Below are 72089 nucleotides of genomic sequence, written 5' to 3' on the forward strand. Positions count from 1 at the left end.
TATATTGGGCACGTGAGCATCAGAAATGGACCACGGAGCAATGGAAGAAGGTGGCCTGGTCTGATGAATCATGAGTTCAAGGTGTTGACTTGACCTCCAAATTCCCAAGATCTCAATCCAATCGAGCATCTGTGGGATGTGCTGGACAAACAAGTCCGATCCATGGAGGCCCCACCTCACAACTTACAGGACTTAAAGGATCTGCTGCTAACGTCTTGGTGCCAGATACCACAGCACACCTTCAGAGGTCTAGTGGAGTCCATGCCTCGGCGGATCAGGGCTGTTATGGCTGATCGGTGTATATATACAGTGAGGGAAAAAAGTATTTGATCCCCAGCTGATTTTGTACGTTTGCCCACTGACAAAGAAATGATTAGTCTATAATTTTAATGGTAGGTGTATTTTAACAGTGAGAGACAGAATAACAACAAAAAAATCCAGAAAAATGCATTTCAAACAAGTTATACATTGATTTGCATGTTAATGAGGGAAATAAGTATTTGACCCCTTCGACTTAGTACTTGGTGGCAAAACCCTTGTTGGCAATCACAGAGGTCAGACATTTCTTGTAGTTGGCCACCAGGTTTGCACACATCTCAGGAGGGATTTTGTCCCACTCCTCTTTGCAGATCCTCTCCAAGCCATTAAGTTAAGAGGCTGACGTTTGGCAACTCGAACCTTCAGCTCCCTCTTCAGATTTTCTATGGGATTAAGGTCTGGAGAATGGCTAGGCCACTCCAGGACCTTAATGTGCTTCTTCTTGAGCCACTCCTTTGTTGCCTTGGCTGTGTGTTTTGGGTCATTGTCATGCTGGAATACCCATCCACGACCCATTTTCAATGCCCTGGCTGAGGGAAGGAGGTTCTCACCCAAGATTTGACGGTACATGGCCCCGTCCATCGTCCCTTTGATGCGGTGCAGTTGTCCTGTCCCCTTAGCAAAAAAACACCCCCAAAGCATAATGTTTCCACATCCATGTTTGACAGTGGGGATGGTGTTCTTGGGGTCATTCCTCCTCCTCCAAACACGGTGAGTTGAGTTGATGCCAAAGAGCTCGATTTTGGTCTCATCTGACCACAACACTTTCACCCAGTTCTCCTCTGAATCATTCAGATGTTCATTGGCAAACTTCAGACGGGCCTGTACATGTGCTTTCTTGAGCAGGGGGACCTTGCGGGCGCTGCAGGATTTCAGTCCTTCACGGCGTAGTGTGTTACAGTTATTTTGTGTTTCTTCCATTTGCGAATAATCGCACCAACTGTTGTCACCTTCTCACCAAGCTTTTTGGCGATGGTCTTGTAGCCCATTCCAGCCTTGTGTAGGTCTACAATCTTGTCCCTGACATCCTTGGACAGCTCTTTGGTCTTGGCCATGGTGGAGAGTTTGGAATCTGATTGATTGATTGCTTCTGTGGACAGGTGTCTTTTATACAGGTAACGAGCTGAGATTAGGAGCACTCCCTTTAAGAGAGTGCTCCTAATCTCAGCTCGTTACCTGTATAAAAGACACCTGGGAGCTGATTGATAGGGGATCAAATACTTATTTCCCTCATTAACATGCAAATCAATTTATAACTTTTTTGAAATGCGTTTTTCTGATTTTTTTTGTTGTTATTCTGTCTCTCACTGTTAAAATACACATACCATTAAAATTATAGACTGATCATTTCTTTGTCAGTGGGCAAACGTACAAAATCAGCAGGGGATCATATACTTTTTTTCCTCACTGTAGATATATAAATGTACCCAAAAGCATATGCAACCTTCATCCAGTCCTTATCAAAACATCTCCAATCTAAGACATCTTATGATATCAATTAAATCTAATCAAGTCTTCAAGGATTCAAAAATTAAGATTACATTTAATTGAACAGTTTGACTGCCAATCCATAGAAATCTATCCTTTAACTCAGATTGCCCTTTACCTAATGACCTTTACTTTAAGTGTTCTGATGCCCGAGTGTTATTCACAGTTCCAGCATTAAAGCAACGTGTGTGGCAGCTTTGCAGAGTCTCAGTAACATCAAATATTGTTAATGTGCTATTTTAGCCAAGAATATTAATACCTCTGTTCTTAATGAGTAATGCCTACCCTGTGGCTGTTTTGTAATCAATAAGATATTGTGTTCTTGTATAACAAAATCGATCTAGATCTTCACGTACTAATTCCTCAGATGTATTTTAAGAAATCTGTAACTGTAGCTAATAACATAATACATGCAAATGTCATGAGCAACCAGTGGGTGGTGCTATGGTATTCATGTCAATGTTTAATTAAAGAAAAGCAAGGAAACCTTAGATGACCAACACAAATGGCTCAATCTCATCACATACTGTAGATACATATAACGGTCCTTATGGATTATGATACTATCATGGACAAACGTTGACAAACAACTTGAATATTAAACTATATATCCATAAAGATGATTAAAGTGAAACGTATGTTTAAATGTGTGCAATCCATTGTCATTAACTAACAGTAGAATGCATCCCCCCAACACACACTTTTTTCATAGAGCACTGCAACTGAATACATCCAGTCAATATCCTGTTCTCTGCAACATCCTAAATCGACACATCCACACCTTTACATGGACAGGAAGAATGAAATGGTATTATAGTACAATGTATAGTGCTGTTTTATTTGTAATACAAGTCGGATATGTGATCCCACCAGCGAACTGGTTCAGCACAATCGTCTGGTGACTCACTCCTTGATCTGGCAGTAATTATCCTCCATACGGTCATTTCCAAGCCAGTACGGCACAAGTGGCCTTAAACAGCTACTCAAAATGGAGAGCATTCTTTACTTGAAACGAAGCACCGGAAAGAGGCTTATAACATCGAATCTGAAATAAAGGCTGTGTACTCTCTTTTTTTCTCAGTGCCTTTGATATCTAATTATATAGTAGTATAAGTGAGTTTTCATCAATATAGAATTATTGTCTACCCTTTTCATTTGGTTCATTAGACCAGCTAAGTGGATGGCCCACTTGATTTTTCAACCCCTTTAAGACGTTCTGTTGAAAAGCTTGTCTTCAGTGAATAATCATGGCATTCTCTGAAAACCGAGCGAAGGCTTTTTAATGTAAAGTAGAGGACCATTTTAAAAACAAACCAAACCAAAAATATACAAATAAATCCATAAATAAAACACTTATGTACCATGTCACCCCTTTCAGTGGATATTTGGTGTTTTGGCTTTTCTGTTTTCAATCAAAATTGTTGTATTACCAATTCTGTGATATTGGTAATAATAAATATATTCACTTCTAGTAGCTCTAATTTGTTTTGAATAATTTCTGTGTTACTTCCTTTTCATTATCCATGATGATTTTTGTAAATACACATGATATGAGATGTTTATGAGCAATATACCCTCTTGTCTTTACATGTAAATAGAGTCTATTAACCTGAATTTAATATTTTACACTTTGTGAAACCAGCTGCACTCAGCAGTTTTAGCAAATACAGATACTGGAAGTTGCTAATAACAGAACAATGACAAACACAACCTTGAAGGTCAAATCTAAGAAACTCTTGAATATCATGACGGCTCATGAGTTGATTATTAACACATCCGATGAGTGTGGGGTTCACAAGGCAAGATGAGGTCCCTTGCAAGGCGCTTGTCTTTGCCAATCAATATCCTGAACTGATACTTTTCCCTTTCTGTTTTTGAGAAGACACAAAACCTGGCCCCTGTGGGGATTGATTTTAAGTCACACAGGAAATGTTGTAAATTAAGGTGTATGCGTGCAAAGATTTAATCTAAAACAGTATGAATTGACACATGTTGAGGTTTAAATGTCCTCTTTAAGAGACTGATATAGTTTGAATCAGAGGTGTGATTACTCTTTTAATGTCACTGTAAGGGCGTATTTATTTATTTATTTTGATTGGATCATATGTCTTAATTGTTATTCTTGGGAAAATAAAATCAATGATAACTAACTACATGCACATGGTTCCAACTCTGTTTTTTAATGATTTTAAACAACACTCACACACTCTGATTTCCCAGAGGATGGACATAAAATAAGCCTGAAAAATAGCACCTCGTCAAAATAGTAGCAAGGAAAACTAATCACTGTTCCATCGGTGTTTCAAATGACAAGTGTGACAGCAGATGCTTACACATACTGCTAAATATAAGCTCTCTTTGACCCAGTTTGACATGTTTTTAACAATGTCTTAACAATGTGGTGTATTGTTATGTAGTTTGAAAATATGTACAGCTGAGTTATATTAAAAGTGACTAATTAGCAGCTACACTTTTAATTGACAGAATAGGAATGTGTTTCTAAATTTTATTTAGATGTATGATTTTGGACACTAGTTATTTAAATTATATACGATATGTTAAAACTAATGGTTTTGGACATTATTCACGCGTTCTGGGTTGGACTAGAGCAATGAGCTGTGTACTGCAAGAACAGGTGTTTTGTATGCTTTCCTGACTTATTTAAATAAACAGTTATTATTGTGGATGCTTTGTCATGAACATTTTCACCCTCGCATCAATTATATACTACAACTGCATACACGACAGTATGAATGATTGCTTATGGTTTTTTGGTTTTCAAACTTTGCTACTGAGTTAATGAAATACTTATATGGATATTTATGTTTTACTATTACTAAGATATAATTGAACAAAGGCTATATCAGATGGGGAGATTGTTTTCAAATGTATGGGTTTTCCTTGTTAATATCCTCTGTGCAGTTTTCACATTTAAAATGAGATGTCCTGAAACTCAGGAGTCATAAGAACATAAGAAAGGTGTAACTCCAAGAATCACACCCAGCCTTTTCTTGAATGATCACAAGGAGTCAGCTTCCACAATATGGCTGGGAAGATTGTTCCACACTCCCACAACTCTCTGCGTAAACAATCTCCCCTTCTGTTTTCTGGTCTGAAGGAGACCATAGATATGTATGCATCCATTCAAATGGTTTTGTAGTTATTTATGTTTTTGTTTTAATGTAAAAGTACATGTTTGTTAATTTAACATTATATCCATGGATATCTCAAAACAATGTTTGGAAATTAATCCAAAAGAAAAGGAATTTACTGAACTATAACTGGATATTTTGGGGGGTTATCTTCAGTCAAGTCCAAAATGACATTTAATGTATTAAACATAATGTAAGACACTAAACAGAAGCTGTATGACAAAAAAAAAAAAAAACATAAAAGGCCACAATTCTTCATATTAACACCTCTTACCAAGTGTATTCACCAGGGAATAGGAATACATATCCACACATCATTCAATATGGTATAAACAAGATATTTTGGGGGACAAATAGAAACTATTGATTTATTCTGGATAAAAGTTATTGCTCAGGATAAATAATACCATTTTAAAAAGTATTTTGTATGCCTACGGTAAATAAATCATTGCATGTAATGATTGAGTTGTCAAGAATTCGAACATCTCTAATCATTTTGGAAGTATTTGTTTAATTTAGATGTAATTTCATTACCACGTCAGATAACAAAACAGTTCAGCAGGATATCATATTTTGTGGACTACAATTGTAGGCCTTTGCTTGAGGTGAACACTTTCCAGTCTGGCTGGTTTAAAACTGGTGTAGAATAATTCATATTAGACATCATGTTTCTCCATATTGCATCTGTGACATGAAAAGACTAGTTTGAGACTCACTAAGAGCGAGTGACCACGTTCTCTGTTGAATTTTCACAATGGGTTTGATCCCTTTCATGTAACCTTATGTATGAGAAACATTGCTAACATGGATGTAGGTCATACTGTGTAACTAGCAGTATAAATAACTGTGCCTGGAGGCTATATTATATTGCCAAGTGATCCTGCTCTCGATTGCTTTGTACCTCCAAAGACAGTTGTCCAGCTCACTTAATGACTCTAAAACTATTTGATTAAAGTTGGCAAGAAACATATTTTTTCACCTTTATATATTTCCCTCTTCAAATCACCAGCGTACGAGCATCACACGCCTCCTGGGCAGCATTTGCCCGCTTTTCAGTGTCCTGGAACTGGTGAGTTGGTGGTTCAGTCCCTGCCTCCGGCTGTCACACTGGTGCCATGACAGTAGGACACTGGGCAAAGACTGATGACCACATGCCACCCAAGGTCACATATTCAAAACTGTATTTTTGTCCTAAGGGAAGTGCAGAAAGTCGTACTTAGAGGGCAAACCTGATAATAAACTTTTAATTTATTTATTACAAAAATACAGCATCCTACAAGTTACATGAGAGTACATTTGGTGACACTTTATAAATGCATCTATTCGCAATTTATACAAATGCGAGTTAACCCTAACCCTGGTGTCCTTTCTTATCTAATTGCTGATCAATTAACTACAAAATAATAATAAACTTGGCTTGGCTGGCACCATGGTTATTGAAAACATGAATTAACATACTGATGTTTAATGTTATTTCTTGGAACAAGCAATAGGTCCATTTGATCCCAGTGGAGTGAATGCTGTATGCAAAAATAGTATGCCAAAGATTCTTACACCGAAAATTCTGTGAATCCAAAGTAATGTACGCACATGGATTGGTTATTGATCACTGTACACGTGCACAAAACAAAGAAACCTCAAACTGGGCAGTGGTGTAGTCGAAGGCATACGTTGGCGTAATTTAAAGGGAACGTAATTTGAAAGGAGCTTTGCATATGCCCGCGTAATTCTGAAAGATCTTGCATTTATGTGTGTATGTATTTAAGAATGGTTGGTATTAAACATCTACAAAAGCAACATTTTCTTATCTTCCAGAGCAATAACCAACTGTGTTTGAAACGATGGTAGTAACTTAATTTGTGCAACCTCCAATTTATCTTTAGACCACTGCAGAAAGGCTACAGTAAGCTGACATTTAATATCTAAAAAACTGAGGAATGAAAGGAGGATATTGAAAAGGGTGTGATATAATAAAGGATTATATAACTAAAACTTGTTCAAATGTGTGTGTGTGTGTGTGTGTGTGTATATACACTCACCTAAAGGATTATTAGGAACACCTGTTCAATTTCTCATTAATGCAATTATCTAACCAACCAATCACATGGCAGTTGCTTCAATGCATTTAGGGGTGTGGTCCTGGTCAAGACAATCTCCTGAACTCCAAACTGAATGTCTGAATGGGAAAGAAAGGTGATTTAAGCAATTTTGAGCGTGGCATGGTTGTTGGTGCCAGACGGGCCGGTCTGAGTATTTCACAATCTGCTCAGTTACTGGGATTTTCACGCACAACCATTTCTAGGGTTTACAAAGAATGGTGTGAAAAGGGAAAAACATCCAGTATGCGGCAGTCCTGTGGGCGAAAATGCCTTGTTGATGCTAGAGGTCAGAGGAGAATGGGCCGACTGATTCAAGCTGATAGAAGAGCAACTTTGACTGAAATAACCACTCGTTACAACCGAGGTATGCAGCAAAGCATTTGTGAAGCCACAACACGTACAACCTTGAGGCGGATGGGCTACAACAGCAGAAGACCCCACCGGGTACCACTCATCTCCACTACAAATAGGAAAAAGAGGCTACAATTTGCACAAGCTCACCAAAATTGGACAGTTGAAGACTGGAAAAATGTTGCCTGGTCTGATGAGTCTCGATTTCTGTTGAGACATTCAGATGGTAGAGTCAGAATTTGGCGTAAACAGAATGAGAACATGGATCCATCATGCCTTGTTACCCCTGTGCAGGCTGGTGGTGGTGGTGTAATGGTGTGGGGGATGTTTTCTTGGCACACTTTAGGCCCCTTAGTGCCAATTGGGCATCGTTTAAATGCCACGGCCTACCTGAGCATTGTTTCTGACCATGTCCATCCCTTTATGACCACCATGTACCCATCCTCTGATGGCTACTTCCAGCAGGATAATGCACCATGTCACAAAGGTCCAATAATTTCAAATTGGTTTCTTGAACATGACAATGAGTTCACTGTACTAAACTGGCCCCCACAGTCACCAGATCTCAACCCAATAGAGCATCTTTGGGATGTGGTGGAACGGGAGCTTCGTGCCCTGGATGTGCATCCCACAAATCTCCATCAACTGCAAGATGCTATCCTATCAATATGGGCCAACATTTCTAAAGAATGCTTTCAGCACCTTGTTGAATCAATGCCACGTAGAATTAAGGCAGTTCTGAAGGCGAAAGGGGGTCAAACACAGTATTAGTATGGTGTTCCTAATAATCCTTTAGGTGAGTATATATATATATATATATATATATATATATATATATATATATATATATATATACATACAAAGACCAAATAAAAGATAGGAAGATTCATTCAGAAGCTTTGCACTGCTAGAGGCCTTCCTAAAATGGGTGCCAATTCAAGCATATGTCTTTCTTCTACAAATGCTTGGTTTCTTTCAGTGCTCTCCCTCTGTATTGTCCTTTCTTAAATGATATATATTTTAACCACAACAAAATTACCATTAAACAAATTAAACATCTTCCTCATTCAAACTACAATTCCAGGTCCTCCACACAATACTTCCCTAAGGAATTATTTGCTTGTTGTTTGCTGTTCATCATATTTTAATGTCAATGTACATCTCCAATGTAAGCCACTTAGCGTTTAGAATAAATAACCATATGACACATAATGGCTTGCAAATACTTTCTGAATGCTACTTTAATTGAATACAAATCTCCTGCTGTTTGAATATGTAGCACTTTTTAAATTGGGTATTAAATGATGCCAAATAGATGTGTTTAAAATACACTTTGGCTGCAGTTTATGCAAGAAGGTAAATCTGCAACAAATCTAACGTATTACATATTTTCCCCCTCCAAAACATTCCATGACAAATATAGTCATTAACTGTATGTCTTTCAGCACCTTATTGCATTAAGTAGAGTTTTACATTGTGATTATTGTTTCAAATGATAACATATTAACAGCACATCTCAACTTTTCAGGGATTTTTTATGATCCCTTCTTATGCTCGTCCAATGTGACCAGTGAAAACCATGACACTAAGCAGACTAATCCCTAGCCTTCCCGCTGTCTTAACTTGGTTTTATGGCATGCCGTATGAATAATCATTCTTCTTTCATTCTAATCCTACATGATCCATTCTTTTCTCAGCTGCCATTCTTTCTTTTCATACTTCTCAGCACACATGACTGCTATAAAACTGACAAACTTTACTTCTTTGAATATTTCAAAATTAATCACAATGCAGGTATCCATACCCCAGTAGTGTGCAAAAATTCTATATTTCATTGATACTGGTAGTTGGGAAATCATATATCATATTACACTGAACATCCTTGAAAGTTATTAAAGCTATGAAATGGACAGGAAATAAAAATCCATGGAGTGTCAGTTTAAACACTTAACTTGGCTCAGTCCACCGGGATCTTTGCTGCACATATTTTAATTTGCAAGAGGTTGTGAGATAAAATTTCTACCAACCCATGGGACATATTTATTTCTTCTTGTGTATTTCTTCTCTGTATCTCTGGTTATAGAAAGTACATTAGTGTAAAACTAGGGTCATGGTATTTTCAGTTCATTTCTAAATTAAATTGTGTTTGCAGTATCATAGCTCTTAGTTTCAGCATGAGAAATACAACACCATCTTCCAGACGTATTCTATATATTTTATTTTGTTATAAAACATTTTGCCTTTTTAATCAATCAATTACTGGAGAGCAAATTGCTTTAAATAGAAAGTCCACCTTGTCAACAATAAATTTATAAAGCTGGTTTTATATTCATCAAAATATATGGACTTCAGACATCTATTGGTTCTTTCTTTGCTTTTGTGGATGTGTTTGACTGCTCTTTGACTGCCCTCATATTTATTCACTTGTTGAAGGTCATAGAAAGAACATACTGCACTTCAAAAGATGGAATTTATTTTTTTTCACTTTAGTGTCAGATGACTTGGGGATAAGCCTTATTCAAAGCAACAGAAAATATGACTGGAAAGCACGGAGACTTACTGCAATACTTGATAGTGGCTTATTGTTTGACAGAGGACTTTTCTTTTTAACCAAGTTAAACCTGACATTAAGTTCTTTGCAGTGGGTCAATGTTTTGATTTAGTCTGATCAATTGTGTGGGAGAAATTTGTATCAGGGAGTCCTGGGAAGTGGGCTTTCTATAATACATTCCCACCATGCAGCATGACAATGAGCCAAAACACACAGCCAGTACAACCAAGGAGCTAATCAGGTGAAAAAAATGGAATATCTTAGACTGGCCAAGTCATTCTCCAGATTTAAACCAATCCAAACTTGCATTTTATGCCCTGAAGAAGAAAATGAGTTGAACACAGAGTATGTTTTTGTTCTAATATGATCCTAATTCTAATATGACTATATTGAATGGAATTACCCACAAATAAAACACATTATTTTGTACTTATCATTCATATTAATCTCATGATCACAAACACTGATTGCTTGACTGTAAACCAAAAATATTCCTTTTCAGTGGGTTTATACACCACTTTTGTGTAGATTTTATTGTGGTCAGCAAGGGTTCCTGTTACACATCTCTCCTATTTAGTGAAACCTCGACCTCACACCGTAGCAATGACCCTGCTGGAATTCCCTTTATCCAGAGCTATGAGGAGATGCTATTGCTTCAGGCACTTCTTAAATATACCACAGTAGATCACTCAAGAGATTACAGCAGGGGTGAAACCTCAGAGTTGGACACCAGTGTGCTTAAAGTAGTTCACATACAATCCAATCTCACATGGTGTAAGTGTCTACTGTTTAGAAAGTTCTTAGTGACAATGTACAATGGTTTATTCCTTGTATTTAACAACAACAACAACAACAACAACAACAACAATAATAATAATAATAATAATAATAATAATAATAATAATAATAATAATAATAATAAAATAAGTATGTGCACATAAATCTGATTTTTAGAGTATGCTGGACTATATACACATTTCAACAATAATACTATCCACATTTATACATTATAACTGTGTGGGCCAAGGTTTGCAGGCATTTTTGTTATAACAACCTCAAAATAAATAAATATATATATATAGAGAGAAAATATTATTGCATTATTTCCTTTGTTTTCTCACCAACACATGCCATCCCAAAATTATTTGTGGGTATCAGAATTTTTCAAATAATACATCTGAAATCTGAGAAGAATCTTATTTTTTTTTAGTTTCTAATCAGCAAATGTTGGTACAAACAAATATATGACACAGACACAATATCCTTACCAAACCGCCTGTGAAGAAAATGAATAAAGGTGCATGTTTGAGATAAGGGGCTTATGTAAGAACCATGTATAAATGGGTTTCATCCATAAAAGCTGCTTAAGGTTGACCCAAGAGTGTCCCCCCTAACTGCATGCAAATGAGAGCCAAACTGATTCCAATTCTGCTTGCTTATACTTATGGAATCCTCAACTGTTCAAATGTTCATATTGAATTAATTACTGTGATGCCATTTAGTTATTTCTGCACACTTCTAGAATGTTTTCAAACTGAAAATGTGGTGTCTCAGTCAGATTTTAAAATAATGCTGTATCCAGCAATTGTACCTCATCATAACTGTCATTCTGTCCTATGCATTTATTTTTGGATTTTGTCTCATAACTACAAAATACTTTAGGAAAAGACTAAATAGAGGCTGACATACGTTTTGTTCTGTTTTGGGGGCTGTTCTGGAGGCTAGTGTGTCTTGTGCCTCTCACAGCTAAATGCCTTACTTCACATTTTGTTGTATGTGTAATTAGGAATATCTCTAGCAACTGCAAAAGGTGTCAGGTAGACAGCAACCTAAAGGACACATATCACTGTGATGTGGATAATTACAGGCACATTACAGTTGAAGTAAATAACATTTAAACAATGTATATTTTTTGTGGGACATAAGACCACTGAATGTGCATGACTGAGTATCCAAGTATGAAAATACATACTTACTCTTATAAGCAGTTATCAATATATATATTTTCCTTGCTCCCAATAACTCTTTTGTTTGCCAAACCCAATGGGTAGGCTATTACACACAAGTGTTCAGATAGTATGGGCTTACAATTACGCCAAGAAATACAGAAAATATGGTATTTCAGACATGATAATTATCAAATTGAGATAATGTACATCTGTTTCTACAAGTACATTCAATCTGTGAGCAGCTTTAATTCTGGCTACAGATATGGTAACAGAACCCCACAGAGCAACCTTAATAGCAACAATGTATTTTGCTGTCTGTGCATCTCTTTTTTTCCACACAAAGATTAACTAGCTATCGGTATAATAAAACAGTATGTCACAAGTTTATTAAGAAAACAACATTTTACCAAATATGTCTGGACTATGACTTGGCCACTCACTGCCACTTTCTTGGTTTTAAGCCACTCCAAGGTTTTTTTGGCTTTATGTTTAGGGTCATTGTCCTTCTGAAAGACTAATTGCTGTCGCAGTTTCAGGTCTTTTGCAGACTGTTCCAGGTTTTGCTCAAGGATCTCCCTATATTTTGCTCCATCCATGTTGTCATCTATTCTGCCAAGCCTACCATTCCCTGCAGATGAAAAGCAACCCCACAACATTATGCTGCCACCTCCATGTTTCAAAGTGGGGATGGTGTTATCTGAGAGATGAGCAGTGTTCTTCTTTCACCAGACACATATGGCTTCCTCCTCGCCACTCCCATACAGCCCTGATTTGTGGAGTATCTGAGTTGTTGTTGACTCATGCACAGTTATTCCCATATCAGTTGTGAGATGGTGGAGATCTTTGAGGGTTGTTTTTGGCCTCTTGGTTGCTTCTCTGACCAATGCCTTTCTAGCACAGTTGTTGAGTTTTGGAGGATGACCTGGTCGTAGAAGAGTCTGGGTGGTTTTATGTGTTTTCCACTACTTGATAATGGCTTTAACAGTGCTCCGTGGGACTCTCAGTGCCTTTGATATCTTTTTTATATCCCTCCCCCAACTTGAGTCTGTCCCTGACTCTTTTCCTGAGTCTTCATAGTGCTTTCTATACAATGTCCACCAGGGGGACCTCACAGAGACAGGTGTATTTATCCTTAGAAAGACAGGTGTGCTCAATCTGAGTACATCACCACATGACAGTTTTTCACAATTGATTACAGACTAAAACTGGATCCTGAAGCACAGTGACCGAAACCTGTAACTCATTTACCAGAACCACACACCAAATCTGCAATACTACTGGCAAATGTGCTGCTTTGGAGGAGTATTTTTCAGCATGGCAGTAGGAGGTGTACGATCACACACCCCATGAGTGTATGGTGCTTCTCCAGGCAGTGGAGGAGGCTTGCGGAGACATCCCAGCAGAGTCCCATCAGGGGTGGATCTGCCGTGCCAGATGATATCTCCCCTGCTATCTGGCAATTTTTTTTGCCCTGGAGTATTTTGTTCTTGATTGTTGTGATTTAGTTTTTACTGTATTTTGACAGATTCTTTATCTGTTTCGTACAATTTATCTAACATACTAAGTAGTACTATGTAGGCCTATTTTTCTTCCTTTGCATATGTAAAATATAATTTACTGTATGTTTTCTGATAGTATGCTGTTTAAAATGTATTTTCATATGGAAACATAAAACTTTTTGTATTTGTGTTCCTTTTTTCTTTGAGCAAACAAACATAATATATAACAACACAATCGTAGGGCCGGATTAAATCAAAACTTTGACCCACCCACTAATAGCAAACTACAAACCTGTACATCACAGCGGTTACATTTATGATTAGAAGAAAGTGTCATCTTACTGAAAATGAAGCCGCAACTGAACACAGTTCTGTAGTTTTCTGTTAGCGGGTGGGTCAAAGATTTGATTTAATCCCGGCCTTAGTCTTTACGCTGAAATACATTCTGATAGCAGTGTGATATCTGTTGTCACAAAGTTCTATTCATTTGATTGTGTCTCATTAGGATGCACTTTCATTTTTAGCAGAGAGTACATGATTTTGATTGCTGTGTTTCATTCTGCAGAATTTCTGTGAAGTTTGGGGAAATTGGATGACTGTTTTGTGTTTAGTGTTTAGAGTTTTGAGTACATGAGATGCAGTTTCAGCAAACGTGTGTTAGCAATTGGGAAAAGTAATTGGACACAGATGGATTCCAGTCAACATATTTAGGAAATTCTGAAGGCAACTTGTGTAGGCAGAGAATATTTAGTTTTATTGGTAAGGGGGTCAATACTTATCCAATTAAGATTTTTTGTGTTTTTATTTTTTATGTATTTATTTGTTCAGCTCCAAACTTTTAAACACATTGATACTGTAAAGCATGTTGTATTGATGATTATAATAATAAAAAGCATGCAAATCTACCAGCTAAATGTGACAAACTCCAAGGGGGGTGTCAATACCTTCTACACACACTGTATATTTAAAGTAGTGGTAATGTTAAAATGAAAAAATAATAATGGTATGAATGATCCTTTTTTCTGCCTCGTGTTCAGATAAGGCTTTCCAGAGACACTGGTGGGTAGGTTTAGACAATAATAAGTAGGCTGTCACCAGTGGATAGACTAGAGTAAGCTGTAATCACGAGTGCTCATTCTATGACATGAAAACAAGGTAAGCTAACCTTGTTTACAAAATATTATGCCACATAAATTAAGGGGAAAGGGCTGTAAGGCTGATGTTTTGGTTAACTAATCAGGAATGAAAAGCACATGACAAGACAGTAGTATAAACTATAAAGGCATGGACATACAGTGAGGGAAAAAAGTATTTGATCCCCTGCTGATTTTGTACGTTTGCCCACTGACAAAGAAATGATCAGCCTATAATTTTAATGGTAGGTGTATTTTAACAGTGAGAGACAGAATAACAACAAAAAAAATCCAGAAAAACGCATTTCAAAAAAGTTATAAATTTGCATGTTAATGAGGGAAATAAGTATTTGACCCCTTCGACTTAGTACTTGGAGGCAAAACCCTTGTTGGCAATCACAGAGGTCAGATGTTTCTTGTAGTTGGCCACCAGGTTTGCACACATCTCAGGAGGGATTTTGTCCCACTCCTCTTTGCAGATCCTCTCCAAGCCATTAAGGTTTCGAGGCTGACGTTTGGCAACTCGAACCTTCAGCTCCCTCCACAGATTTTCTATGGGATTAAGGTCTGGAGACTGGCTAAGCCACTCCAGGACCTTAATATACTTCTTCTTGAGCCACTCCGTTGTTGCCTTGGCTGTGTGTTTTGGGTCATTGTCATGCTGGAATACCCATCCACGACCCATTTTCAATGCCCTTGCTGAGGGAAGGAGGTTCTCACCCAAGATTTGACGGTACATGGCCCCGTCCATCGTCCCTTTGATGCGGTGCAGTTGTCCTGTCCCCTCAGAAAAACACCCCCAAAGCATAATGTTTCCACCTCCATGTTTGACGGTGGGGATGGTGTTCTTGGGGTCATTCCTCCTCCTCCAAACACGGCGAGTTGAGTTGATGCCAAAGAGCTCGATTTTGGTCTAATCTGACCACAACACTTTCACCCAGTTCTCCTCTGAATCATTCAGATGTTCATTGGCAAACTTCAGACGGGCCTGTACATGTGCTTTCTTGAGCAGGGGGACCTTGCGGGCGCTGCAGGATTTCAGTCCTTCACGGCGTAGTGTGTTACCAATTGTTTTCTTGGTGACTATGGTCCCAGCTGCCTTGAGATCATTAACAAGATCCTCCCGTGTAGTTCTGGGCTGATTCCTCACCGTTCTCATGATCATTGAAACTCCACGAGGTGAGATCTTGCTTGGAGCCCCAGACCGAGGGAGACTGACAGTTATTTTGTGTTTCTTCCATTTGCGGATAATCGCACCAACTGTTGTCACCTTCTCACCAAGCTGCTTGGCGATGGTCTTGTAGCCCATTCCAGCCTTGTGTAGGTCTACAATCTTGTCCCTGACATCCTTGGACAGCTCTTTGGTCTTGGCCATGGTGGAGAGTTTGGAATCTGATAGATTAATTGCTTCTGTGGACAGGTGTCTTTTATACAGGTAACGAGCTGAGATTAGGAGCACTCCCTTTAAGAGAGTGCTCCTAATCTCAGCTCGTTACCTGTATAAAAGACACCTGGGAGCCAGAAATCTTGCTGATTGATAGGGGATCAAATACTTATTTCCCTCATTAACATGCAAATCAATGTATAACTTTTTTGAAATGCGTTTTTCTGGATTTGTTTGTTGTTATTCTGTCTCTCACTGTTAAAATACACCTACCATTAAAATTATAGACTGATCATTTCTTTGTCAGTGGGCAAATGTACATAATCAGCAGGGGATCAAATAATTTTTTCCCTCACTGTAGGATATCTATGTACAAGATAAACATTTGTATCTTGAATAATACACACATGGTATGTTTATTAAATAAATTGAGATTTTAAACATGTATTTCTTTGTATTTTGTATTTTATGACAGCTTGCACTCTTTCCATGGGTTCGTCACAGTTCATACACCTGATACATTCTTCACCAACACCCTGTGGGGTTTAAAGCTGAATTGTTTACAAAATCCAGAGGGTGTTGTTATAGTGACCAAAAGGAGACTGGCAGTTAAAATATCATCACCATAACAGTTTAGCAGGGGGCCGGTTTCATTAATGTTTGGGCTTGCTCTAACTGTTTGCGAAATGGTAACCTTTGAGTGACAGGTGGAAAATGAAATGCAGCCAAACACCATGAAATGCTGATGTCTCACAGTTATAAACAGGGATGTCTGGTCACCCTACCAATATAGCGTCGAGCTTGCAATGGCCAACGCTGTGACATAATACAGCTTTACCAGGCAGCTTAAGTAAATCCCTGTTGATAAACATAGTTGACCTACTTCTTCTTCATTCTTCTACGGACAACACTGGATGTATCTTAAAATACATTCACATCAGACATTCCCTTTTTTTAATGTATTGTTTGCATTGCCTATGTCTAATAAGATGCTAAGCATTAAGATTCATAGCTGAACCTTAAAGCACTTTCATTTTATTGTGCATATATATATAATTGCACTTCCTTCCTTTTCTTTGCATCCTGCTCCTGCTGCACTATGTCAAGTACTGTGCTGTTACTAATACTAGTGCTGGAGCTGTACAATTTATATTTGCACAATGCTTTGCATAATGGCAATACTAATTATATTCAAAGGACATAATAAGATTAAACAAAACGTCACCATCAGCAACAACAACGACGACGATGATGATGATGATGATGATGATAATAATAGCCTAAAAGTGCATGCTGCAGTTCCACTCCACCTGATTGCATTGCGCATAAGACAATAAAACCATGTCTAAGCAAACATGATGCTACGTCTAGACCACGCTGCCATCACTACTCCACTACTACTACGCAAGAGCTGTCATCAGCGTGCAGTATCCGGGTTTTGCAGGTCCGCCTCTCTCTCCTCTGCTGTATTGTGATCCCAGGACCGGCACCATTTCTACCAGCAGCCCGCCCTCTAAACGTCAGAGCTTCCTTGCAAGTTACCCATTCAAACCCAGCCGTGTCTGCTCTCGACACACACGCAAGGTCAGCCAGCCCAGGAGCAGTCTAGGACAGACCTGCTTACACAAGGTACCGTGTGCTTAATTTTCCTCCGTGGCGATGTGCGTGCGTCTGCGCGGGATGTGTGCCGATGGCGCGGGGGGGGAAATGCCAGCATGCCCCGTCGTGTGCATTGGCATGTCCCGGGCAGTGCATTAAGGACAAAATGTAGTGCATCAAGGAAAAAACGTAATCCATCATATAAATAGCAAGAGTAAGTGATGGCCGCTTATGCTGGATGTATATATGTGCTATTGTATTTGCCTAGCTCCGCATTAATAATCATATAATGGTCTGTTCATGCAAATGGGACAGTGGCAGCGTTGAATGCAGTCCATGTGTTTCTACTTTTTTTTTTTCTGATGTTGATTTATTCAGACATGATCAATATTCATTTTAAGACTGTAGTTCATATATAATTGATTAGATGGACACTGACTGGTTAAATCCGGTTTGTATCAGCCATTCTTTCTTTCATACATTATTCTGCCCATAGAGGAGAGCAGATGGCAGCGATGGAGTATCCTAGATTTGCATAATTTTGTGGCATTTCGGTATATTGCGTGCAATGCATGATTGTACCATAATACATTCATATAAACATATATATATATATATATATATATATATATATATATATATATAAATACAGCAATGTGTAGGATTGAACAGACAGGCACTTTCTGTAAGCTGCACTATAATTATCGTTTGATCGTCCTCCCTATAATCTTACAAGGACAAAATGTTCAGGCCTGGCCAGTTGGTTAGACTACTGACTGATCACTTCAGGTGGATCATAATAATAATAATAATAATAATAATAATAATAATAATAATAGGCAGAACTAACAGAAAATATATTCTTACATATAGTTGGCCATACATTTAAAAATGATTGGTATAAAGTGGTATAAAGTCAATGTCAACATGACAAACTTTCCCAGGGTAACAGACATTTAATTTGTTGGAAATTATTATTATTATTATTATTATTATTATTATTATTATTATTATTATTATTATTACTAATAATAATAATAATAATGATGATGATGCTACTTTAATGAAAAGTACATCTGCTATTAAAATGTGTTGTTCACATATAAAAACTTAGTTTGAGATACAGAATGACACACCAGACACCAGCTATTGTTACAGCTATTTAATCACAGACATGCCCAGATAATTTTATGGAAACATGAGCCACACTCTCATGTGATCCTTATCCCTCTAAACTACCACATGATGAGCAACAACTGCTCTGCCACAGGCCAACAGAAAGCAGCTCTACTCCTTGGTGAGGTCAGAGCTGCCACTTTTTGTGTCCTTTAATGTTACTAATCATTATTATTATTTTTATGAAATTCTTAATATCGGTGTTTACTTTTACTGTTAATGAGTTTAAGTGCTCTTGCCCCGGCTGTGTTTAGCTTTTATAGACAATTCCAGGTTGTGTGCACTCTGCCATGGCAGCAACCCGCATTCCCTCACCTTAATGTGGAAACTTTATTAAACGATAACACACTGAACACAGAGGGCAGCATGTTTCACACCCTCATCTGGAGTTTGGATATTTTGTGCAAGTTGAACTAAGACAAGTATAGAAGTGTATTTCCAGTCCATCCTACCCTTCAGTATAGAGGTTTGGGTCTGTGGTTTGTGGCCAGCCCACTCTCATTTTGAATGGAATACCAGACCTTACCGACTTGCTCTAAACCCTGAACAAATCCCCACTTTGAATCTCATCTTGAATAACGATTCATCTGTCACGTTTCCATGTAGGTCAGCACGTAAAGCTGGAGTCATTTACATCTCCTCATAGCTGCTGGACCTGCTGCACGAGTTTAGGCACTTAATGTCTATATCATTTGAACTAAAAACTGCTGTAAGGATGAACTAACTGTTTCTCTCCTCTGAGTTTGAGACGAGGCTTTCAAAGCGGGTCTCTCTGTGGATTGTTAGACCAAAGAGGCCTACACAAAGTATAGCCTGATTGAAACATTATCCAGGCCCAATTTGCAACAAATTATGCAAATCATTTAGTTCTATCCATGATGCTTAATATTTGTATATTTGTAGCCATAACAATTTAATTTTCAAGGATATTTCAAAGATTGTACTGCATGGATCCTTAACTATGTGGATTGGGTTGCCCTAGTAGACTTAATTCTTCATAGAACAGTTGGACAGTTGGTCTTAAAGGGGACAATATTATTCACCTAATGTGGTTTAATGCTAGGCCATACTCAAATATGATTTGAAACTCTTTTTCTATAAACTATAAACTATAAAGCATGTTGTGAAAATATTACTAAAAACTGACTTTAGCCTTCATTATCATCACTTTGAAGAATACATAATTTAAATTAGTTTCAACCTCTTTCATATTTTTCGAACAGTATACATAAATCTGTTTTCTAAATGTCAACAATGAATATGTTGAAATCTCTAGGGGCTTACATTAATTTGTCTGCAAGCACTGTCCTATTTATTGAAACATTAGAGTATTTGATTAGGCACGGCAATACAAATAGTATCAAGCGCAATCCAAATACTTCCGCAACCAGATAAGGACAGTGATTAAAACCTAACATGGTCCGTATGTGAAAAGTGAATAATAAGGAAAACATATAGGCTGTAACATGAGCAAGCACTAAAAAACAAAACAAATTGCCTCCCCTTTCAGGAGTTCGGACAGCCCCAGTAGACATATGTAGTAGAAGGTAAATAGAGTTGTTTTTGGTCTAGACTTGCTTCACTAATAAAAGAAAGATGCTCTGGCCATGAGGATGAGGCCATGGGACCCCCCACCCAGGTGGAATGAGCCAAGGAGCTGCTGCAGAGGGTGGAGGAGGGAGGCAAGGCCACAAATGCTGGGAAAGCCAGCCATGAGATTGGGGTTTTCCTGTTTAACTTAAGATTAAAGCTCTATTATGTGTGAGAATTTGACTCACAGTTCTAATGGAGGACTACATGCAAAAATATATTTATTCTGGACTATGAAAGTATACAATATGATAGTTTTAAATTTGCACCATATGTGTGATCTGTTAAATTGCTTATTATTGCATAGATATGTATATTGTATTTATTTTTTCTAAATGCTTGGGTGCTTTGGATGGCACAGTTGGTTACAATGGTCTTTGTAGTGGACTGAGCCTATTTTGCCAGCATGATATCTGCAGATTTGTTTCCAATGTAGCCGTTAGGAATGTTCTCATGTGACTTGTAGTTCCTATGTTGTGAAGGTCATCAAGTCTGTGTTTATATGTTTTTTATAGTTTTTAAGTCTTTATTTTGTTTTCCATCTAGGTTTTCATGAAAAAACTACTCGTGAATGTCTTTCGATACCATTTGTTGTCTTACATTTTTAATAAAAATAAAAATAAATACATTCATACATACATAAATACCAGGTAAAATAGTTAGTAACACTGCTGGTTTTCCAGTCCATGCTTCTCTAATGGAATGCTCTTCCAATGCATGTGCAGATTATTACATGCATGTGAGGGAACCAAGTTTGCTGAGTGAAAGACATTGTAACATTTCATTTTTTCGATTTGGAAGACTGTCCCAGGAAGCCAGGATGGACTCCATAGGAATGACTATGGGCAATAAGATTGCTGAGTTCCTGCATAATGGCATTGCTGCCTCACACTTTTAAATGTGTGTAGTGCTACTGATAGAAAGTCACCATCTACCATCCTTGGTCAGGTTAGACTAACGTACAGAAGGTGTGCTGTGGTTTCTGGCACCAAGACGTTAGCAGCAGATCCTTTAAGTCCTGTAAGTTGCGAGGTGGGGCCTCCATGGATCGGACTTGTTTGTCCAGCACATCCCACAGATGCTCGATTGGATTGATTCTGGGGAATTTGGAGGCCAAGTCAACACCTTGAACTCGTGATTCATCAGACCAGGCCACCTTCTTCCATTGCTCCGTGGTCCAGTTCTGATGCTCACATGCCCTTTGTAGGTGCTTTCGGCAGTGGACAGGGGTCAGCATGGGCACCCTGACTGGTCTGCGGCTACGTGAACACCCCACAAGAGCTGCAGTTGTGGAGATGCTCTGACCCAGTCATCTAGCCATCACAATTTGGCCCTTGTCAAAGTCGCTCAGATCCTTACGCTTGCCCATTTTTCCTGCTTCTAATACATCAACTTTGAGGACAAAATGTTCACTTGCTGCCTAATATATCCCACCCACTGACAGGTGCCATGATAATGAGATTATCAGTGTTATTCACTTCACCTGTCAGTGGTCATAATGTTATGGCTGATCGGTGTATCTAGCCCTAGACAGATAGATTGATAGGTGTCTGTAAGGTGGTACATCTTCAGTGGACATCTCTTCGTGACCATAGAGAAGGTGGTGATGTACAGATGAGCTCAGACAGTGGACGTGTTTTCAGACTTCGTGTCAACTTTGCAACCTCTAAATTAGCATGTGGGCAGACCAGACTGCTTAGTCATCCAACATGGCATTTATTGAACTCTTCTGGGACAGCGCTGGACTTCTGGATAATTTCATCGGCCACCAAACATTCGTCAGCACTTGGAGGCTCTCCGTGTTCAGGAAGGAAATGGGATCCCCGAGAACATTCAGTCACACTGCCATTCAAGAAGGTGACACTGTTTTGCCTATGTAATGACAATTAAGTACTGCGGTACTTTTAACACAGACTAATATGAAAATGGGTTAAAGCAAGTTGATGCTGATCACCATTTTCTGTGTTTCATTTTAAGGTAATTATGATAAGGGTTATATTTATGTAATACTCCTTATGCAGTAGTCCTAGAGCACTTCACAGCAGAATAATACAACATGTAATATGTAATCCATTTACAAAGAGGCACTCTCTCCCAAAAATAAAATGTCTATACATGACTGAAATAATGTAGGTGTGCTGCTGTTCCTCATATGAGCTGCAGTCACGTTATACACACAGAGCAGAATTCTCTTTGTTTGCAGTGGGTGTGACAGCTATTATATTGTCATTGCATAGTTTACATTACAGTTTAATACCAAACCCTCATACAGAATCACTGAGGGGTTCTTTGGGAAAGCTGAGGAACATATAGTGTTTAAATATTGCATGTGAATCTTTCATTATGAACGTATTCCTTTTCTCTGATATGTTTCTGACCTTTTTTTAGTAATTTTATGCCCAGAAATTGCTGTTAAATCGGTGTTATTTTGTTAAACTTAGCTACGCATTCATTCCTTTTTTTTAAACAACAGTGATTCTTGTGATTTGAATAGCAGCACTGCTTTTACTGTTTTTTTACTCAGCAATTAATAAAATAATGAGCAAAACATCACAGTTCAGCTTAACAATGTGTCATGTATAGGAGCAGTGGGTTTTGTACTTTAATTAAACTTTGTTTGTGACCGTAGTGTTTTTGTTTTTAATCTTACAGTGGTAGTGTAATTTTAGATCTGTGAGATCAGATTTTGAGTGTTATTTGATTGTCAGATTTAGTGTGGACAGCTTTTTTGAATTCAGAGAAAACAATGAAACAACAACACAAAATCATGCAAGGCATTGCTAGGGCATGTTAACAGTCCCTAGCACTTTACAATGTACATGTTCCTCAACATAGAGGTAGATTTATTAGAATATCCCAAATACTTTATTCTGATGAATTGTCCTATTAGCTATTGCGCTGCTGTATACAGTTGATTATGGATTATTTTATTTTAACACTATAACATTTTCTGGACACCATCTTAAAATGTTTTACAAAGTTTGAGATAAGTAGAAATATAATTCTGATTCATATAAATCCCAGAACTAATTAACATCAGTTGCTCTTATTAAGAAATAATAATAGACGATACAAAAGTGACTCCTAATGGGGTCAGCTAGGCCTATATCTGTTTTAGACCTTATTTCTGACATGATTGAAGGCATATTTTTAATATAGTAGCCTACATTTAACAGAGACAGGTATAGTCTGTTTTATTTTCCATGACATGGTGCATTTTATTACAGTTTTTTTATAAATATGATCACATATTTAATTTTGAATGTGTCTTAATTTTGTTGCGTGTTGTAGTATGAATATTATTATTTAATTGACGAGCTATGGAATTTTTGGTCTATAATTGTATGAACAATAATGAACTGTATGAACAGTGATAATACTTGTCAAGGACTATGAACAGTAGAATAATACATCTTTATTATTATTATTATCATAATCAATATACTATATTATATATATATATTACTAAATATTGAAATAATTTAGAAATAACATTTAAAAATACAAATAGAATAAAAAAGACAAAAGTAAATTAATGCCAACATGAGTTTGGAGGGACCAATGTATTCACTCATTCTCAGTCAGTGTTTAGGGTGGTCGGCTTTGACTTTGTGTGAAAGTATGCTAACATTTAAGTCCTTTTAAATGAGTTGTCAGCATCTGTCCTGTGAAACTCTTCATGGATTCAAGATGCTTCTTTATGCTTTTTAATTGGTAAGATTCTTGGCAGTCTTCCGTCTAGTCTACCGATACGATTTGAATAAGAGGCAATATGTCAGGCAATTACTATGCTTTGTCTAGCGCTTTGATCCCTGTTATTCTGTAGAAATGCTTTTGTTGACTTTTGTCTGTGTGCTGTGGATAACTGGACTGAAATGTGATTGTGTGTCCATTCCAGTCGGTAATCTTTTGTGGTATTCTGCTGCATGTAAGTCTCCTTCGATCATGCAAGGCAGACCTTTTCTTTGTAGGCTTCTGCTTTTCAGCAACTTGTGATCTTTGATCCTGGCATCAACACAGTTATTTTTGTGTTTATGTGAAGATTCCAGTGTTCCTTCCTGGATTGTCATTTATACCTGGTTTACTAAGCTCTCATGGAAAGGTGAACCTGCAGATTGGCAAATATTTGCATATCTCTTCATTAAACAATGAGCTCCACAGTTTGTATGAAAAGAACAAACAAGCAAATGGCACCCTATCTTGGAGTAACAATAAGACTTTTATTTTCATACAAAGTACCCAGTCAAGTTGAGCTGAACTCCAAGTTTCTGGATAAATGGCTGCTGTAACAGAAATGTTGTGTAGCATAACCAAAAAGGGAGATGGCAGAGACTTTTTGTATGTTTAGAGAGGTAGCCTGTAATATGGCACAATACAGATTGGAAACAATACACTGCCTGGGTCAGCTTATATAACATTTTGTACTGCGCGTGCTAGGCTGTGCTATTTTTTTAAGGGGCTAAATTAGGAAGCAGTTTGGTCAGAGCCATTTTTAGATCGACTGCATTGAATAAAAGCCAGTAGCAATGCTCTTAACACCCGATACACTTGCACACGAATTGTGACAAACATTGTTTTCACATCTGCATAAGAGATCCTCTTTACCACGGTTGGCTATGAAGGGCAACTTTCTTCACGTCTGTGCTGTATTCTTCACAACTGCCTTCATAAAGAGAAACAGGCATACCGGTTATTATTAAATGCTTTCCGTCTTTCACTGTGAGATATTGATTCTGCAAAAAAGGCCTTCCTGCTCCACAGGGACCACAGGTGATCTTGTCTGTTTGAACATGTGCATGTATGCAAAGGAAGGCATGACCTTGAAAACATGCCGCTGCTCCCCATTGTTTAAAAAGGTACTGTTTGTTTATTCATGTGTGTCAAAATAATTTCATCCAAGTTAGGCACGAAACAATTTGGTCTGCAAATACAATGTATGAGACTTTTCAGACGTATTTTCGGATGTAGAAGGATCTGTTACGCATCTGTGGGGGAGATTTAATATCTGTACCAAGCAAAGATTTATGGTTTACAGTAACCCACAGATCGTGCACAATGAGAATTGTGTTCATTATTTTACTGTACTTCTATCTGCTGATCTACTTTGCTTTTATCATTTATCATCCAGAGCTGTGGATTCAGTTTCTTTGATTGTTTGTTGCTTTATTTTTGTAATTTAGGCCTTGTAAAGTGAGTTGTATGAAGATTATTGTTGTTGTGTTGGATTAACAGTATGTGCTTGGCAGTGAGATATTCTTAGGGCAGTTTTGGGAATCTTGTCTACTGGCTATACATTATTGTTAGGTATAGGGGATATAATATGGGGTATACAATGGGATATGAATGGGAATGTTTTTTACAGGTGTTTGTGGCCACAAATGAAATGAAGTGTAATAAATAATGCATCATAAAGTTATTGTCATTAAATACTTAGTAAAAGGTCTGCAGATTTGGTCCTGGTGAACCACAGCATCTTCTGGTTCATAGCTGAGCTTTCAATTACTTAAATTAATAAATGATTGAAGTTTGCTTGCTAATTAACAGCTTCAAGTTCTCAAGTGTGTGAACATTTGAAGCTACCTATATGTGCTTTAAAATGTGGGCTCCCTAGATTTGCACATCCCTGATGCAGGATTATCTAACTTTCAATAAATTATTGTTAATTACTTAATGGAATCAATGTAACCATTATCTCCTTGTCCTAAACTGATAATGCTTTAAAAGGACCTATCACATCTTCTGGTCGTCAGCCTGTTGTGATGAGTGTGGAAACCCTCTAATGCACAGGCTAACATTTGGAAGATAGATTGTATTACAAAACAATTAAAAATAAATACTTACATAGTAGGAATTAAGGATTACTGCACAGACAGGCAATTTACAGAAGATGACAGACTAGGGACCTAGCCATGTTATGTCCTACTCTAACCTTGAGGGAAGTCCTTCCCTTTCATCCATATATGAACAAGGTAGCACTGACCTCCCTGCTGTAGTGGATACGCTCCTCTGTCTTCAATTAAACCAAACTGTCACTGTGCTGCCTTTGCAGACACACTGCTCTTGGCTCAGTTCCACGGCCAGCTCCTTGCTTCTTGAAGGATAGTCATCTGCCCCACTTCAGGAAACATAACATATATTTGTATCGTGTTATTAAAGGGGAGTCATTCAACAGAGTGCATTATCTTTGTTTGAATAGCTTTAACAAAAGTCAAGGGCAGTTACTCCTGCTGCCTTGTGATTGGTTAAGAGTGGCACACGCCTCCAGGGAAGTGTAGTGACATGTCATTTACATGTTATTTAGTTCAGCAGTCATCTAATTTCAAACGTATTGTTGGTTTCTGTTGTGGATTAACTTGCTTTCCCCTGTTATTATTTTTTATAATAGAAGGAGGTGTCAAATAATACGCGCTAGAATCGAATGCCAGCCACAGCTCTGTGAGTGTTAATGATAGAGTATATAAAAATACAAGTATAAACAAACCAATAAATATATCAGCAAACGAAGGTGTCATGAATCAGAACATAGGTTTTAATGCATTTGGTTCCAAGCATGTAATGCAATATCTACTTTTATGTAAAAATAATAGTTTAGGCCTACATTAGTATTACCACTATGATTTTTGTGCTGCTTCAGGAGGGATGGAACAACGCATGCATCCTCTGACACACACATGTTTAAAGCTATTTGCTATGATGTGTTTTGCTAGTCTACTGTCCATCTATCACAGTAATCAAAATTGTGTTGCTGAACATCCTGAATTTGCCGGTGTGTGAGGCTATTTGTTCATCACCGTGGGAACTCCTTGCCAGAGCCGTTCAAAGTTACCTCTACTATATTAGGGCATAGTTTTTGTTTTCAAAATTATTTTAAGGCACATGTTAATTCCTGTATAGTATATTGTATGCTTCATTTTAATCTGATTTATGGGCACATGTTCAAAGAATACCACTGCTGAGATTGCTATCAATAGAGTTTACTAAAACTATGGAATGTTGTGCATAACTTAATCAGATTATATTGGGAATCTTTCGGATACATTAAGACGACATAAGCTTTAACTTTAATAAAGGACTATGGTGTGAAAGCCCTTAACAATGTGATACCATAGTAAGTTGTGAGCTTCAGCCCTTTAGGATTATTTTAAGTGGTACTACTTTGTATTTAAGCTATATGGAAACTAAGTTAAGCCAAAGGCACATACTGGGGCTCTGGGAGCAGAAAAGGAGATTAATTGTGACCCTTAGCTTGGGTCGACTTAATGAGTTGATTGTTTTTCCTACGCTTATGTCTTATATATAAAACTGAATAGACCTTTTTGAAGATTGGTTGTGAATGACACTATGTGACAACTCGTTAAGTTAATTGGCCAGGGCAGACAGTTTGGAAACATGGAATTTTAATGTGTTGTTATATCAGTATAATGTGGTCTGGTGAGAAATTGACTAGAGGCAGAAGTGGATGCTTTTGTGATGTTTTGAGCTAAACAATAATTGTTTTCTTCTCCACATCATAACAGAGAAGTATGCTTTAAAGTCTTTCTGCAAATATAGTTAATAAACACAGCTTTATTAATATCAATACCTTCCTTGTTGTGTTGCTTGGCAAACCCATTAAACAGGAAACAGGAAATGGTTTGATCTGCAGAAGCAAAGCTTGTCTTCGCAACAGAAACCCCCCCCAGTTATTTAGCATGAACATATTATATCGATTTCAATGTCATCTGAGGACATGTTCAATGCATTTTCATGGTACGCTTCAGATTTTCATGACTAATCAGTGCTAGTATTGTAAACTTCATGGCATAACACATATTTTGGCATCTCAAGTTATCCTAATCTATATTATAAAGACAATAGTCAAATTCGGGATAATACTGAGCGACTGATCTGTGCAATGTTCAGCAGGTGCTGAACTGATTCATTGTGCGGATGCTGGGGGCTTCATAAAAACTGTTGTTAGGACAACACTGGGAGCAATTGTATTGTGCAATTACCCTCCTAATTTCTAAGAAAACAACCTTATGTGAACATGTATTTTGTTAGTTAAGCATCTGTAAAATGGTATGTAATCGTAATGTGCAATATCCCATACGAAGAGTAAATCACGCCTGTAATTTAATCAGCACATAATGAGAACGATTCACATGCTATGTCTGCTCGATTGTTTTCATGGGAATGGTGGCCAGCCTGAATGACAGATTTTCTCTGAGATGCTTAATTTCATTTTATGTTGCTGCTAGAAGTGATAAGCAAAATGCACTTTGTTGAGTAAAAACAGCACGTTGGGGGAAAAGCGAGACAAGTGAGATTAATTAAGGCCAAGAACAGCCCTGCATTAGGGCTTTTTATGATTGCAAGACCTCATGAAGTGTTCTTCACAGCGATTAAGTGGATAATAAAGCCTGCTGCAGTGCTCCTTAGGATGGAAAAAAGCTATGTAATCACTTCATTTAACCACAGCATACATCTTACAAAATTAAGAACACTTGGGCATAACATTTTTAATCATGTTGGACTGTACCCCCTATAGAAAGGTGTGTGTGTTTGTGTGGGGGTAACAAATAACTTAATCTGTGTATTACATTCACTGCTCAGTGTCTAAGGATCTTCTGTATATCACAGTAAATCTGATAAGAGGTACAACTGCTTAATCTCTTATTAACGCTATAATCTTATGTAAAATGTCAAAATTATAATAGCTTAATGCAAACCAATGTAAATCTGACCCAAATACCTGTAATATAGAACTTAAATATAATCAGAATTGTATTTGTACTTTTTCTTCTCAGTCCTAAAGTAGAAAACATTGACACAATATCTTCATAAATATGATGATGATTATTACTGCATAAATATGTAGTACAGACATAATTCGCCATCTGTTAACATGTTCGGTTCCTTAATCGTGGCACACAAGCCAAGCAGCCGCCTGCCATTAACATAACTTTACTCACATTTTCTGAGAACCATTTATATTAGTTTTTTTTTATTTCCCTTTTTTTTACTATGCACATTTGATTTATACTTTATGTATACTCCAATATCTGCTGCTTTTATGAATGGATTTGTTTCAGTGAAATTGCATGGCAGTTTCTAAGGCAAAACTATTTATTTTTATTTGTCTAGCACAAGGGCGGTAGTCTATTATTTATAACTTACTTAAAGCACTGTGTCTGGTGCTCCAGAAAAGAAAGTTAGGTCCTCTGTTTATGTGCCAGGGTCACTTGAGTAACTGCTTTGCTGTAGGTGATGATTATATATGACGCTAGTTGCTAATATAGACTGCCATATTAGGAGACTGAAAACACATTACACTTTCTTATAGTATGGTGAAGCTTCAGCGGCCTTTAACCCTTTGTTACAATCCCCAAAGTAACGTTTTTGGTTTTCCTCTGTATAAGAAGTAGGTCCTAAGGGTGTCTTTCTTTGTATTTCCAGCGAAGAGGCATCACTGAGAAGGGCCCGACATGCCACCCCCAGCTGGAGGCCCACCAATCGTCACCCCGCCCGATGGGGGTTGGGGCTGGGCTGTGGTCTTAGGAGCCTTCATTTCCATCGGATTCTCGTATGCCTTTCCCAAAGCCATCACAGTCTACTTCAAAGAGATACAGCAGATCTTCAGTACCTCGTACAGCCAAATAGCATGGATTTCATCTATAATGTTAGCAGTCATGTATGCAGGAGGTAAGAAAACAAAATGACTTTGCTTAAATTGCCTGCTATGTACCAACACCCCCTGGTGCCTGGTTCACCTTCGAAATGTTAGATACCTTATCGACATTAAAAACATTACAATAAATTGGAACACCCAGCATCCATAATGTAATGCTGAATCAGATTCTGCATTTTAGATAAGCAGCATGCAGATAAAGTTAGTGTATAATGGCTCAACAGTATTTTAAATAAGCCACACAGCTTCGCCACAAGAAATTCAATTTATTCCGTGTTATTTACCGGGCGAAAAACATTAAAGCAACTGATTCAATTCAGTTGGCTTCAACAGAAGAAGAGAAACTGAGATCTTATTATATGAATCCTATAGAATATGGACAGTAATATTAATATTTTATTAAATTAAGTAGATACTTTTCTTGCAGTAAAGTAAACAGAAATAGAGAAACTAGTAGCAAACAAGGTTGACACACAAATATGTATTAATTACCAAACAATAAGATGCTCTTTTTATTTTATTTTTCATATTTCAGAGATATTTCATTGTGTGGTGTTATTTAGTCCTGATCTCTACCCAGGTCTCTTATTTACCAAATTGGCTGTTGCTATCACCTGGGAGAGCTTTGATAGTGACTAGTAAAGTGGCCCAAGGTGAACTTGTTCATGTTATGTACAGTACAGCAGCTGATAACAACTCACTGTCGTTCAGAAGATCAACAGAGTGGAACAGTTTGCCATATGCTCAAACATCCATTTCTTATCTACATATCCTGTGAGCCTTTAACCCTAGAGGAGCTTTAAACCGGTGGAACTGACACATTTCCAAGCTGCAAGGGCATCTGTGAATTCTCTCTCTCTCTCTCTCTCTCTCTCTCTCTCACTTTTTTGTAAACATCCTTTTTCTGAGCATTTGATTAATCTATTTGGATGAGACATTCACAGAGAGATTCATACTGAGTGTCATACAGATGGAGAGAGGTTTGAAATCTATGAGTGATGTCTCAAGGATTTGTTAAATTGATGCAAAAATGTGTCTCGGAAATGTTTGATTACATTTTCATACTTTCTCTTTTCTTCTCTGTTTATTGTACCCAGTTTCAATATGAGTTTCCCCAGTGCATTGAGACACCATGAAAAGGCGCTCTGTTAAAAAATCTGATTTGCAGCTGGTTTGTATAGACTCCCCATTTCAAATATGTATTCACAATTGTTTATTTATGAATATATTATCTTCTTGAATCTGCCTTTTTGACAGCTAGAATTGTATTCCATTTCCAGTTGTTGAAAAATGTCATTCTGGCTGGAATATCAAGTTAAATAATGTGTGGTTTGCACAAATATAATGTTTGAACATGAATTTATGTTAACATTCATTATTATTATTATTATTATTATTTTCCTTTTACAAATTGGTTATTGCGTGTCACTTTCAACCTGCACCCAATCAGCATCAGATTATTATATTGTGTTTCTTTCCATGGGTACCCAAATTCCAAAAGCAACTACACAATGAAACTAAGATACACAACTTACACCTGCATGAAACATATTAGCTTGTTGTCTAACACCTGGCATGTAACCTTTTGAATACACCAGGTGTTACTTCTACTATGTTGTCCCTTCATAAGTGGTAAGGAAAACAAACACATTCAAAAATGGCTTTTCCTGGGGTACACAGACATCAATTAATCATGCTAAACCAATGCTAATGCCACTACTTTCTTAATTATAACTTGTTGAGTCGAGCTTATCAGATGAGGAGTCAACATGAGGAGAACACCTCTCAATATTTCTTAGATTAAATCTGCCTTCTCGTGATATGTGGTGATGATGTGATTTGGCACTGCTGGAGCAGTGTTTTTGGGCCAGCACAGTTGCAAGCAACAGTGTCAATGTGACTGCGGTGCTGTGTTTGTGAGTCTTTAACCGATACTGGCTCAGCACGGTTAGCTTGTTTGGGGTACACAGAACACGCATAATGAATTGCAGACAAAATGTGAATTGGTTCTACATCAGTCGCTTCCACATTAATCAGTGTGTAGAAGAATAGCCGTAAAATGATTAAATGAGTGTTGACAAGTCAAACGTAATACGCCGGAGAGCAAAATCTCATCATTACCCAAACAAAATTGTATGTATGCATGTATGTATTTAGTTATTTATTTTCTTGTATGTTTATTGTGTGTTTGTTTTAATTATTTGTTATTGCTATCATGCAGTTTTGAATGTCTGTAATCCAATGAAATGAAGGACAGGATGATTCCTTTAAATATAACATCACAATATTTTTTAATTACCACCTTTTTTCTCTCCTAAATTATTTAGTTATGCAACTAGGTTATTGCATCTGTAATTTAATGCAATCCTCAATGGAAGGAAGTACAGGAAAAGACTTGTTAGGCTTATCAGGTAAAAATGTATCATGCAGTTTAGCATCAGGCAGTCAAAGACAGAAGTATTTTCTCCCCTAGCATTAACTGCAACACCATGAATATCCAGTGCTATTAATTAAATCACAGTATCGTATTGCATTTTAAAGAAATTTTGATAAATACAACACTTAATTATGCAAATGTATTGTAATACATTGCATCTGCAGTTTTAATTGGTTGTGCATCATGCTCTTCAGTTGCAAATCATTGTGACAAAGTGACAAAATAGACGATATGCCACACATGCAGTCCGTTTGCACCAGTAATATTCATTCAGTTCATGCAATTAGAAAGCAAAAAGATGTCAAATGTAAAAACCATTCAAAGGTGATGACGATCCCCATTGTTCGGAGTGTGTAGAACATTTAAAAATTAGTGCAAAATAAAATACAATTACCCGAGTTATTGATGCGTCCAATTTTGTGACCTGCATGTGCTTGCATAAAGTAATTAAGTGAAGCAAATGAGATGCTGTTCATGTATACTGTCACAGGTCTGACAACAGGTGCTCTCACTATTGCTGCTGCCTGCAGTCCCTATAGTGGCCTAACCTATCACTCCATTGCAACAGGAGTATTATTCGTTTTTTAATCCCTGACGGGATTTTACACTTTTTAATCCTTTAGTATTTAGTATAAACAGTCAAACATGAACGGCTCCTCATGTTAATTATAGCTATATCTTATGATTTTTATAATGAATATAATGATATCTTATAATGAAAAAGCAAGTACAGTTACAGACTGGCACAATGCAAAGCCATAAATACAATATTATAATATAAAAAGGGAACCAAAAATTCTTAATGCGTTTGATTTTCATTGTTAAAACAGTATGCTGATTTATTCTCATTACATAAGAGGGTTAATCCCTCTGGAACGTTTTTATGAATGACATTCTTTTAAAATCGATTTTGGTGTCAAATATTATTATTTTTATTATTTATTTCTTGGCAGACGCCCTTATCCAGGGCGAATAAATACTCTCTGCAACAGAATAATAGATGGGGAAATATTATCATGTTTGAAAAGACAACAAGGCAATAACAGGTTAGAACCAGATTGCTATAGGCTGTAACATGTCTACTGTGCATGAATAAGAGATATTTGTAAACACATTTCTGAAGTAACCTTGTCATAGATCAAATTCACTCAGGCCCACCTGACTAACCAAAGTGGACTTGGCACAGTGTAAGCATGCTGGATAGGGGCTTGTTGTATTTGTTCTCCATAAGGGCACATCATGTGTTGAATTCCAATAGCCTCATTTGCTTTGCCCTTCAAATGACCAGTGAAACTAGAACCTTTATTTCCAGGAAGAACAAAAAAAGAAAAGTTGCAGCCTACGGTGTTACACTGAAGTGCACTAAAAGTGTTTGGCAAATAAAATAGGATTCAACAGATTAACCTGGTATGCAATAAAATCTATTCAATGAAAAACTGCTCAAAAACTTGTCTGTTGCTGAAATGCTGAATAATGTGATGAGATAAATAAAAAAAATATTAAGGGTTATATATATGCTGTTAATAATGAGATTTCAGGAAGAAGAAAATAGATTAAAATATAGGGTGAGAGATGTTAGATAATGCTAACATCCAGATCTAATTTAAAGGCAGTATAGTGACATGTTAAAAATTACATAATTGAAAAAAAAAAATCTATTGGTATATACGTGACATAACTGATTTTGTGATAGATCACATGACAGATTACCTTTTCACTGAAGTTAAGAAGCTGTTTTTCAAATTAGAAAGCTAACTGTAAATAATTAACTATGTCCCCACTATGATAGCATATATGCTATCCTGCCTTTGGCATCAACAGAGTCGATTGGGACTTCATTAAAACCAGAGCCCAGCTTCCTCAACTATTGGGTTTGCATTTTACCCGATATTATACAGATTAAATTAACATTTCACACAGAAATGATCACAGACATCAATTTATTTTAATTAAGCCCTTAATTATGTTTTATGAAACAAATTTGAAGTCTTCAAATTAGAATTTCTGATAGCATATGCAGCTAGGATTGAGTTTCTTTGAAAAACTTGTTTTACACAGTTCTGTGTTTTTGAAAAGGAAAAGTATCTTTTGGGCTTGCCAATTTTTGTGCAATTTTATACTGAACAGAGACATCAGTTTCTGTGTCTCAGTTCCCAAAAGGTGGTATTTGAACTATAGCAGCTCAATTAAATTACTTATTTCACGTCCTCATGCATCAGCCAAACCTATACAGATCTGAACAGTCTTGCACCTGCAACAGCTTGTTTAATAGTCTGAAAAAGGTTGCAATCTGTTACTATTCCTCTGGGTTTATGATATTTGCAATATTGGAGTTTATAACATCGTGTAAACACAAAATGACATTGCAGAAGGATACATCCAATACATGTTTTATTATAGCATGCATTTAAAACAATGGTCACTCCCACCAAAATCAATCAATCAATCAATCAATAAAGATGGTTCAATTACTTCAGATTACATCGTTCAGTGGCCAGGTAAGAGATAATTAGTCATTTAAGTTTCCAATGGAAAGCTGTGGTTTCTAACCGTCTCATTCGTTTTCTCTGAGTTCTGGCCACATTTTGATAGATGTGAGACTATATTTGCCCCTCAGCTGTATTTGATTCTAATTTATTATTATTATTTTAAATGCATAATGAATGCTGATGGCATTTTAGATAGCAAACATGTTCAAATTAAGCTGCTTTGTATCTGTTCACAGTCAATCTGTTCCCAGTCAAAGGTCTTCTAATTAAACTTGTTACATAGTAAAATAGCAGAGAAGAAAGAATATATTTCTGATTCCAGGCTATTGGCCAGTAGCTGAAATAATCTGGCAGCACCTCAGTGAGCTCATTCTCTTCAGCTCCTCCGTGAATGTACGATAGTCACACATTTCAGTGGGCATTAAAAATATAAAAGTTGAACAAGGCTGGAAGAGGTGTGAAGGAGCCATATGTTCAGTTATATCAGTACAATCATGGTAATATATACATTGATTCAGAGAACCAAAAAGATTAGATCAGAGATGAGACACAGTACAGAATTTCAATGGCCTCTTCTTCTAACTTTCACAAAACTTCCACTTAGATGGCTCCTGTGTAATGTTTTCATGGATAAAATATTTAAGAGTTTAACTTTGCATAGTATTATAATTTAAGCACAACATTCTCTTTACTTTTTTCTGTGTATGTATAAATAATATACATTTATGTAGAAGGTTTTGGGTTTTATTTATTTAGTGTCATCTCAGAATTTGATTTATAAATTGTCTTTTATAGACAATGGCCTTTGTCTAAATAGAAGCATCAGACAACCAAAGGAAATGGTCAAACATATAGATTTGACTAAACCAGGGAAAGCCAGCAGATTGTTAGGGACTGGAGAGATGAATTCTGAAGTTTCTTAATGGAGTTCTTTGGCTAGAGGAGGTGGCAGACGAGAGGATGAAGTCAAGCCCATCAAAGACATGAGCAGGAGGTCTAGGATGGGGGGAGTGAATGAATAATGAGGGAAAGGTGTCAGAGGGGCAGCTCCACAGCAGGGGACTCGCACGAGTGGGAGGAGAGAGCAGAAGTGACAGGTTGTGCGGAACAGAAATCTTGACCCTCCAGCTTGTCCTGATTGGTGGGATGGGACTGAGTAATAAAAGGAAGAGAAAGCAAATGAAGTCTCAGTGTTGTCTGTTAAGAGCTAGGTTTTGGTTTAGAGATTAATAAGAGTAAAAGACAAAAATGGCTGGCTGGCCCTTCTAGAACGCAGGAGAAAGAGAAACTGGAGGATGCTTGGCAATGTAGAGAGATCAGATTGGAGAGGTTCGATGGTCGATGGGAAGAGAGAGTGAGAATGAATATGACAAGAAAGGAAGACAGGAATACAAGTTGAATCTTGACATTCCTGTTCGGCGCAGAGATTTTTTATAATAAACATTCCAGAATAATATGATCGATGGATTCCGCAAAATGGGAATTTGACATGTTTCCAGTATAAAACACTTACAGTTAACTGCATGGTCAGTCATATACTTGAAGATAAACATGTCCTTGAGATTAAAAAAAAAATGAATGTGAGTTTAAATCTGTGATAGTTTGATGCTCAGCATATTCTGATCTCTTAAAACTTTCATACTGTTTTTATTGGAAAGTAGTAAAGTATTTGAAAGCACAAGGTGAATACAGAACATGTAGTAAATTTGCCAATAATTATTTTTAGAACCCCAGACATGTGTTGTTGTTTTGTTTGTATCTTCATTAACAGTTGGTCACTAAAGATTCCTTCTTGAAACATTAAATATTAATTTACTTTGAAAATAAAATCTTTATATATAGTATGGTAGAGTTGTTGTTTTAGTCAAATAAGATCTATACGTTACCATGACGAATATCTTTCAGTCGTGTACAATTAACTGGAAATGCTCGTAAAGGAAGAATTTGTGACTCAGAAGCAACCCTACTTTGTTCATTAGTTCTGCTCAGGATTGAGACTTCCTTAATCTGAGGTGTAACTCGACTGCAGGGGAAGTGTTTTGTGTATGCAAATGAGGTTGCTATAGCAGTTCAAGGTCAAAAAAGATAAATACTGAACATGTTTAGTCACGGTTTATTGTGTCTTTCCTAACCAGCTTTAAAATAGAACACAAATCCCTTCTCGTGCAGTCACGTTTTAATGATGTTTCAAAAGACAACAGAAGGGATGTTAACTTTGTTATGGTATGCAGCTACTCCTTAGACTTCTTGTTGCTTTTACTCACTGTTGATATTCTCTTCTCAGGTTCTGCAGAGCTTTCTTTGTTGAGCTGATGTCTACTGTGCCATAATTACAAGTTAAATAAATATTTTACGCATGCTACTCAAGTCACATTAAACTGACTTTAGATAAAGGGATGTGTCTTTGTGGTTAATGTCTGAGTCACTGAAGGAGGGAAGTGGTTTATGTAAATATTTCTTAAAATAGCTTGTCCTCACATAAGGTTGTTCTGCTGCAGTGAGTGTTATAACTCTGACACAACGTGGGCAGAAGCTAGAATTGAGAATCCAACTTCTTCATATCTAGTGGTGAAGTCAACTAAAACTGACACTCCTCAGAAAAATCACATTGTTTTAAACGCTTTGCATTTTGTTCCTTGAGATTTACCACACAATTGTAAACACCTGTTGAGTTCATTCTTATTTCTAGTTATGAATCTTCTTCTTATAGTTATTAATGTTTTATTGTCTACAGCACATCATTTAAATTCAGAAATTATACACAGTTCCAAGAGCTGTAAATTAAAAATATTTTCCTTCCAACACTCCATTGAGCATAATCTTATCCTATTATACACACCGAATGACACCAGTAACAAACCATACTTCATACTTTTAAATGTATTCTTATTAATATTCATATTTGTGTGTTTATATACTAATAATGTATTCAATCTATTTGCAAAGTTTAAACACCAATGATCTTTTGCGGTTTGTCAATTTGTAATTAAAAGTAATAGTATAGGAATTGAATAAGGGTGTGACAATTGTCCATACAAATAATAACAATTGTTGTCTGTCTAAAATCCATGTATTTTCATTTCCAAGGCCCCGTCAGTCTAACATACCATTAAAAAATCATAAAGGACAGCTGGTGGTAATCTGGGGTAGATCTAACTTTAGTAAGTGTGAATGTGCTTGATTTGAACCTCTTAGATTTTACACAAATTAGATGCATGCCAAGTAATGAGGAAATGAAGTGCACCAGGAGGCTTGAAAACAGGTCATCTCAACCTTATTCAAGTCAGTTATTGAATATGCCTCAATGGGGAGTGTCACATATGTGGGTTCTATACCGAACTATGCGAAAACACAGATTGCAGCTTATTCAGTATAACCACAGATACCGCAGAATAAACCTACTCAGTTGAATGGCAAGTCTAGCGTATCGAAATGTGCCCTGCCATGCTTTTGAATTCACCACCACCTCCTCCACCTCATGTTATATCGCATGAATTGTTGAGTTTCCTTCTCTTCCATAGTTGGGTTGCATATAAATCATTCTTTCTTTTTTCATTACAGGTCCCATAAGCAGTATTTTGGTGAATAAATATGGCAGTCGGCCGGTGATGATAATGGGAGGATTCATGTGCTCCATAGGGATGATTGCTGCCTCATTCTGTAACAGTGTCACCCAACTTTACGTTTGCATCGGAGTAATTGGAGGTAGGCAAGAGTATCTAACCCACTAAACCTTATGAGCTTTTAAACTCGTTTCACTTTCACTAACTACAGTTATTGATTTAAAAGAGAAACAAATATTATGATGCTGTAGTCTATTAAGCCATCTGCAATGTATTCATATTTGTGTCTCCACTAGGTAAACATTACGTTTGCACAGTACTTAGAACCAGAGAAAGCATGAAGAAATAGACTGCAGAGGGAGTAACAACTGATACATTATTTTATATACTTTTGAGTTAACGTCATTATCGACATCTATTTATTTTCCTTCAAGGTCTTATAGCTGCTTTTCTAAGACAAGTTAAAATATGATCACTAACAAATTAGCTTTCATAGAAGTTGTAAGTTGTATATATTCTTGGGTATTTTCAAACACATTCTAATTCTAACGAAAGTCACTTTTTTGCATGTGTTTGGACAAAAGTGTGTCAAATTGCTGTAACTTAACACCATAATGTATTGTCTCAGGTTTTGTATTAGCAGTTTAATTCTCAAATTCCCAAGGTATACATCACCTCATCTGTGGAAAAACGTAGGGCTTTAGCTGCTGTATCAAAGTTTCCCATAGCTATATAAACTGCTTCCTTCTGGGATCTGACATGTAGATTTTTGGAAAACCTTTTAGGCAACAGAATAAAATGTTGAAGATTTTTGTTCCAGATCAAAATCCATTCATATTTTTCTGAAAGTAATTATAAAACTCTAGCAAGAGACAACAAAGGTATGTAACATAGGACTGTTTTACTTAATTTATTCTTGGAAAATTAATTAAGCCAAAGCAGAACAAACTATATAGCAGTAAAAATGCTTTGCAAGTAATTAATCAACATTTTACTTGGAAGGTTGTTCTTAAAATACCCTACATGTTCAAACATTTTAAGTAGTCCTGGAATTTTATGGGAGGATGTTTTTATAAGTCACTTTTATAAGAAATGTTTCCTGTTTTAGGTTTTGGTTTGGCCTTCAATTTGCAACCTGCTCTAACGATGATCGGGAAATACTTTTTCAAGAAACGACCAATAGCAAACGGCTTGGCGATGGCTGGAAGCCCGGTGTTTTTGAGCACGATTGCCCCGCTTAATCAATTTTTGCTCAACACATTCGGCTGGAGAGGGAGCTTCCTCATCCTGGGTGGTCTCCTGTTGAACTGCTGTGTGGCTGGTTCTTTGATGAGGCCTTTGGGACCAAAACCAGCCGCCCCAACCAAAAAAGACGTAGAAGCGGAAACGACAGATCCTCTGCTACAACAGAAGACGAATCCGCAGAAAACGACTGCATGGGAAACTGTTAACAAGTACTTAGATCTCTCACTTTTCAAACACAGGGGGTTCCTCATCTATTTATCAGGGAACGTTATCATGTTCGTGGGCTTCTTTGCCCCGATTGTGTTTTTGGCCGGGTATGCCAAAGACATCGGCATTGATGAGTATTCTGCAGCTTTTCTGCTGTCAATCCTAGCTTTTGTGGACATGTTTGCAAGACCTTCCATGGGACTGCTGGCCAACTCCAAATGGATCAGACCACGGATTCAATATTTCTTCAGTTTTGCCGTGTTGTACAATGGGGTCTGCCATATCCTATGCCCATTAGCAACAGACTATACAGGCCTAGTCATCTATGCAATATTCTTTGGCTTTGCTTTTGGGATGGTCAGTTCTGTCCTCTTTGAAACCCTGATGGACCTTGTTGGTGCTCCAAGGTTTTCCAGTGCTGTGGGACTGGTGACAATCATAGAGTGCTGCCCGGTTCTTATCGGCCCGCCTTTGGGAGGTATGAGAATACATTCAATATAATTATATTTTGTAGGATGTAGACGACCCCCCTGCAATCCATCAATGTTTTTCTTTCTCCTGGAAATAATGAATAATTGAAATATTCCTTCATGAAACATCTGTTAAACTGTAGTATAAATAGAAAATTGGGCCCAGAGGTTAGGTATAGTGATTTATGTAAAAATCCTAATTAATTATATGCTTTTTAAACTAGCTTGTCACTTGAAAAACAGATTTATAAGGTCACCCATGTGCCTCTGGTGTTTATTCTACAATTATTACAATACTGAACAGTTAATAGAGTATCAGTTGTTCTAGATGTTAGAAAAGTGCATGTATACAATGATAAAATAAATCATAATAGTATACCAAAGAAATATACAAAAAACACCCAATAATTTAAATTATGAAGCAAGATATAGTGTGTCAATATTCCACGACCACTGCTTATATCACATTTCATTGTGTGCCATCTAGTGGTCACTATCAAGGTTAATGGCTGATTTGACAGAGTAATAAATGTCCAAAGAGCTTGCATCACTGAGAGTACAAAAGAGAAAACTGAGATAGGAATATCATTATAATATAATACACCGTTTTTGGTTCATAATAATAGTAATAAATACCCACTGGAATAAATTGTAAATGTATTACAGTAGGTTTTTAAAAATGACTATATAGTGTTTTGGCCCTCTTGCAAAACGAATCACACCATTTTATCTTTTTAGGTTGGTTGGTGGATGTGACTGGGAACTACAAGTACATGTATTTTTGCTGTGGCGTCATTGTAATAATTGCAAGTATCTGGCTATTCATTGGGAATGCCATTAACTACAGACTGCTGGATAAGGAACGCAAGAGGGAACAGGAGCTGAAACAGGACGAAATTAATCACGACCACAAAGACGGGGACGCTGACTGCAAGAACAACTCAGAAGATGTGTCTGTGTCCCCCAAAAAACAGCCAGATGATTTAATGCAAAGAGAAACCAATATTTAGATCAGCACCTTTTAAATATGCAGTAACCGAATCCAATATCTCAAATTAATTCAGGTTTGAGCAGTTTTGCAACCAACTGTATTGACTGCTCTTTACTACCAAGCACTGCTGCCAAAGTAAGTTGTGTCTGTTATACATGTATTGTTAATTAAGGGGTTGGTATTACTGAAATCAAAACGCACAATCAAATTCAATACTGCATGTGTAAGCCATATGATTGTCATTGAAAATGGGGATATCTGTAGCCAAGTGAGGTTCACCGGATAAAAACTGCTTACTGGAGAAAAACAAAAAGCTGTCAGCAATATTTGAACTGTCTGCTGTCTAGTTGATGTACAGGAACAGGTGGATTCATTTTAAATATTAATAGCATATGGTCGTTCTTGAGAGAATGTCTGTTTCACATAAAACTTTCACCAATAATGTATTGCCTTAAATTTTCAAATGCAACTAAGAACACTTTAGTATTTTTTTCAGTATTGATTTAAAGAAAATAGAATCATTCCCTTTAAAAGGCTGATTATTGTTACCTTAGATTTTACTAAAAAATATTTTTTTAATTTTGATTATTTGTAATGCGTTCCTTAATTTCCTTCACAGTATCCATTTGTGTTGTTAAATTAGTACCACACGTTGTGTTCACGTCACTTCACATAAGCAAATGCCACATGGTTAAAGCTTTGAATCAATATACTGAACATATTAAGAACATGTTTTTTAAATATGCACTTAAAATAAAAACTTGAGTATTACACAATAAACCAATACATGAAGGGTGAACTGCTTTAGAATCTTTAGTTACTGATATGTATTTTTTATATCAACAACGGTATGCATGATATCAAGAACATGAATATTTATATCCAGAATTGAGACTTAAATGGTTGAATACAGCAGTGGCGTATTTTGATATTATACTAGTATCATCAATTAAAAATCTGTAGTACACTTTAAGTAACTACATGATGTTGATCAAATACATGTAACCACTCACACACTCAGTTTGTTAGTGAGATGTGGTCTGTTAATAGAAGACCTGGAAACACTCTCTGTAGGAAGTGATATCTGTAATAGTTTAATGGCAAACATACACTAGTCGTCTATATCGAGTGACGCCGCGGTTACCCTGCAGTGTCAAGGCTGATTTATACTTCTGCGTCTGCGTCTCTGCGTACATGCGTGGGCATCATACGCAGACGGTCGCATAGGTGTCTGCCAACATACTTGCACGTAATGTTGACGCGTGGATAGGGGGCAGTGTCGCATTAACACATCACAATCTACAGAAAACAAACACATTTTCTATGGTCCACATAGGATTGCATGGATGTAAATCAACACTGTTAATGACATGAAATGAAACATGCAATTTTCTACACATCATATATTCATTATTATCATTATTTATTGTATTAGATTTGCATCTGATATAGCGCTCATCTGATCGGCTCAGCAAGTTTCTAACTTTCCTTTGTAATTCAATCTTCATCATGTTGTAAACCCGGGTCCCTGGATCAATGCTTTGATCAGTCACTGTTTGATCATGAATCCTCATTGTTCATTCCATCCATGGAAAGCAACGTACATTTTACCTTTCATCCAAAATTTCCAAGCATGAAATCCATGGGCATTTCGTGGGATACAATGTGAATTATGTTCACGAAATGTGAATTATATTAACAAAATGTGCAGTTCGAGGGACAAAATTCTCATTATGTGCACAAATGCGTTTCGTGGATGAGGAGATGCATTTTAAATACTTTTGTATGTCACCACATCGTTTCTCTGACCTGCTGCAGTGCCTACAGCCAGACATCGTACACCGGTCGCCCCAGCACTGTGCGATTGGCCGCGGCTCTCAGAATCTCCTGGCTCAACCAGTCAGCGCTGGCTTGAGATTTCAGAGGAGTGCGCGTCGGCTCCTCTGCGAGCCTCTGCGGGCTACGCTTACCCAGAACCCCCTGCTCTGCATCACTATGAGGAGACACATTACCTACGCAGAAGTATTAATCGACAAATGTCTGTTAAATGCAGTTGCGAAAATTTATCTTTTTGAATTTGAGTCAGATCTGTTTCTTCATCTTCTTTCTCTCTTCTTATTCTCCTATTTCCTTATTTCTTTCCAAAACTAAAGACAACATGGAAATTGATTTTATTTAAGTTATTCTTTCTACAATTCATGTATGTCGTACAGTCCCTAGAATTGACAACATCCTCTGTAATTCCCCAGACTGGAGAAAGAACCGTCTTTCTTCAAACATCTCCTTCATTGGCAATACTGTATTACCTACAAATATTGGTAATGATTGTTTAATATAAGACTTGCCACTTAATGGCACCAAAATATTAATTAATTATCACTGTATCACTATAGCAATGTTAAAAATAAATGTTTTGTAATTGTAACCAATTTGACTTTGCCATGGGTATTTTATTATCACAGAACACTATGTGTGATCAAGGAATAGTTTTTAAAATAAAAGTGTTTTGTATCAAAGAGTCAAAGTGTTTTAAACTACAATAAACGTAAAGAAAATGTGGTAACACTAACAGTTCAACTTGGTGTATAAAGGACTGCTTTTTTCTCAGTGCTGGTTCATCTGTGCCAGCTAATTCAATCTATTAGCATCAGTGTATTGGGGGATTTAAAATCCTAAAGGAGATAGCAAAAACACCCAATCAGCTTTGATTGACGGGTGAGTCAAATTTGATTAAATCCAGACCCAAGTGTGGTAGATGAGGAAATAAACGGCCTAACCCCTATATTTAAAACAAATAAATGTGGCATTTAATGGTCTGTACATGTCCCATACAATGCCTTTGACCAGTCAACCATTGTGTTATAGATGTTGTTGTCCATCTGAAGATCAAGGTGATTATGTGGAGTAAATGGGAAAACAAATGACCAACTCCTATGTCTCCTTTATTGGATTTAGCAAAGCAGCTTAGTGGTATTTTTGAGATAAACAATATACTCCCTGTTAGTGCACTATTGCACAACTTGCTCTTCAATATTTCCCAGCTTATGTGTTGAGGAAGTGACTATCAGATAATACTGGGACCTTCAGATGGAAAATCATTAAAATAGTGATAAAGCAACAAAAGTGTGCATTGCTGCTACACACATTTGCAGATTAAATGTTTTTTTTTTACAAGAAAGAAGAAGCAATTACTTTTATACTTATAATTATGACTATCATTATCTATTAAAAAATATTTGGTGAGCAATTGTGTAACTGGTTCAAAGTACAAAAAGAAAAATCTTAATGGTATACACCACCACTAGTAATGTCTTCACTGCAAATATGGAATTGGGAATAAGAAACTAAAGCATCTGATGAAATTAATTATAATATTTCCTTGTTCCTAAATTCCTTGTCAAGCTTTATTACAGTCATTTAGTAACTAAATTGCTCAATATAGCATAGAATTTTATGGGATTAATTCTGCATCTAGATTAATTAGTTTATATGTTTATAGTAATAATATCATAATAATAATAAAAATATCTACAGCTGCAGAATAAAATAAAATAAAAATATCCTTTACAGTTCCATGAGATACCATAGTTTGGATTAATACAGGAATGATGAAGAAACTTTTCAGTATACAGTACTTACTTCTATTCCTTCCAACTGGTATCGTAGGGTTTTGAAATCACTCCTCCATCTTACTGGTATTTTTAATTCCACACACATGAAGTTGATTCATCCTCTACACTCCTCCTCCAGGTCTTCTGACTTTTCCTTCTTCTTCTTTTTGCCTTGGGGGTCCCCTCTTGACACAGGTATTGGCATTTTGCTACTTATGTTTGTGATACATATGGCACCTCCCACTACAGTTGTATTTATGGTTGTCATTAAACCTGTTTGATACAGAAGATGAAGTTATTTCTCAGTGTTTTGCGAATGTGTTATCTTCACTGGTGTGAGAAGGCTAATTTGCGTTAATATTAGAGGGATTAAAAACTAGAGTAATATTACTAAATATAAATATATTAAATTTGTTATTTAAAATAAAAAAATAAAAGCATAAGGCAATGATCCAATTAAAAAATATAAATATTTGAAACCCATAGTATTTCTGTTAATAAAGTACACATTTTAAATGATTCATTATAATCCTTCTGTGGAAAAAATTACAATTCTTAAATTAATGTAAGCCATTTAAAAAAGTTTGCTGCTCCAAGCATATTGAGAGATAAGATATTTAGTTTGGTTTCAGATAATGGGGAACAGATGGGAAGAGGAGACATGAATACTAAGAAACATTCCCTGCATCTGTACAGTCAAATTAATGTCATATATATATATATATATATGTGTGTTACCATTGCAGTAGAACTGGGCTGTATTCCAACAGTAGTCAGCTAATCCTTTAATAAAACAATCAGAATATTTATTTTTAGTTTATTTTTCTATTGATTATAGTGTAATATATTTTTTAATATGTTTTATTCAGAGAATGTTTCCAGCTATGTTTAAAAGAGAATCCATATGAATGTGCACATCCAACAAGCAACTGAAATACATAAATAAATATAATACATATAAATAAAGTAAATATATATAGCCACTGATCTGTGCCACGTGTTTTTCTTTATTTACTTACTTTACTAATTGTTAAGAATCATTGATCGGTTATTACTGAAGTTTGTATTTTTATAGTTGTAACTTATTGATATTTATGTTTAATGAACATGTCTGATCTTCTGTTTATGTTATAGCACATGTGAAGAAATTTGATGAATGATGATGCTGTAATTTCTACCAAACAAAATTGGGGATCAAATTAGTTTAATATTATTGGAAAGCAAAGTAAAATGAGGGTAAATATTATCACTAATCTTTATTTTATGTTTCATTGTTTTTACAAATGTTTAAAAAAAATAAGACAATATGATTACCATTTTAGAAGATATTTTTTATTCCATCAACTACTTAAAATTATATAACAGTTTGTGACACAATGTTTCAGAAACCTATATTTAGATAAGAGTAAAGGGATTGTCCTATTGCATACACAAGCACAATGATTATCCATCGACTAATTAATACAAAAATCAGCATACTTTTCCTTTCATTAAAAATTCAACAGAATTTGTGTTTTGTATTTATTTGGTGAACAATGCTTCTTTTTTTCCTTTTTTGTGTATGTGACCTTTGTAAGATCCACACAAATGTCACTCTCACAAACCAAGACATTATTATTTATTTATTTATTATTTTTGTGTGTGGAAAATAACTTAACAGTGGGAACATATAACACTTTGGTTACATTTTAAGCTAATGTGCTATTCAGGTATATACTCAATTAATTTAGGTACATTAGTGATTAATATTTGATCAGCTTTATTTATTATGACAGAACAAACAGAAGAAATACAAAGTGCCTGAGATATTATGCAATGTTAGTATCATCCCCACCTCAGAAACTGCCTAGTTCAATTGAACACTGATACAGGGTGACTCATTGTTGTTGACATTACATAAAGTCAGACGTACCACTGGTTTCAAAGAAGACATTGTGAGTAAAGCATGTATTCATGTTTTCTTAATACAGTTATTTTAAAATAAGCAATTAACAGTTTCCCAAAGAGGAAAATTCAATTATTTTCCTGTATTTTTTTTTTCCTCCATCAAGATGAAAGACCACTGCATTTTTCCACCACAGCTTCAATCAGTATGCTGCACAGAAGGAATAAAGTCTCTCTATATATATAATTAACTCTAACTACTATTATTTTCTACATAGTATTACAATTATGTGCGTCTTGACTGCTTTATCATGTTCCAGAGCTAAACTTTTAATGTTTAAGAATTGGTCTCACATTGAATGATTTCTGGTCGTCTGTGCAAGGTGTTTGTTTGACTTCACTCAGCGGGCGTTTGGCTGCACGCTATGTCAATCACAGACAATTCAGTTCCACAGTTGCATGCCCGGGGTACTTTATCTTTGTCAGTTCTTTGTATTGCCCTTGCAGCTAGCCAGTCATATAAGTAAAGGAGTGTTGCATTGCCTTGACAATGAGAGGCAACTTCCAGCATCCTCAAAGAAGGTGACATGACCAGATTTTGTACAGACAGACCTGCTTGTGTTTTATATTTTGTTTTACATGCTGTATTTCTTTATGTTTTCATGTATGTATGTGTCCAATCATTATTTCCTTATTAATTTCAAACTTGCAATGCAATGAGAGAGAGAGTTGCCTTCGTGGGAGGTTTGTCCGCTGCCTACTTAAAGAGTGCGTCACATAAACTCTTTGGCTCATCAACTAGAAGCAACTGAATGAGACCACCTCAGACATCAGACGCTTTATAACTCTTAATCAATGCAGAATTGCACATAGTTAATAGTTTGTGTCAACATCTCATCATTTTAGCTCTGTCTTGTTAAGCTTTATGTTATTATGGTCACTTTGTAACATCAGGTGTCCCCCACAATGTGTTTCATACATCTATAGGCCTGAGCAGTCAGGATTCCTGTGCTTTCTGAGGAGGAGTTTCTGTTAATATTTCCCTACCGAGAATAAACGGAACAGTGTCAAGGTGAAAAAATAGGTCAGTACAGCCACTGCGAAATGGAAAAATCTGGTTACACTGCTACGTGCTATCATTCAGTGCAAACCCCTGTGCAAATGCAAAGCTCTACTTTGGAGGAGTGATGCAACCTTGCTACTGAAATATGAACAATGAGGTTTATTTTATCAAGGCACCCCTGAGCCCACGAAACACAAGCACACCCAATGGTTGTAAAAGCAGGATAAAGTTGAAGTAAATCGTTGCGATTGAGCACATCCAAAATGAGCTTTAGGAAAGGAAATCATGTATGTAACAGTTCTTAAAAACATTCAGATGTAAAAGCATTGGTTGTTGGCTATTTCTTATTTAAAAAATAGGTCCAAAGTCTCAGCATCTCAGCAAAGGCCTAATTTTACTCTGAAAGCACAAGAGGAATAGTTTGTTGTATTTCTTCCTCTAGTAGAATCTATACCAGGAGCTGCTGTGAAGGAGGTGTGTGGCATGAAGGAGGGATGCAAAGCAATGCATGCTGGGAAAGTGTGTTTGTTGCCGAATACTTATGCTTGGGAAGGTGTAAGTCAGGCACAAGAATATGTTCTTCTGTGTCCACAATATGAAATGACTTGACCAGGACCATTTAATATGAAAATGTGCATTATTTTGCTTCTTATTCTGACACATGATAAATACTACCTGTAAAGTTATAACAAGTTACACCTGACTCATAATCTTACAATTTGGGAAGAAATGGGGTGACTGGATTTGCACTGTTATAAAATACCTTTTTTCGAATTGCAGATATATTGTTCAGTCTAGCACAACTGATGGATGTATCCTCAGGCAGAGTTTGAGGCTACATTTTAATGGGGCATGAACTTTGGGTCATTAGCTTCCTAACTTGGAAGTAATTCTATGTTATGTGACAGATATGTTGATGTTTAATGTATGATCTGTATTCATTTAAAAAAAAGGGACACAAAAAACAGGTGGAAGACATTGAGATAGATCAGTAATAATTCTGAACTTGGATTTATTCATCATAGACACCAGCAAGGGAATGAATTTGGGTGGAACGTTTGTGTCTGGAGATGCTCATTATTTAATACAAATCAAAGAAAGCTGTTGTCATTACTTCTGGTTTCATTTTAGGGGAACACATATCTTAAGAAGTATTGTAGTTCTTTTGCACATGAGGTGTCTTAATTGGGCAGTAGAGGATTCTCTGCACATGATGTCCAAAGCAGCGGACGAGACCTTGATTCACATCTGATTTCTGTGCATGTAATTTAGATACAACTGTTGAACATCTACCAGTCACACACAATGTATAAAAGGCACTCATCTATACCTTGTGACTTATTCTACTTCTGTGCATGTGACAAATGTAAATTAAGCTTTTCAAACTCTTAATTAGTTATAAAATGCATACATATGAGAATACATTTTCCATAACAAGGAGTATAGCTTATAACTGTATAACATCTGCATGTGTTCTATATATAGGAAGTCAATGTTAACTGTGAAAAACAAATCTACATCCAACTGTTTAACCAATGATAGGGAGTGGTAAGAATAATTATTATTTTGTGGTCTATGAAAAATCTATGATGCAGTATGCAGTGACTCCGTTGTGTTCCAACACACAGAATGACTTTCATATTAAAAATTAAAGCCAGATTAATCTACAAAGTGTTCAGATCCATGCAACATAGCTTTACATAGCCTTAGCTTTAATCAAGGTGAATTTTGAAAGGATTGTTTGTTTATTTATTTGATTGAGCAAAGCCCCAAAGGGTATCTACAGTAGCTGCATTTCCCTGCAGGTCATCAAATTATGTATTCATAAAGCTCAACAGTCTGTTCTTCAAGCTAATGTCACCAATGTGAAAGTTGACAGTGTTTTTGTAATGGGATTAAAAGGTGTTTGTGTGTTTCAAATTGTAATTCGAATGGTGTCAACAGATCATCCCATTAATGGTAAATATAACATATAAAGCGTTCAGTCCCAAAACATGTGATTATACTTTTCTTTAAAGGCCTCAACCATTGGAAGGCCATACATGTACATTTGCATGAACCTTTCCAATTGTGAGTCTTAATTTTTAAATGTTTGCATTTAACCTTCATTTAATATTGTAACCTGCATTCTCTGTGTATTGCTATGGCGGAGAGTGCCTTCAGAAGTCCTCACGCCTTGGGGCAAACACTGATGCATTCAGGTGCACATCCGTCTCTGCTGTCAGATTCCTACTGAGATCTGGCAGGTTTACAGTTCTTCACAGACGCCTTTGTAGGTGATGTCTTTTAGTTAGTTACTTTATGGCCGTAAAAGCTGGGGATTATTGCACATATGTATAATGCTTGTTACATTTTGCAATCTCAGTCTGTTGTTTTTGAGAACCTCCATAAATGTGTCCCTTAATGTATGCATCTCTACTTGTATCCTTGTTTATCTATCTATCTAACTTTAAATATTTATCTATATCAGCTTCATTGACATTTCCTTGGAGTATTGAAACCTCCACACTCACTCATACAACAATGTGTATGGAATAGTGCAGGGCTGCAGATTTAAAGATGTGTTACTATATTTGTGTCATATAAACATAGATGCTAAAGGGATCAGATATCACACAAAATAAAACAGCATGTCTGGAAATAAAAAACTAGTGTGTGAAATATCTCAAATATGCACTTGATTGTGTTATGGTATTTATGTTACTTCACTTCTTTGGTTTGTACCCACATCACATTCCCTGTTTGTATTTCCTGTACACTTCCTGAAATTATAATTTCAAAGTTTTTTTATCTTCTCTACGAGACTCGCTAAATTCCCCCACTGATCGGTATTCTGCTGGGATGTTCCCTTCAACACATTTGACCTATTTTTGAAATGACTACGTTCTCAGAAATGAATTGCATTTGTCACCTGCCATAACAATCCATACCTGCTTGATTTCTCTGATCTGCAACTAAACCTTTCTGTTTTCCTCATTGAGACAAGGTACAGAATGTAGGCTGAATTCCTTCTCAGTAAGTGTTCGGAGTGAACATTAATCCTACACAGATAGTGTTGAATGTAATCTGATAATGTGCTTTTTATATTGATCCTGGAAAGCAGGTACAACAATCTGAAATATCAAAAGTAGTATTAGGAGTATCAAAAATATAAATTAGTGTTTTTGTTTTATTTTTGTTTTTTCTTTAAATGTAACTCCTGTATGAAACATTCATTAAAACATAACCTTTATATTTATCTGTGTTTTGCTAAACTAATCAAGATGTCTTTTTTTCTAAGTGCTACCATTTCAGCTCTTGCCAAGATTTCCAATGCATGATTCAAAGAGCTGTATTTAAAATTTCTGGATGGCCTCCAAATCACATATCGTATCCCCCATTAAAAGTGCTTTTGACTTCAACAGATTATCTAGGAAACTTACAATAAGTATTTATTTATGTTATAAGAGTAATTAAGCATAAGTTTGGATTTTGGTGTTAGGTAGGGTTTGGGTTCTGACCACTGCTAGTTCTAAAAAGTCATAACGCAACAGCTGTCCAACACCAACAAATGAAGCTACATGGTGACCTTCAAGCATTCACCCATCCTGCCCCAGTCTTTTCAGGGCCAACCCAAAGAGGATGAGAGGTGGATTAATGATCAACATATAGGACACACCCTCAAAGGTTGACAGTTCACCAATTTTTCAGAACATCTGACACTAATTCCATTTCCTTACAAAATACAATAACACTCCTGCTTTCATATCTAAGATGTAATTGTTCCTCAGATCTATTATCTTATCTCTGATGGGTTTCTTAATGGCATCTACATTAGCCATTGCACCATGCCTACTCATCTAAATTCAACATCTCATCTGACCTTACCTATCAGAGAGTAATAATGATATTCTTACTTGTCCACATTCCTGCGGAAGTAATCTATTTCTAGCATTAAACTCCACCCCGAGATTCCCTTATAATGTTATACCAGTTAATATGTAGGTAATTGAATTCTGTTCTGAGTTAACAGACCTTCCTGTTTTATTAAAAACTCCCTCTGGAGTAGATCTCTACACAGTCTTCAGAAAACACAGAAGAATAACTTTGTTTTCTCTTCCAAACATTTCTTAAACCACGCTATTAGATTTATAATGTAAGTTGGAGGTGGTTTGTGATCTGGTTCCAGAGTGCAAATACAAATAAAGTGATTTATAGGTATGGATTATACTGGATATACTTATTTTTTGTTACATTCAACCAAGAAATTGCATAATCCAGCACAAGCTATGCCCTCAAATGCCTTATATAAATACAGGTCTAAAATTCAGGAGTAATTTGCCATTCTAAGCTGTTCTTCATTGTGACATTGGATATTAATATAGTTCACAAATGTATCAAGTTATGCAGGGGTCCTCACTTATGTTCTTGTCAAACATTGAATTTGACCACATTTTGGTAAAGAAAAAACACATCTGATTATTTTAAAATAACTATTATTAGAAGTCAGATTTTTAATTTTGCTTACCCCAAAAAATATGAATATTAATGAATTTCACTGATTCTCCCACAGAATAAATCAGAAATACAAGACTACAATGAATCTCATAATCAAGGTCAAGGTTTTGAAAAACATTCTTAACTACGGATTGGCTTCAGTTGATGTCTAAATCTTATTATACTGCTTTGACATGAGATTTTGGTCTGAGTTTCAGATGCTTCATTATAAAGTGTCTCGGCAGCCGCTCCTCCCACCCAGAGAACATCTGAAAGCTCTTATGTGTCTGTGAGAAAATACAAATAAACAAGATACTATTTTCTTTATATATGCCTCGTGAGAATATACTCCCTTTTTTAATATTCTGAAAGAAGCTTTAATTTACAATGCCTTGAAGTCAATGATGGTCTTCAGATTTCAGGACCTGCATAAGCCTGTATAATGTTACCACCAAGAAAAAAATAGGTAAGAAGAAGAAGTCAGATATTTAACTTAAATACAGGAATATTTGATAAGCAACATTTCCAAATGACTATATTGTAAAGGTTAATCAAGGTATTTCTTTCCGCTATTTTATAACATTGATATATCCAGGGCTATATTGACAGAGCACACTTGGACTTGGGTTGGCTCAAAGCTTGGCTAGGGTTTCTTTGGCTTGCTATTCAGCAATTCCTGTGGCTTGCTGGGTGTTTGCGCTTACAGTTTTATTACTGAGGGTTAGTCATCCTCGCAAAAACCCCACAACTCTAAGATTCGTACTGTTTGCTCACGATTTTAAGGAAAGCAGATGGCGGGGCTGGATTACCCTCGTTAGTATGAGGACTGGAGCAGTAAAATGGAATTATTAAGAACTACAAATTCCAAATGTGTGTGTGTATAACAATCAAATCGAGACTTATTAACCAATTAAGGGAATCAAATATTATAATACACATCAGTAAAAGTGGCAAAACAATTCAATTTCAACACAAGGCACTGTCCAGAATCTAATCAAGCTAAAACTAGAGCTGATTGTCTCACTAAAAGCTTGCAGTTGGGGAATACAATTTTCAATCACTTGAAGAGGCTTCACAAGTGTTTTTTTTATTTATTTTTTTGCTTTACATTTCTGCTACATTTCTATTACAATCATTTTATTTTATTCCATTCACACTTCTTTTTCACATTGCAATATAATGTCTATATTCTTCACATGGAGAAATAAGTTCAATAATTTTGTGTCAGCTTGCTTTCTAAGCTCCAATTAATTGCAATAATGAACAGAAATCAAAATCATTATAGATTTGCTCCACAGGTAAGAATATCAGCAATAATAATAATAATAATAATAATAATAATAATAATAATAATAATAATAATAATAATGTTATATTATTATAATAAGTGTTATTATTAATCATATTATTATTTAATTGCAGTGTTATGTGTTGTCCCTTTAACTTTGTGACACAATTGAATTTACCTGAAACATATATCTTTGTTTTTACCTAACATTTGGAGAGCTTCAAAGTATGCACAATCACAGTATTTTAAAATAAAATTAATTACATGGTAAATGTAACATCTTGACACAATATACAAACAAAGATATAAGACAGATATCAAATTATTGTCAAGGGTTTGAACACTAGTTTTTACCAATTTATGTAGAAGCTTATATAGCAGTTCATTTAAAACATAGTTTAAGAAGTGTATATATACATAGAGACTGGTAATGATTACCCAGCAGCCTTATGCTTACCACTCGTACACAGGCAATTATATCAGTTTCAGTTTATATTACTAGACAATTATTCCTGTAGGTGATCTTAACATTTACATTAACATTTTACCAATGTCACCAATCATTATACATCTCTGAATTCAGTTCAGCCAGCGACATGAGACCAATGACTCATATGAGAAGTGATGCTTTGGGCTGAATAGCAAAGACTTTATCTCTGTCCATGAAAAGATGTGTAGCACTGCTTTCTGAATCATTATGAGAAGAACATGATTCATCCTCTGTATTTGTCAAAAAAAGTTTGTCTGGGCTCATAAGGTCAAACACACTGCTTATTGTTTCATTGTGCCAAATGTTAAGGTATCAGATTTGTACACAGCTAATTAAAGAGAAAATAATCACAATTCTAATGACAAATTTCTGTTTTTAACATACAGATTAAAATCTTATTGAAATGTAAGGATAGCTTTCTAAGATTTGAATAATAATCATCATAATAATTATTATTATATTACTAATAATGTATTTATACATTTTACTCCATAAAACTTTACATTCAAAATGTACATATTTCAGTGCATTTACTCACTACATAAGTCAAAAGCTGATGCAACATGAAGAGAGATGCAGATGTCCAGAAATTTCCACATGTGACACCTAGAGGGCACCCTTATCTTGATTTTATACTAATTCAGGACACCTTGATTACTCTTTTTTTCTGCTTCTTAAAAATTATTTTGTGGTGCTGCATTGTAATATATGTGCTGCTCATGTTGTTTTGATGTTTTGTAACAAAAATAAGTGAATTGTGTCAGCAGCCTAGTTTTAGCTTTAGCTGATTATGCATAATCCCAGATGAAATAACACAATAACAACATATTACAAATAAAAATAATAATTAGAAAACAAACATATCAATGAAAAGCTGCAGATTGTTTAATAAAGAGTTGTAATTTCAATTCAAAAGCAAGCTTGGAAAGGGCACATTTATAAACAATCAATAAGTGTACTTTACAATAATCCAAATATGTATTCCACAGTATTATGTTACAAAATGGCAACCTTTGCAAATTAATCTAGGATAACATAATACTGACATTTGTTTTCATAAAACTATATATTTTTGTATGTGTGTATATGTAGTACCACAGAAATATTCAAATAATTTGCTCTGGCACCTCAGACCCAAACTCAGACCCAAATGGCAACATGCTCAGGGTGGTTTTATTTATTTGTATGGTTGATTTTTGATCAGCCATCTTACTTTGCATATTTTGGATGACTGAAGCTAATATAATGTCTTTTAGTAGGCCAACACAGGGGCCAAGAAAGACTGATATTTAAAGGTTTATAGATTTTTTCATAGATTTTTTATTCAATCATGGTTATGACAGAAGCTGAAGCATCCAACCATTATAATTTTTGGTGACTAATTTGATGTGGCACAAAAACATGTTAAACTATGGTATCCACTCTCAGAGGATGTTGTTATGTGGATGTAAAAGCTCTGGGTTTGATTAAATAGAAAAGGAGGTTGCCAGTATCTGAGTTTCTTGATTGATTTTATTTCTTTACTTATCAGAGTGTTTTTTTGAATTTTTTAAAATAATTTTGGATCTTGTAATTGTGGGATGAGTAGGCCCCTACCTTTTTACATTTTTTTTAAATTGTAATTCAACTCCTATTCCCTAGATGTCCCTGTAGCCTCTCAAGTTATGGTAATTGAATTCACAATTAAGAAATCAACAAATGGCACTTTGAATAATTAGAAAAATAAAAACAAATTATGATGAGTATAAAGGGTAATTGAAAACATTGATGGGCTAACAGAAACATCTCCAGACCTAAGAGTCAGAACTTGTCATTTATCTTTAGATCACACTTGAAAGTCAACAAAATAATGACTATTATCACTGAAAAAAAAAACACAGAAATTGAAAGTCTGAGATTGACAGGGGAAAGAAAATTATGTGGACAAGATTTTTGGTTTGACAGAGGCATTTGTTTATGCTGATATTCCCCTGGAAAAAATTATCCCGAAATACAACAAATGTAATAAATTCAGAAGCATTTTGTACAGCAGGTCCACTGAAAAGGGAATATCTACACCAAATTGTTGATTTATACCAGACAAAAACTGTTAAATATGTCTGCCAGTGTACCTGTAGTTACTGATTAGTCCACAGATGCAGATATCACTATGTTTTACAAATTTAGCTTGTTCTACAATGACTATCGAATCCCTCAAAACTTAAATTAGCTTAATATTAGCTGATACATAAAATCTGCAATCTGTGAATTTCACACAGCATTGTAAAATGTTTAAACAAATTTGAATTTATTTTTAATAATGTGACTGGATGTCTCCGATACTGATCAAGGCACACAACGACATTCTTCAACAACATAATTCAATATATTAGAAAAAAAGTTTGCAATGAGAGGAGGTCATTTGACCCATTGTGCCATTTGACTTGTAAAATCCACATAACAGCCCTTGACAGCAATATCACGGCAAATCATTTCCTGAAAGCAGACAAGCTGGTTGAAACTTTTGAAAATGTATATGCATTGCCCAAGCAGAGAACTGTATTTTAAAGACCACCTGACAGAAGCAATCCAGCAGGAGGTCTGTGCTTTACCCATAAAGTTGCCACCTGAGCCACACACAACATGACGGGGGGCTTGGTATTCTGCTGCTGAATACATTCCTTTTGAGGCAGGTTTTGTGGAAAATCAAAAGCAAATTTCACTGTAGTGTTAAATTTACACCTATTTTGGAAATGCAAAACAAAATTTAAAATTTGAAGCAATTGCCCAACTGATTTTATCAAGAATATAGCTGTATATAGCTACAATGGCATGGCACTAAAAAGGGAATCGAGAATGTATTTCAAAGATAACAATTGCAATGCAATGAATACACACTTCCTAAAGCCATAATGTGTACGAAGAAATGTCTTGCCATGAAACATCAGTTGTATGGAGTAAAAATCGCTGAATTTGCACAGAATCCCAGGAATGGTGATTAACTCCGATTCTATGTTGTGGTCTTGTTGATAAAAAAATAAATACATTTACAAAACCATTTTTTTAATAATTGTGTTTATATACACATCATCAGCTATAAAGTCCACTATGATGGCAACTGTGACCATTTAACTAACAAAAAGTACCTATCCTGACAACTATAATCTAACAATATTGATAATCATAATAATTCATGTGATTAAAAAGAAAATCAACAATTCTCCTTTTTAGTATGAATTCCTCCTGGATGGTTTTCCCACCCCAGACGTGTAAACTCTTTGATTTTGTTTTCTGCCATATGTCCACATTCACTGGTAGCTTTCACAACTGAGTATCTGGCAACGTACATCTATTGAGATTGTCTCCTGAACCTGGATTTCTAGTTTACAAACAACTATCAGAGCTTTACTGGATCAGAAAATCTACCACTATAATGTTGAATAAAGAAATGTAAATTTTCCCAAATGCATTTGTGAAATTGTCTAATCTGCCCTGTTATAAATCCTTAAGTCTAGTGTATTATCCTATATGAAAAGTAAGGTTCATTCAATCTTGTTTTCCTGTATTTGTATTTGTCCTTGTATCTGTTTAGCATTCCACGCATGGACAATGACAAGAAACAATACATACACAAAACTCCCCATTTAAACATGCTTAAGTATTCACTCATAATATGCCTATATCTATTATTGAGTTCCTTCATAATGTTTTAATTCCAATACACTTGATAAATGAACCACATTTCGAACATTTTAGAGTAAATATAAAGTACAATATATTAATGTGACACAAAACAGCCCTATAACCATGATTATTATTGAAAACAATGTATTGATTAAGAGCAAGAATTATGACCAGACATACATGCTGTACCCACACATACACTGTCAGGTAATTCAAATCTCGAGTGCAATTAATTACATACATTAATCTCTCTTTGCTTTTGGGAAGAATAACAACAACAAAACAGGCAAAATAAAACAAAAAAACAATCCACGAAACTCAACATCGTTTAGATTGATATAATATGGGATTCATTAAATTAGAGTGGAGATTCTGTGTACAGTGTAAATAATAGATACCTATTTGTAATTCTTTGCAATGCATTCCAACACTGAACAGGATCAGTGAAGAGACCCCTGTTAAAACCCTGCAAATTCCCCAGAGTTATTTTAGTGAGTTAGTTGCTGCTACCTTAGGAGCACACCTGCTGTTAACAAGTTACTACCTCTGGGAAATGTTTTACACTCAGTAAGGTAGCTGGAGTTATAATATACTACTGAGTGAGTCCAGAATGCAGTGCAGCATGCAATACGATTTGGTTAAAATCTAAAATTGTAATAATAATAATAATAATAATAATAATAATAATAATAATAATAATAATAATAATAATAATACATCAGAAACAAGTTGGTAATGCATACTTACTTTTGGTGATTTGACATTTCCTTGCTATTTGTTTGCTGATCAACCTTTCCAGTTTGGATTGTCTTTCTAAATAAAATGTTTTTTACTTATTATTATTATTTTTTTTGTTTGTTTGTTATTTGCAAAAGCTGTGCAAGCTTTATACCAAAGACATATACAGTACAGCATGTTTGTTTAATAAGGATACAAATTTGAATATAAAGTACGAGTAATGCAAACAGAAATACCACCTGACACCAATACAAGTAAATGCAAATAAACTGGCTGTGCTGTGTCAGATAATGCTTATCCCGTACTGCATTAATTCACCTGTGGTAGACTAATGATACCTTCTTAGATGAGGTTCTAAGCTGTGGGACCTATTAATATGCCCCAAGCATACATCTCTTCTCTGATGCAGTACAACAAAAGAACATATTGTGATTCATGAATTAAATACTGTGGCCTTTTTAATAATGTCTACTATGTATGTGGAGATCTTTCAAGGAGTGCAGATGTTTATTGGGGTAGTAACCCAACTGTTTCTTTCCTAATTTGGATTAGTTACCTTCTTCTTTGTGACTGATCCTGAGTTGGTTAACCTCACAATGATATTTGATTGTTTCCCAAGTGACATTCAGCAGGAACAGCACTTACTTCACTCATGTCATAACTATTCTAGTTTAGTTAGATTTATAGTTTTAATTCCATAACTTATAATAATACAGAATCTCATACACAATATTATAGGTACAATAATAATAAAATGAACACTGTTTCTAACATCATTCACGGAATACATTAATAATACATTACAGCACCTTATTCAACACCCATGTTTTGTCATCATAATATAAAAAGAAAATGTCTCGCTCTCTCCCTTTATATGTATATATATATATATATATATATATGATAATTAATATACCAATAAGAAATACTCACATTCTTATATATCTATACCAGGTGATTTTAATGTATACAAACTGAATTAAAGCAAGAATGGGCTGTTGTCCGTAGTCTCCACTATGAATAACAATTTTCTGTTGAAAATGTCAGGGAACAAACTGCGGTACTTCAGTACAATACTACTTGAACCATGACAAATTAATTTTGATTGCACAGTTATGAGTGCAACAATCATCCATTTAAGGACGGTATTATGCAGGCAGCTAAGGGAAGCACCTCTGTGAGGCCAGATGCCTTCCCTGCTACCTTGGGGCTATGTCCTTGAAAAATGTATTTTTCTGTTGTGTTAATATACCCTTACTGGTATTTAACATATAGTTGTTCAGCCACCTGCAGACATCGTTTCCATTGCTATATTCATTATTATATACAGTTATTATAACTTAAGTGTACACACTATCTTTTGGGGATTTGACACACTAACCTGCATTGAAAAAGCTGTCTGGGTCAATTTTTAAACTCAAAACAGCTTTATTGATATAAATGTGACTTTGGTAGGAAAAAGGCAATATAAGTGTTGTTTCATTTTTAATCCCAGACTACAATTTTTAGATGGGTCACAGCTCTGCCATTATAGACACGTTAGTCTTGTGAAGTCAATTACACTCAGGTCAAATGACTTAAGCACCTGGTGAATAAATTAAAACAAAACAGAGTGTGTTTACACTAGGAATATTATTCGAGAACATAACGTTCAGCTGATTTTATTTATTTATTTGTTTATTTGTAAACTGAAAGTCGTGGTTAAATCCCACAGCGCTTAATAAATTACTATTAACTGCATGTTAGTAAAAGACTTGAACAGATATTTTGAGAGACACCTCTTTAATTTGTCTTTCAATTAATGCATTATTCTGTCCAGTAACATTTTAGTGAAGACACTTTCTCAAACTGGCTGCTGATTACCATAATCCCTAGGTATGATTACAATGTGCAGCACAGAAAGTGTGCCTCTTTAAAGTGACTAAGACATTACCTATTAATAATGTGTTAAAATGAATTACATACACTACATGGCCCTCTCTAGAACTTCCTGTGATCCACCCTTTGACAACCAAACCACATCCCACTGCTGCCAGCCCATGAATCATATGTGCCAGTTGTACAGGGAACTTCAGCCAATTAAACCTATCATCAGGCCAGACGAATGTCAGCATTGTGATAATGAAATGTATGCTTTAAGGGGGGGTGCTATAAAATGAAATTGTTTCATTATAACAGTGCTTTTTCTGGGCGCCATGTTTTCCATTCTGTGAATAGGGAGAAACCGTGAAGAGTTCACTCTGAATCTCTATTTACCCTCTGCATGGTGATGATATCCATATCATTGAGAGATCAGTTGATCACCTTGAAACTAATACTTTATGTACCTTTCAGGTCATTTTCCAAACCAGGTTGTTAAAGTTTTGTTGAGTGTTTTCAAATGTACAGAACAGAAATGCCACTAATCTTAAAAAGGAGATCTCAAGATTAAATATTTTCTTGGTTATTTCCAAAACACTTAGAAATGGAAATGTAGCACAAAAAGCCAACTAACCCAAAAGACGCAGGGGATTTATACTGTGTACTGAATTCAGAGGGACCGCTTTACCATAATGAGCTCATGAACACAATGAGCCCCATTACATCGGCAACAATCGTTCTATCCTAATTTGAATCCTTTATTAGATTAATCTTTTGTGACTTTAACAATAGCTGTCATTATTAAGCATCATATCTTGATAAGCTACCCTGTTAGTACTAGAGTAGAGTTGCTTGCGGCTTTTGATAGCTACTTCAAAATAGCTTTGCATCACTGATATATATATATGAGTATAAATATATATTTGGCAATCAGAATATGATGTACACTTTCGGATGACAGACAGAAAGGCTAGAGATAGAGGGAAAATAAATAAAGTCAATGCTTTCTAACCAACTAAGAGATGAAGATACTATGCCGTGAAGGTATCAAAAGTCTCTCATCAGAATATGCTTTTTGAAGGTATTGCTGATTGCTATGTAATTCTTTCCTGGCACTCCGGCATCATCCAAACCTAGAGCTGTTCTCATCTCTCGTATTTTCCCCAGTGGGCATAAATCAACCGCCAAAACCACAGACTACAGACCTGATGACCTTGTGGATCTACGGCACATGTGTGGACCCAACAAAGCATTTTCTGTGCGATAAGATAAGATTAGCATTAAAAGCTCTTGCAAAGTCGCTCTGTCTGTCACTCTTCTGTTCTGGTTATATTATCTTCAGGACGAGTCCATTCATAATGTTGAATTTATTTTGCAGTTTTAAAACAAGCATGTGATCATCTTTACTGTATTTGTAGGAAATATGGACACTAGGCATACTTACTGTAGAGGCAGTACAATAGAAATGTTTAGCAAGTTTTGGTTGGAAAACATTAGGAAGTCAACTAGAAAAATAAAATCAATCAAAGTAAATGGACTGTAGTCCATGTATTGATTACAGACATGGAATTATTGTGTGTCTGTAAGTGTTAGGAAAAATAATACCTGGTTTATGCCTTTGATGAAGACTTTGAATCTCTGCAATCAGAATAAAAATGGGTTAATAACAACCATGTTTGTGACCATTGTCAACCAGACAAGAAAAGCAGCAAAAGCATCTGATATAATACATTAGCAGGGAGCCAGCTTAGTGCAGTAACCCTTAGAGAAAATTACAGACACAACAAGTGTCAAATCAAACACAGAATATATAGAACTATCAAAGGATACCTAATATATGCTGTTTGATAACATTTGAGATTGTGATCTTCTTTCTCTCTTTTTTTTCTTTTTTGAGGCTTGTCAAAGGCACGAATAACATGGTGCTCCCAATTAATACCCCTGAGACCCAAACCAGGTAATGTCTGTGAGCAAAAGATTTTGTCAGAAGTAGAGTTCTTTTCCAAGAAATAGGGCAAGACCCGGAATAATTCCATTCGCTCGGTGTAAAAATGTCTCCTGCTCGGCTCCTGTGTCTCCACCCTGTGTGAGGATACATATCCAATCTTGCAGCTTCATCGTCTTCTGTAAGTCTGATTTGATGACGTTGTTTGATTCACACCACAGGTGATCTTGCACAGTTTTCAATTGACACAAGAAAGCAGATAAGCAAAACATTGCTCTACAGTAGCTAATCATTATTAGGGTTATTTGTTTACAGCTTTGTTTATTGTTGGTTTGTTTGCTTTCTGGCTCATGATTGGCGTTCAAGAGAAACTGTTTGTTACTGGATGTGGGGGAATATTTTAAAAAATACCATAATACAAATAAACAAACAAACAAACAACACATAAATCTCCTGCAATAATATATTCAAAATGTGCCTATTATTAGACTTCTTTTCTTTAAGTCACAGAAATCACATAGCAAGCACGACGTATATTCTGTTAATTGATATATAAGGAAATATTAATCAGAACTGATGTTTATTGTGTACATTTATAAGCTGATTAAATAATAGCTTTCTGTTTACTACAGAAAAAAGCACAGATCTTTCTATTCAACTCTACACTAATGCACCTGACGCCTTCCTGAAACATTAATCAACCACAGACAGAATGGAAATCGATACAGCCCTGAAACACAGCCCGGTAATACAAAAAAAGATGTAGAAAAAGGAGAGCTGGTTAAGGTTGGCTACTTGTATCTGAAGATTGTTTTAAAAGTGAAATGTATAGGAGCTCAATTCTATAAGATTTCAAGGTTATTTATTGTGTTTCAAATTTGCCAAGACCAAGATGATGTATTTCCAAAACATAATTAATTTTTTAAGTACATCCTCCCATCTAAAGGTGCTTGTTTCTCTGTTCTCTGGGATTGCAGTTATATCACCTGAAATATAATATTATTATTTTTGTGACGAAAAGGGAACAGTTTTATGAAGCTTAATATTTATGCTACTTATATTTATATATATTTATATTTATATTTATATTTATGATACTTTTGCTGATAAACCACAATATGAGAAACAATGTTGATTTTGCTATGGTTGCATTTGATGAAATAATACTAATGATAATAATAATAATACAAAAATAATAATAATAAACTTGTCCACAGCTGTACAAGAACAACAATCACCCACACATGCGAACAAATACATGTCCATAACCAAGATTTATGTGGGATGAATGTGTAGAGATAATTTGTAAGAACACCAAATCTTTTATCCTCAGTTTAAATTTCCTTCCTTGGATCGATAAGACAGATTGTGTCCAAGGCCATTAGCTTCACAGAATAAGAGAACTTCAATGACAATAAAAAGCTGATCATTCAATTTTGCATTTCAGTTAAAGCAAATTTAGTTTTAATTTTGGCTTTCAATCAACCTTCACAAGTTATGAAAAAAAAAATCTCGAGCACTGAAATAGAAGTTTTGTCATTATTGGTATGTGAATAAAACACTCTCACTAAGTCACTTACCCACAACCATGCAATTTCTCACTGAATGTATTGTTTTTCATTTCTAAAAATATTCTAATACAATCATGATGCTACAGTAACTAATTTAAAAGTGTCTAAAATCATGTTCACTTTAAAAGGGAGCTGATCAATAGTTTTCTTTCACAATCTGAAAATGTTTATTTCTGTTGTATTATACGTTGACAATGTAAGTGTCACCTTTAGAGTCTGAATAAATTGCATGTGAAAAAATAGACTATATGAAAAATACAGTATTGTTCGTGATGAGTAGGATTTTAACCAGAAAAATGTAATAAAATAAGAACACATTATATGCAAGATCGGGGTTATGGCTCAGTGTAAAAATAACCACTAACAAACAAAACCAACAAATTACTTGCTTGCTGTGTAGGTGGAAGCGACCACATAACTACTTTTTAATGGCAATGTCATGCACTTCAGACGACTGACATAAGACCTGGATAAGGGTGTCTGCCAAGAAATAAATAATAATAAAATAAATAATAAGACGACTATCAACTTTTGGTGCAGGGATACACTTCTCCTGGTACACTACAATATCAATGTTGACCACACATGCTGCATAAAACATCTGTTTCACCAGCTGTTGAAAAGACATTTGAATTGCTTAAAAACTACCTAAATACTGTACATGTGTAAGTATATAAGCCTCCGTACTTTATCTGGGAAAGCAAGACCACAATTTTCCAATGTGCCAGTTCAATCTTCTAAGCATGTGAACTTTAACACTGAATCACTTCACTGAGTTCTATTATTTATTGAGCTTCGGTGAGAGATTGTGTTGCTATACATTTTTTTTTTTTATCAAATGTTACCAATTTTATAACAATCTTGTAACAATACTCGTCATCAGTAGCTTTGTCGGGACTGAGAGTGGATCATAGCTGTGGCTTACCATTTTGGGAGCAGCAGAATCTCATCGTGGGTAAGATGCAAGATTTCAGTCATGCACAATTAAGTCATTTGCAATACATTTTAAAGATGTATGCATTGTTTTAGTTCTTATTAAAGTAACATGAGAAAATGACACTTGTCCACAATATTAATGACTACACCAGCCCAAGATACTGAGGATGGGGAATCTCACAACCTCACCCAGTAATGGGTCCCCACACAGAGGCTTTATACGTGTCCCTGAGGCACTCAATGCACACCATCGAATAACGATACGTTGGGAATGCAACCATGGTTATCTGAGAAAGAGAAACCATCCAGAGTTACCCAACCCCATCAGGGTGGTTTCTTTGCTCGAAGGATAACACAACTTATGCAAGTTAATTCATTAACTCCTGAGGAGGGGGAACCTTACAACCTCTCTTCACCGCACAGGTTCGATCAGGAAATACACCACAGGCTCAGGAAAGGAAAAAGTACTGTACTAAAATCACCTTTAATAAAACTGGGCTAGTAAATCTACCTAAGACACTAAGGTAATGAAAAAAATAATGGAAGCAAACAAACTAAACTAGCTAAAACCTAATCAAAAAGTACATACAATTCCCCTAGTACACAATAAAACAGCAGCAATCAGATTAAACAAGCTTATAAAATAAAGTGCAATACTGCTTATCAGTCTCTTGGTTTCTCTTCTCAGGTCAATCCAGGACAAGAGCTGAGCTCTTCATGAAACAGCAGGTGAGTATCTCTAACTCCAGTAGGCTTCAAGACTCTGGGCGGTGCTCCTCAGTGCATCTGATCCTTTCTCCAGCACCCCCGACTGCTCCACCAGGTGAAGACGCACTGTACACTCAAGGGGAGAGAACAGATGGTCTCCAGTCAGCACGTTTTGGCTCCACAAAAACTATTCAATTTCCTTATTCACTCCATGACAGTCGCCATTGGACTATTCTCTCCCCACAGGAGCCAGTCCTGGCCTTGGATACGTGGCGCGCCTCCTTCCCAAGAGAAGGGCACCACACTGCATCTGCAGGTAAGTGAATAATTAATAAATATTATTCTTTAACTTCCCAAGTTATGCACTTTAACTTGTATCCTCTTTTCTTTTGCAGAATACAGCACACAATAGTCAAAGTCCTTCTGGAAAGAGGAGGTGGCAACTTTTCCTCAAAAGAGACTAAATAAAATGTCTCGATCTTTGCATTTTCTTTCACTGGTATCTAACTTCCATAGAAGACTACAAAGTTTTACTTAGCTCTCTGTTGCTCTGTAGCTCCTGGTCCCATCATAGTCTCGTCCACCCCCCCTTCCCTGTGCTGCTCCATTGTATCTCCTGCTGCTGGAACTGCTTTACTGCCTATTTATTGTGCACGTCTGGGGTTCTCCGCTAAGCCTTTATAGGAGCGATCCTCATACTGGAATGAAGAGGAAGAGGTGCATAAAAACACGTGTGAATAAAATTAAGTAATCATCAAATAACCACACAAGAGAGCAGACACAGACAGTTGGTGAAGAAGTAAATACTTAAATAGTAACTGAGCTTTGTCACCCTCCATGACAGAAGTAAAGAGGTTTGCCTTTTTTCCCATAATCTTTGTCCCTGAAAACAGTGCTTCAACAAAGATAATAATACATCTGTTGTCAATACTGTTTTAAGGGTGAATTGGCCCAGTTCAGAGAAAATGCTTACTATTTCCAGTAGACTAATCCTCTCTGGAGCTTTAATAGAATTTGTGGATTAAAGAAACCTTATATTTTCATGCCTAAATCATGCCTTATGATCACACGTTATGTTGTTACACAAGTACGGAAAGTGAATGATATACCAGTAATGTCATTATACAGCTGCGGATTATTCAGCTAACATTCAGAGCAGAGGAGCCAGTTTTATGTTTGTATTTATTGATTAACTGATTGATTGGGGTGCAATTAACATAGAACCAAACTGTTCTTCATATACTCCCCTCCCACCAAACACCTACCTGACTACCTGATTCAGATCATATTGTATGTTGGCTTGCATGACCATTACCATGGAAACCCAACAAAAAGCTAAGGACAGCAGGCCAAAATGCAATGAACAGACACCCAGAATTGATTTAAAAACTATTTAAATCCTGGTAAAGAAAGGGCTAGGCCTAAATCTTATGCAGAACTGCAAAAGAGGAATTAATTGATTCACCTCACCTGGGAATGAGGTGAAACCTGCTTTCTCAATAATATAAATATCCTTGTTTGGGCACATATATATACAGACGGATGACAAATTAAAGGAAAAACCTGAATAAATGAGTGGTGGAACATAACAAATGCAGATGCCTCCAAACAGGTGTACTGGGGCACGAGTGGCAGGAGCTTCAGTCACAAAGACTGCTCAACTGGTTAGTGTTTCAAGAGGAACAGTACCTAAAGTTACATCTGCATTTAGATCTATGGGAAAGACATCAGTAAATAGGGTTGGAAATTGTGGTCGAAAGCACACATTCGATGAGCGTGATGCTCGTGCATTACTGCAATATGTAAGGAAAAACAGTAACTCTTTCCCAGGTCACTGAGAGTTAATGCAGGACGTGATTAGACTGTGTCAACAAGAACAATCCATCGAGAATTACACAGTGAGGGATATTATAGTAGGGTAGCAGTGCATAAAGCCCTCATTATAAAGACAAATGCACTTTTGCGAGTTCAGTGGTGCAAAAAAACATAGGCACTGGTCTACAGAGATGTGGAAAAAGTGATATGGTCAGATGAGTCATCCTTCACCATATTCTCGACAAGTGGGTGAGTGCATGTGTGGGACACTAAGAGAACAGGACAGGCCTGACTGCTTGACCCCTACAGTGAGGGGGTCCAGAGGTTCTGTTATGCTGTGGGGGGCATTTTCCTGGCATTGTTTGGGTCCACTTGTCCCCTTAGAGGGAAGGGTCACTGAGTGATCACCCTTATCCTATGGGGACACATTTCTATCCTGATGGGAGTGTCTCTTCCAGGATGACAATGCCCCCATCCACAGGGCACGAGGGTCACTGAATGGTGTGATGAGTATGAAAATGATGTGAATCATATGCTATGGCCTTCGCAGTCACCAGATCTCAACCCAATTGAACACCTATGGGAGATTTTGGACCGATCGTGTTAGACAGCGCTCTCCACCACCATCATCAAAACCCCAAATGAGGGAAAATCTTTTGTAAGAATGGTGTTTATCCCTCCAGTAGAGTCCAGAGACTCGTACAATCTGTGCCAAGAGCATTGAAGCTGTTCTGGTGGCTTTTGGTGCCCAACACCTTACTTAGACGCTTTGTGTTGGTTTTTCTTTTAATTTGTCACCCGTCTGCATATATATATATATATATATATATATATATATATATATATATATATATATCACTATATATACAGAAGAGCTAACTGTCAATAGATTGTTTTATTGAAAATGTATTGCTTATTTTCTATTTTAATTTTTTTTTTTTATGTTTTAGTCCTAATGCTACACATTCAGAAATACAAAAAACACTTTTTTGTTTTCTTTCATTCACTGAATCTCAATGGAGGACGAAAGTGATCTATGCTGACACCCAATGGGGCAATTTAGTGTCCACTATATCTTAGCCGCATGTCTTTGGGAAGTGGGAGGTAAATGGAGTACCTGGAGGACATCCATGTGGACAGAGAGAGGATATTCAGACTCCACACAGACAGAGATCCCCAGGGTGGACACTAACCCAGGAGCTGTGAGGAAACAGTGCTAACCGCACAACCACTGTGCCACCCTACTTTCGATTACAATATAATTCACATTTCCAATACAGATCCAACAGAAGATTATTTTCTGCTTAGAAGGTGTAATTGTACGCAAGAAGAATGACTCAAAACTTACATTGAAATTAAAGATATTAGCAGTGAAAAGAGATAAATGCAAGCATAAGGGCCCATTACTTCAGTATCACGCTTCACTCCTTGTCCCTGTGATGTAAATAACTCTGCATATTTAGACACAGCTCTCTCGGCGTCCAGCAGGTTTATTTACGCTGACAGGCAGTGCCAAACTGTCGCACTGGTTTTGTGTATTGAGTTTGTGAGTGGCACAGTCTGAGACGGGTGAGCGTAGCGTCTCTTTAGGTTAATTACTTAATAATAATACTCAATCTTATTCTCTTGAACTACAGCTTAAAAAATAACATTATATTTTCTGATACTGTAAGTATTTTCAGCTCTGGGATGTAAAAAACATTGCTATCACATCTGTGTGTATTTGACTTTTTTTCCTGTGAAATGTAAGGTCTTTAACTTTCATTCTTTGTCTTGACAGAGATGCCACAAGGTATCTATACATCTTGGCGAGTAACATAAAATCAATCTGTGTGATTATGCAATTTAGCTGCATTTGTTGTGCTAATTTATCTACTAGCATCTGTAAATTACTTCATAATAAAAAATTCAAAGCCTAGCTCAAGGCTAAATTAAGCTCCTTTGTGCCACAAAAAAAAGCATTATCAACTTGGGGAATCTTTAAAAGCATCAGCAGGCAAAGAGGAGCATTAAAGAGAAAACAGAAAGACATAAAATGTGGTACAAAATCACTTACTGCTGACTATTGTTGTTGTAGGTTGACCTGAGCAATAGTGCACTGTTGGTGTTTCTGCCAGCATCTACCACTGGGGAATCCTCCTTCCGCTTTTTATCATGGCTATTTCAGCTGCTCAAGGTTTTTCTTTCTCTTGTTTTTTCCTTTCTTGCCAAAAACATGAAGATTATTGTCATGATTTTTTTGTATGCAATAATTAAAATCCACCCTATAGCACATAATAATATTAGTACATAATATATAGTATAGTATTAATATTTGCTAAGTCTGTATTACTTACTCTTGAAAAACATTTTTATTTAATGTCTCAAGTTTATTTTATTTTGTTCTATTCTTGTATTCCGTGCTCATAATGAGGATATTTTTTTTTTTAAGAATGAAATATAAGTAAGAGACAGACTTGAGAAGCACAACTGGGCTGATGGATGAGTCTAAGGAATTAGAGATTTAAATCTCAGATGTGTCCCTCGACGGCTATGGTCAGCAGTGTGGGGGAACCTTGAATTTCCATGCAGCTGCTGTCGACGAGATGGCACATTGGGGACAGGGAGGAACTGCCAGGAGCTTCATAACTCCTTGTGATGAAATTGTATTCTATTAATATTCCTCCCTCAGTTTTCTTAATCTTGTACTTTACAGTTTCTGACTAAATGTTTTGGCAGTCCATCTTGATAGATTACTGCAGATCTTTTCACTTTAAAGCTACTTCTGAAGGGTTGGCCTGTTTTTTCAGCTAACTATTAAAATAATTCCTCTTGTAAATACTACTCTGTGAGAGAAATTCCATGTTTTTCCACATATATATGTACATTAGAGTGCTTGTTACAGGCCACTAACCATCATTAATTTTGTTGATCCTAATTCACAAAAAATACAAATTGAGAAATTCAATTTGACAATTACATAACATATATTAGACAATAACATAATGTTATGGAGCACCTCAAAGTACTCCATTATGTTAGTAACAATTGCGTTATGACAAAAGTCACATTTCCAGAGGAAAAGCAAAGTTCCTCAACAGAAGGGGTCTTAACCCGTCATCGAAAAGGGAACCTTAAGAGAAAATGTGTAAAATGCAAGATCTGTTGAAGATTCTCGAGGAAATCCATGTACACAACCTGTCACTTGTTGAAAAACACTAGATCTCTTGAGAAAATCTTTGTGTGCTTACGAACAATAGGTTAATAATGATAAGTCGCAATATACACCTCTGGAAAAAATTAAGGGACCACTTAACATTGATTGATTTCTGAAATTGGAGTGTTCTCTTAATTTGTTCCCGAGCTGTATATTGCTATAAGATGCTGAGTGGGTAGGAATGAAATTAATCCAACACACACAAAGCTTCTCCTGAACTCTGAAAAGGCAAAAGAGGATGTCTCGTCTGTGTTGCGTGTATTTGGCGGTAGCAGGGGGTGCTGAGTGAGTCGCTACACACAGGGGCCTAACAGCAGATTAGCTATAAGGCTTTTCAGTGCTGCCATGTGAAAAGTGATGTCCCATACTCCCTTGGGGAACTGTTTTGAAATTGAAATATAAAGATAATTGCTGTCACACTGCATCATAAGCGTCATCAATAGATGTGGCAATTGAGTTATGACTAGTAAATTCCTGTATTTGAAATCCACTGTGCTGTTTTATTTTTCTTCTTTTAGATCAGTGAAACTGTGGATTTATATGTATATACTGTGTGTATATATATATATATATATATATATATATATATATATATACAGAGAGAGAGAGAGAGAGACATTCACATTTCTGATATATTAAGAATATAATCTTAATATGCTTTATGGAGAGACTAATATTTAAATACATTCTAAGCAAAGTTTTGGTGACAGCTATGTTCAGAATATAAAATATTATATATATATATATATATATATATATATATATTTAATAACCCCGAGCACAAGAGTACTATTTGATCTATGGAAATTGTTTACTCAAAATATCAAATATGAGCTTCACAGTCCATGTGTGGTCGTACACTGCTCCTAATATTGTTTCAGATTATATACGTTAATTTGAAAGTGCATATGCATGAAATTAAAAAGTGGGTGTGCATTACTGGTATTGTGTCATATTTTCATACACCTATTCAATATTCTTTCCACAAGAGAGATGGTTTAAGATAACTGTTTATAGAAGCCGAACACTGGAAGTCAAACAGCAGTTGCAGGCATCACTTCTTTAACTGTCTACTATGAAGTGAGCTACTGTCAGCAGATGACATTGAAATTCCTCTGTGACTTTTTTTTCTTTAAATTTCATTAAACTGGATGAAATGGGATCAATTCCAAAAGAATGATGGGGCGGTAATGAAGAAGGACCCTGTGCTGCTGAAGACGTCACACATCTGATGTCTTTTACTCTGACTTCCGCTCCGGGGAAACACACTCCCTCCTTAGCCTGTGTTCTCTGTATAATTATCACCTTCACACTAGAGAACAGGTTGCACACCATTAAATCACTCTATCAATAAAGTTCTCCTTTCCTCGTGACATTCTCAAAGCTAACCTCTGTGGCACTAGGGGGAAAATGAATTTGAAGAGAAGTATCTCAAACATATCATTAATTAATTTGGGAAAGTTAGTAGACGGGTGATGGAATAC

The 72089-nt window shown here is 36.1% G+C and overlaps 1 protein-coding gene across 1 annotated transcript; it reads left to right on the forward strand.

Moving 5' to 3' along the window:
- The first annotated feature begins 17291 nt into the window (after positions 1-17291).
- On the forward strand, positions 17292-45955 carry LOC136771475 (monocarboxylate transporter 2). Its single transcript, XM_066723809.1, has 5 exons — positions 17292-17553; positions 29728-29973; positions 38447-38590; positions 39557-40378; positions 41109-45955. Exons 2-5 carry the CDS (start codon positions 29757-29759, stop codon positions 41378-41380), a joined length of 1455 nt encoding a protein of 484 aa, XP_066579906.1. The 5' UTR covers positions 17292-17553; positions 29728-29756; the 3' UTR covers positions 41381-45955.
- Positions 45956-72089: the final 26134 nt, after the last annotated feature.

The sequence above is a fragment of the Amia ocellicauda genome, chromosome 15 (assembly GCF_036373705.1).
Source record: "Amia ocellicauda isolate fAmiCal2 chromosome 15, fAmiCal2.hap1, whole genome shotgun sequence".
Taxonomy (NCBI): Eukaryota; Metazoa; Chordata; class Actinopteri; order Amiiformes; family Amiidae; genus Amia; species Amia ocellicauda.

Excerpts from the sequence above, each read along its gene's own strand:
- LOC136771475 (XM_066723809.1), top strand. The coding sequence starts at position 29,757 with ATGCCACCCCCAGCTGGAGGCCCACCAATCGTCACCCCGCCCGATGGG. Across the intron at positions 38,591-39,556 it reads TTGCATCGGAGTAATTGGAG|GTTTTGGTTTGGCCTTCAAT; the intron begins GTAGGCAAGAGT and ends TTCCTGTTTTAG. Across the intron at positions 40,379-41,108 it reads TATCGGCCCGCCTTTGGGAG|GTTGGTTGGTGGATGTGACT; the intron begins GTATGAGAATAC and ends TTATCTTTTTAG.